This window comes from Triticum urartu, chromosome 2 (assembly GCF_003073215.2).
Source record: "Triticum urartu cultivar G1812 chromosome 2, Tu2.1, whole genome shotgun sequence".
Lineage (NCBI taxonomy): Eukaryota > Viridiplantae > Streptophyta > Magnoliopsida > Poales > Poaceae > Triticum > Triticum urartu.
The window spans coordinates 440130846-440202934 of NC_053023.1; the positions used below are offsets into that span (position 1 = coordinate 440130846).

The window sequence follows — 72089 nt, forward strand, 5'->3', positions numbered from 1 at the left end:
CACAAATAAGTTGCACTTTCATTATCAACTCTGCATCTTTTGGCTTCAACATTATGAATATGTGTATTACTACTATCGAGATTCAATAAGAATAGACCACTTTTCAAGGGTGCATGACCATAAAAGATATTACTCATATAAATAGAACAACCATTATTCTCTGATTTAAATGAATAACCGTCTCGCATTAAACAAGATCCAGATATAATGTTCATGCTCAATGCTGGCACCAAATAACAATTATTTAGGTCTAATATTAATCCCGAAGGTAGATGTAGAGGTAGCGTGCCGACCGCGATCACATCGACTTTGGAACCGTTTCCCACGCGCATCGTCACCTCGTCCTTTGCTAGTGCCCGCTTATTCCGTAGTCCCTGTTTCGAGTTGCAAATATTAGCAACAGAGCTAGTATCAAATACCCAGGTGCTACTGCGAGCTCTAGTAAGGTACACATCAATAACATGTATATCACATATACCTTTGTTCACCTTGCCATCCTTCTTATCCGCCAAATACTTGGGGCAGTTCCGCTTCCAGTGACCAGTCTGCTTGCAGTAGAAGCACTCAGTTTCAGGCTTAGGTCCAGACTTGGGTTTCTTCTCCTGAGCAGCAACTTGCTTGCTGTTCTTCTTGAAGTTCCCCTTCTTCTTCCCTTTGCCCTTTTTCTTGAAACAAGTGGTCTTGTTAACCATCAACACTTGATGCTCCTTCTTGATTTCTACCTCCGCAGCTTTCAGCATTGCGAAGAGCTCGGGAATAGTCTTGTTCATCCCTTGCATATTATAGTTCATCACGAAGCTCTTGTAGCTTGGTGGCAGTGATTGGAGAATTCTGTCAATGACGCAATCATCTGGAAGATTAACTCCCAATTGAATCAAGTGATTATTATACCCAGACATTTTGAGTATATGCTCACTGACAGAATTGTTCTCCTCCATCTTGCAGCTATAGAACTTATTGGAGACTTCATATCTCTCAATCCGGGCATTTGCTTGAAATATTAACTTCAACTCCTGGAACATCTCGTATGCTCCATGACGTTCAAAATGTCGTTGAAGTCCCGATTCTAAGCCGTAAAGCATGGCACACTGAACTATCGAGTAGTCATCAGCTTTGCTCTGCCAGACGTTCATAACATCTGGTGTTGCTCCAGCAGCAGGTCTGGCACCTAGCGGTGCTTCCAGGACGTAATTCTTCTGAGCAGCAATGAGGATAATCCTCAAGTTACGGACCCAGTCCGTATAATTGCTACCATCATCTTTCAACTTTGCTTTCTCAAGGAACGCATTAAAATTCAATGGAACAACAGCACGAGCCATCTACCTACAATCAACATAAACAAGCAAGATACTATTAGGGACTAAGTTCATGATAAATTTAAGTTCGATTAATCATATTACTTAAGAACTCCCACTTAGATAGACATCCCTCTAATCTTCTAAGTGATCACGTGATCCAAATCAACTAAACCATAACCGATCATCACGTGAGATGGAGTAGTTTTCAATGGTGAACATCATTATGTTGATCATATCTACTATATGATTCACGCTCAACCTTTCGGTCTCCGTGTTCCGAGGCCATATCTGCATATGCTAGGCTCGTCAAGTTTAACCTGAGTATTCTGCGTGTGCAAAAACTGGCTTGCACCCGTTGTAGATGGACGTAGAGCTTATCACACCCGATCATCACGTGGTGTCTGGGCACGACGAACTTTGGCAACGGTGCATACTCAGGGAGAACACTTCTTGATAATTTAGTGAGAGATCATCTTATAATGCTACCGTCAATCAAAGCAAGATAAGATGCATAAAAGGATAAACATCACATGCAATCAATATAAGTGATATGATATGGCCATCATCATCTTGTGCTTGTGATCTCCATCTCCGAAGCACCGTCGTGACCACCATCGTCACCGGCGTGACACCTTGATCTCCATTGTAGCATCATTGTCGTCTCGCCAATCTTATGCTTCCACGACTATCACTACCGTTTAGTAATAAAGTAAAGCATTACATCGCGATTGCATTGCATACAATAAAGCGACAACCATATGGCTCCTGCCAGTTGCCGATAACTCGGTTACAAAACATGATCACCTCATACAATAAAATTCAGCATCATGCCTTGACCATATCACATCACAACATGCCCTGCAAAAACAAGTTAGACGTCCTCTACTTTGTTGTTGCAAGTTTTACGTGGCTGCTACGGGCTTAAGCAAGAACCAATCTCACCTACGCATCAAAACCACAACGATAGTTTGTCAAATAGACTCCGTTTTAACCTTCGCAAGGACCGGGCGTAGCCACACTTGGTTCAACTAAAGTTGGAGAGACAGTCGCCCGCAAGCCACCTATGTGCAAAGCACATCGGGGGAACCGGTCTCGCGTAAGCGTACGCGTAATGTTGGTCTGGGTCGTCTCGTCCAACAATGCCGCCGAACCAAAGTATGACATACTGGTAGGCAATATGACTTATATCACCCACAACTCACTTGTGTTCTACTCATGCATATAACATCAACATAAATAACCTCGGCTCGGATGCCACTGTTGGGTTTCGTAGTAATTTCAACGTAGTAATTTCAAAATTTTCCTACGCACACGCAAGATCATGTGATGCATAGCAACGAGACGGGAGAGTGATGATCTACGTACTGCGGAAGCGATGACACGACGTAGAGGAAGTAGTCGTACGTCTTCACGATCCAACCGATCAAGCACCGAAACTACGGCACCTCCGAGTTCGAGCACACGTTCAGCTCGATGACGATCCCCGGACTCTGATCCAGCAAAGTGTCGGGGAAGAGTTCCGTCAGCACGACGGCGTGGTGACGATCTTGATGTACTACAGCAGCAGGGCTTCGCCTAAACTCCGCTACAGTATTATCGAGGAATATGGTGGCAGGGGGCACCGCACACGGCTAAGGAATAGATCACGTGGATCAACCTGTGTGTTCTAGGGTGCCTCTACCTCAGTTATATAAAGGACTAGAGGGGGGAGGCTGGCCGGCCAAGGTGTGGCGCGCCAGGAGAGTCTACTCCCTCTGGGAGTAGGATCCCCCCCCCAATCCTAGTTGGAATAGGATTCGCGGAGGGGGAAAAGAGAGAGAGGGGGCCGGCCACCTCTCCTAGTCCTAATAGGACTAGGGGAAGGGGGAGGCGCACAGCCCATGTAGGGCTGCCTCTTCTCTTTTCCACTAAGGCCCATCATGGCCCATTTAGCTCCCGGGGGGTTCCGGTAACCTCCCGGTACTCCGGTAAAATCCCGATTTCACCCGGAACACTTCCGATATCCAAACATAGGCTTCCAATATATCAATCTTTACGTCTCGACCATTTCGAGACTCCTCGTCATGTCCGTGATCACATCCGGGACTCCGAACAACCTTCGGTACATAAAAATGCATAAACTCATAATATAACTGTCATCGTAACCTTAAGCGTGCGGACCCTACGGGTTCGAGAACAATGTAGACATGACCGAGACACGTCTCCGGTCAATAACCAATAGCGGGACCTGGATGCCCATATTGGCTCCTACATATTCTACGAAGATCTTTATCGGTCAGACCGCATAACAACATACGTTGTTCCCTTTGTCATCGGTATGTTACTTGCCCGAGATTCGATCGTCGGTATCCAATACCTAGTTCAATCTCGTTACCGGCAAGTCTCTTTACTCGTTCCGTAATACATCATCCCGCAATTAACTCATTTAGTTGCAATGCTTGCAAGGCTTAAGTGATGTGTATTACCGAGAGGGCCCAGAGATACCTCTCCGACAATTGGAGTGACAAATCCTAATCTCGAAATACGCCAACCCAACATCTACCTTTGGAGACACCTGTAATGCTCCTTTATAATCACCCAGTTATGTTGTGACGTTTGGTAGTACCCAAAGTGTTCCTCCAGAAAACGGGAGTTGCATAATCTCATAGTTATAGGAACATGTATAAGTCATGGAACATGTATAAGTCATGAAGAAAGCAATAGCAACATACTAAACGATCGGGTGCTAAGCTAATGGAATGGGTCATGTCAATCAGATCATTCAACTAATGATGTGACCTCGTTAATCAAATAACAACTCATTGTTCATGGTTAGGAAACATAACCATCTTTGATTAACGAGCTAGTCAAGTAGAGGCATACTAGTGACACTTTGTTTGTCTATGTATTCACACATGTATTATGTTTCCGGTTAATACAATTCTGGCATGAATAATAAACATTTATCATGATTATAAGGAAATAAATAATAACTTTATTATTGCCTCTAGGGCATATTTCCTTCAATCTTTACCTGCCGTTCTCAATCAGTCAAGAAGGCCAAGTCGAGTGACGAGAGGACGCAGGCGATCCAGTTGTGCGGGGGTTTGGCGATCCAGATGAGGGGGAAGAGCTGTTTTCCATCTATTACTTTCCTGGAGTCGGTCCGTGGTTGGCAGGCGACCTGGTTCTACTGTCAGGACCAGGCGACCCCAGGACAGTCGACTGGTCTTGCTCCTTTCTCCCTCGACCGAGCTGAAAAACCCGCTTCTCTGAAAGTGACGCCGGAGGAAAGGGCCCAAGTCAAAGTGTTGGCCGGTCGAGTGGTCGAGTTTGTCCGTGAGGGTGTGACTGGGATGGACCTGCTGGAGGTCTTCCTCCAGAGGCGCATCCAACCGCTCCAGGCCCGTGACCACCCGATGTGGTTGTACTCGGGTCTCGATGACACCACTCGGATCCACCCGGAGGAGGTCACCGACGAGATGCTGGAGGGGTGGTTGTCGAGCATCACGGGGAACAAAGACAACCCCTGAGGAGCCAGGAGGGTAACTCCACTCGACAACTTGTATGAAGTGGACCAGGTATGTCTTTATGCTTCGACTGAAATCTTGTTTTCTGCATTGGTCTTCTTTGAGTTGGTCGATTGACTTTCGTCTTGTCTATTGCTTTCCAAGCGACCACCGATATGTACTCGACGCCCAACGGGGCTCAGGAGCCAACTGAGGAAGGGGAGGCGAGCGGAGGTGAGAGTGGGGACGACCAAGGCGAGTGGGAGTCCGACGGTGAAGGAGAGGGAGACGACAACGTCGACTCCAGCGAAGAGGAGGAGGAGGAGGTCGAACCCCCCCCCCCCCCGCCCAGAGGGGCGGTCCAAGCAGACACACGACCCAGCGCGGGAACGTGGCAAGGCGACTGCTTCTGTTGGGCAGTCGTCGAAACGCCCTCGGACCTCTTCTCCTACGCCGACTGGGAAGGTTCCCAAGCACCCACGCACGACGTTGTCCAAGCCGCCCAAGGCTCTGCCCAAGACGAAGATAGCTGTCCCTACCATTTCCGGGTAATAACAAAACTTGCTTTCCTTTGTCGACCATGGACAGATCCTTGGTCGATTCATTGAACCAACTGACTGACTTTCGAGATTTGCAGCGCTGCTACTTCTGAGGTCTCCGCCAAGGGCGACGACTGTTACCTCCAACCCTGGTACGATTACTGACGTTCTGCTTTGAGTCGACTGATCATTTATTGCAACTCTGGTCGATTGAATGTTTCTCTTGCAGCCCCTCCTCATGTTATCGACCTCCCGGATGACGACGACAACGGTCCGTTGAGAGTGAGGAGGCACAAGAGGGCGTCGGCTGACAAGACCCCCCAATCCGCTCCAGCGTCCGAGGCCGTGGCTCGGGATGGTGGTGACACCACTCGGGCTTCTGTGACCTTCGCCGTTCCTCTGGCGAGTGCGCGGCCCTCGTCGTCGACTGCGGATCCGTCTTCGCTTTTTGCCGCATACCCCGTCCCTGAGGACCAAGCGGCTGCTGCAAAGGAGGTTATACGCCAGGCAGGGATCATTATGGAGCAAGTGAAGATGGCTCGGGAGGCCAGCCAAGCAGCCTATGACGCGAGTTCGGCTCTTCAGAGCAACGTCCAGGTCAGTCGACTCAACACTTGGTCTGTTATGATATGCTGTTTGAAGAGTCTCTTTTCCGAAGATCTTTTGTATCTGTATCTGTACACCCACTGGGTGTGTCTGCCAATCCTTGGACGAGTGGGGGCACGCTAAGTGCACCCACTGGGTGTAGTCCCCGAGACTACGGTGGACTGCTGGCAGTCGACTGTAGTCTTAACATTGTGTTGCTGTAGCTGTATTTCTTCACTCGGTTTGGTCGGGCCAGGTCGAGTGGAACTGTATCCGGTCGACTGCGGGCAGTCGACTTTTTCTCTCTTTCTCTTTTTTTGGTCAAACCAGTGGGGGCACGCTGAGTGCACCCACTGGGTGTAGTCCCCGAGACTACTGTCGAATGTTTTTGATTCGGCTGTGGTCTTAGAAACGTCATCATTGTCTCTTAGTTACTCGGAAGCAACTTATCTTGGACGTCTGTCGACTGATTTTTCTTTTTACAGAAATCTTGCGAACTTGTAGCTTGCTATACTGAGTTGGAGAATCAGCAGATCCAGCTCAACCTTAACTTGAAGCTTGCTCAGGAGAATTTGAAGAAAGCGCAAGAAGAAGCAAAAGGTATGGCTGGTGAGGTTCTCCATTCTTAACGGGTGGCTTTTCTTTCTTGTCCATTCTTGATGTTGGTTCCACTCGACGCGCCGCAGATAAACTGGAGGAAGCTCTGAAGAAGAAGGATCAAGATCTTGCAGAGGCACAGAAGGAGGCCTCGAGCAAAACGAAGCTCGCAGAAGAGAAACTGGCTTCGGTCGGAACTCTTGAACAGGAGAACTCCAGACTGAAAACTGCTCTCGAGACAGCTAATCGAGATGGCAGTCGACTGAAGAAGGAGAAGATGGCTCTGCATGACAAGGCGGGCGAGCTGGCGGGGAAGGTAAAAGATCTGGAGGCTTATCTCAGAGGACTCGCCAAGAAGCTGTTCGTCATGCTCGAAGGTAATTATTCCACCCCGGCTGTCTTGTAGTTGCCGAGCCCGCGTACGGCCACTGTCTTATTCTTGAATCGTGTTTGCAGAATTCTGCCAGAGCTTCGAAGAGGAAACCAGTCGAGTGGAGCCAGGCTTGGATCCCGCCAATTCTCTCGTGAAGGACGAGGCTGCTATGAACGTGCTCCGACTGGAGTCTCGTGTTACCAGCATCGTTGATTATCTTGCTCGGCTGAAGGTTGCGATGTCGCGGATCGACACATCACTCTGGCCCGGAACGACACTTCAGAATGACCTCGAGTCCCTGATGGTCCGACTGAATGAAGTCCCGGGTCGAGTGGCGGAATGGAAGAAATCTTCTGCTAGATGTGGTGCTGATGTCACTCTGTCTCTGGTCCGCGTCCATTGCAAGGAGGCGCGAGAAGAAAAGCTGGTCGCCATCCAAGTTGCCAATACCAGGAAGCACAACTTTCAGGACTTCATGGAGACTTTTATTGCTGCTGCCACTCGTATTGCAGACGGGATCGACTTGGACGAGTTCGTCGCCCCCTCCAGTCCTCCTCCTGAGGAATGAAAAACTTCTATGCTTCACTTTAAATTTGCCTCGGAATGCCGAGTGGATTTGTAACCGTTAAACTCCGCCGAGCCGAGGGCTTGAGTACTTTGATCTGAGGTCTGGGACCTTTTAGGCTTTATCTGATCTTGATTTCTCGTTGAATATCTTCATGGTTTGATTCGTCGAGTGGATCTTGATCTTCACTCGGAATAACCTTGTATTTGCGGCGCAGCCCCGAAGGGGAAGGTAGCAGTCGACTCGCGGATTGGGTTGTGTCTTGTACTTAGGCGAGCACTGGGCTGCAGCTAAGCCTTCGAGTGAGAGGTTTGCTCTCCACTCGGTAGGATTTTTAAACACTTAGGCGAGCGCTGGGCTGCAGCTAAGCCCCCGAGTGGGAGGTTTGCTCTCCACTCGGTAGGATTTTTAAACACTTAGGGAGCGCTGGGCTGCAGCTAAGCCCCCGAGTGGGAGGTTTGCTCTCCACTCGGTAGGATTTTTAAACACTTAGGCGAGCACTGGGCTGCAGCTAAGCCTCCGAGTGGGAGGTTTGCTCTCCACTCGGTAGGATTTTTAAACACTTAGGCGAGCACTGGGCTGCAGCTAAGCCTTCGAGTGGGAGTCTGGCTCGCCACTCGGTAGGATTTCTAATCACTTAGGCGAGCACTGGGCTGCAGCTAAGCCTCCGAGTGGGAGGTTTGCTCTCCACTCGGTAGGATTTTTAAACACTTAGGCGAAGGCTTGGACTGCAGCTAAGCCCCCGAGTGGGAGGATTGCTCTCCACTCGGTAGGATTTTTTCAAACTTAGGCGAGCGCCTGACTGCAGCTAAGTCTCTAAGTGATAGAACTTAGGCGAGTGCTGGACTGCAGCTAAGCCCCCGAGTGGGAGGATCGCTCTCCACTCGGTAGGATTTTTTCAAACTTAGACGAGTGTCTGACTGCAGCTAAGTCTCTTAGCGGGAGAACTTAGGCGAGTGCTGGACTGCAGCTAAGCCCCCGAGTGGGAGGTTTGCTCTCCACTCGGTAGGATTTTAAACACTTAGGCAAGCACTGGGCTGCAGCTAAGCCCCCGAGTGGGAGTCTGGCTCTCCACTCGGTAGGATTTTTCAAACTTAGGTGAAACGGATTCGCAGCTAAGTCACCACTGAGGGAATTCGCACGCAAACAAGAGTGACAGCAATTATTGGAACACTCTTGTCTTTGATAAAAATGAACTGCGGGAAATTTTTTCTTATTACATCTCGTCCAAGGGAGAACTCAAGTGTAAAATGGGCGGAGTAGTTCCGCATTCCAAGCTCGTGGCTCGTCGATCTGGTGATCAACATTGTAGAGGTGATATGCTCCATTGTGGAGGACTTTGGTGACAATGAAGGGGCCATCCCAAGTAGGAGCAAGTTTGTGTGGTTTCTGTTGATCCACTCGGAGGAACAAATCTCCTTCCTGGAAGGCTCGGCTCTTCACATTCCGGGCGTGGAATCGACACAAGTCTTGCTGATAAATGGTCGATCTGATCATGGCCATCTCCCTCTCTTCTTCTAGGAGGTCGACTGCGTCTTGCCGGGCCTGTTCCGCTTCATCTTCGGTGTAAAGCTCGACTCGGGGCGCGTTGTGAAGAAGATCACTTAGCAGAACTGCTTCGGCTCCATAAACCAGAAAGAATGGAGTTCTTCCAGTCGACCGGTTAGGGGTGGTCCTCAATCCCCACAGAACTGACGGAAGCTCATCGACCCAAGCACTTGCCGCGTGCTTGAGATCACGCATCAGTCGAGGCTTTAGTCCTTTGAGAATCAGACCATTTGCTCTTTCAGCTTGTCCATTTGACTGGGGATGGGCGACCGATGCGTAGTCGACTCGAGTGCCTTGAGAGGCGCAAAAAGCTCTGAACTTGTCCGAATCGAAGTTTGACCCATTGTCAGTGATGATGCTATGCGGGACTCCATATCTGAATGTTAGCCCTCTGACGAAACTGATAGCAGTGCAAGCATCAAGATTCTTGATAGGCTTAGCTTCAATCCATTTGGTAAACTTGTCGACTGCCACAAGCACATGAGTGAAACCACTTCTGCCTGTTCTCAGTGGACCAACCATGTCTAGTCCCCAGACAGCAAAGGGCCATACGAGTGGAATGGTCTTCAGAGCTGATGCAGGCTTGTGTGACATGTTGGAGTAGAACTGGCACCCTCCACACTTGTCGACTATCTCTTTTGCCATCTCATTTGCTCTAGGCCAGTAAAATCCCGCTTGGTATGCTTTAGCCACAATGGTCCGAGAGGACACATGGTGACCACAGGTCCCCGAGTGGATATCGTCAAGGATTATCCGACCCTCTTCTGGTGTTATGCACTTCTGACCAATTCCAGTCGTGCTTTCTCTATACAACTGCCCCTTTATGACTGTGAAGGCCTTGGATCGGCGGACGATCTGTCGAGCCTCTTCCTCGTCCTCTGGGAGTTCTTTCCTTAGGATATACGCGATGTACGGTATCGTCCAGTCGGGAGTGATTGCCAAGACTTCCATGATTAGGTCGACCACAGCAGGAACTTCGACTCCAGTCGGATCTGTGGCACTTTTCGGTTGTGGGGCTTCTTCTGTGAAAGGATCCTCCTGGACTGACGGCGAGTGGATGTGCTCCAAAAACACATTGCTGGGAATGGCTTCTCTCTTGGAGCCTATCTTTGCCATATCATCAGCTGCTTGATTTTTCAGTCGGGGGATGTGATGAAGCTCTAACCCCTCGAATTTCTTTTCTAGCTTTCTCACTGCATTGCAATAACCAGTCATAGCCGGACTTCTGACGTCCCACTCCTTCATCACCTGATTAACTACCAAATCTGAGTCGCCATAGACCATGAGGCGACGGACGCTGAGTGAAATGGCCATGCGCAACCCGTACAAAAGTGCTTCATATTCTGCTTCATTATTGGAGGAATCGAAGTGAATCTGGAGAACATATCTGAGCTTATCTCCTCGGGGGGAGACTAGAACTACCCCAGCACCGGAACCATTCGGCATCTTAGATCCATCGAAGAACATGGTCCAGTGCTTCGAGTGAACTTGAGTCGGAAATTGCTGTTCAATCCACTCGGCGATGAAATCTGCGATCGCTTGGGACTTGATAGCCTTCTTTGCTTCAAACTTGATATCTAAGGGAAGGAGTTCAATCGCCCACTTGGCCACTCGACCAGTTGCATCTCTGTTATGCAGAATCTCTGACAGTGGGGCGTCGCTGACTACTGTAATGGAGTGGTCAGAGAAGTAATGTGCAACCTTCTTCGTGGTCATGTAAATCCCATATACGAGCTTCTGGTAGTGAGGGTATCTTTGTTTTGAAGGGGTCAAAACTTCAGACAGATAATAGACTGGGCGCTGAACTCTAAAGGCCTTTCCTTCTTCTTCCCGCTCAACCGTAAGTACTGTACTGACAACTTGTCCTGTGGCTGCAATGTAAAGCAGCAGAGGCTCTTTGCTGATTGGGGCAGCAAGCACCGGCTGGGTGGAGAGCAGAGCTTTGAGCTCTGCAAATGCTGCGTCAACTTCTGGAGTCCACTCGAACTTGTCAGACTTCTTCATCAGTCGGTAAAGGGGCAACGCCTTTTCACCGAGACGAGAAATGAATCGACTTAGAGCGGTCAAGCAGCCTGTAAGCTTTTGGACATCGTGCACGCGTACAGGACGCTTCATCCAGAGTATGGTGCCAACTTTTTCAGGATTGGCATCGATCCCCCGTTCGGAAACGAGAAAACCGAGTAACTTTCCACCTGGAACTCCGAACGTGCACTTTGACGGATTGAGCTTGATATCATACCTCCTGAGGTTGGCAAAGGTTTCAGCAAGGTCAGCCCGCAGGTCAGAACCTTTCCGTGACTTGAACACAATATCATCCATGTATGCCTCCACATTCCGACTGATTTGAGTGAGTAGACACTTCTGAATCATTCTCATGAACGTGGCTCCGGCGTTCTTGAGGCCGAACGGCATGGTGACGTAACAGAAGCATCCGAATGGAGTGATGAAATCTATTTTGATCTCGTCGGGTCCATACAGACGGATCTGATGGTACCCGGAATAGGCATCTAGAAAAGACAATCTCTCGCACCCCGCAGTCGAGTCGATTATTTGGTCGATGCGAGGGAGAGGAAAATGATCTTTCGGGCAGGCCCGATTGATATGTTTGAAATCAATGCACATGCGAAGTGACTTATCCTTCTTGGGGACCATGACGACATTGGCGAGCCACTCGGAGTGGTAAATCTCTCGGATGAACTCCGCTGCTAAGAGCCGAGCTACCTCCTCGCCAATGGCTTGCTTCTTCTGGACGGCGGACCGTCGAAGATGTTCCTTCACAGGCTTGAATTTTGGGTCGACTCGTAGACGGTGCTCAGCCAGCCCTCTGGGAACTCCAGGCATGTCAGAGGGCTTCCATGCGAAGACGTCCCAGTTCTCACAGAGGAGCTGGACGAGCGCTTCTTCCTATTTGGAGTCGAGCGTCGTTGAGATGTGAGTCAGGGCAGCATCGGGGTCGGTCGGGTGAATGTGGACTGGCTTTGTTTCACCGGACGACTGAAAAGCTGATTCTGAAGCAGGCTTCTTGGCTCGTAGCAATTCACTCGGATCGGCAGTCTTTTGGTACTCTTGCAGCTCGACCACTGCCATCTGAGCATCAGTGATCTTCGAGCCTTTCTGAAAACACTCTTCTGCTTTCTTTCGGTTGCCCGTAACAGTGATCACACCTTTGGGGCCAGGCATCTTCAGTTTGAGATACACGTAACATGGTCGGGCCATGAAGCGTGCGTAAGCTGGCCTGCCCAAAATGGCATGATAAGCACTTTGGAAGTCCACAACCTCGAATGTCAACTTTTCCTTGCGGTAATTCTTTGAATCACCGAAAACCACATCAAGAGCAATCTGGCCGAGTGATTGGGCTTTCTTCCCAGGAATGACTCCGTGGAAGCTCATGTTACTGGTACTGAGTCTGGACATCGGAATGCCTATTCCTTTCAAAGTTTCAGCGTACAGTATGTTCAGGCCACTGCCACCATCCATCAGGACTTTGGTCAGTCGAGTGCCTTCGACAATTGGGTCGACCACCAAAGCTTGCCTCCCAGGGGTGGCAATGTGCGTAGGGTGATCAGACTGGTCGAATGTGATGGCAGTCTGAGACCACTTCAGGTAACTGGGTGTTGCCGGAGCAACCATGTTTACCTCGCGGTTAATGACTTTCAGTCGACTTTTGCTTTCGACATCGACAAAAATCATCAGGGTGGAATTGACTTGGGGGTATCCATCGTCACTGTCTTCCTTGTCCTTAACTCTGTCCGACTCTTTTTCCTTGTCCTTGGACTGCTTGCCTTGAAACTGCTGGATTAGGAGCCGGCACTCTCGAGTGGTATGTTTTGGGTAAATAAAATTACCCTCTTCATCTTTCTTGGTGTGGATGTGACATGGCAGATCCAAAACATCATCCCCATCCTGATCCTTGACTTTCTTGGGCTTCCAGGGGCCCTTGGGTTTTCCCTTGAAGTTTCCCTGGGCCACGGCCAGGGCCTCTCTAGGGGCGGCTGGTTCGGCCTTCAGCTTTTGCTTCCGACTGGAGTTTCCTCCGGTTTCTTGGGCGACTGCCTTGTGCTTGCCACTCCAGAGTCGGTCCTCGTCTTCACCATTAGCATACTTGGTGGCAATCTCCATCATCCGATTCAGAGACATCTCTCCAGTTCGACTGAACTTCAGATTCAACTCTCTGTATTTAACGCCTTCCTTGAAGGCACAAACTGCTTGGTGGTCTGGCACATTCTCAACCGAGTGATGCAGCGTGATCCACCTCTAGATGTATTCCATCAGAGTTTCATTCGGCTTCTGCAAGCAAGACCGCAACTCTGTAAGGCCTGCAGGTCGCTTGCACGTTCCTTCAAAGGTTGTAATAAACACTCAGGAGAGGTCCTCCCAAGTGTAAATGCTGCTGGGTGCCAACTGATTTAGCCACGCTCTGGCTGAGCCCTCTAACATGAGAGGCAAATGCTTCATGGCCACCTCATCATTGCCACCGCCAATCTGTACAGCCACTCGGTAATCTTCGAGCCAAGTGTCAGGATTAGATTCACCGGTGAACTTGCTGATTCCAGTCGCCAGCCTGAAATTGGGAGGAATCACTGCGGCTCTGATGGCTCGACTGAAACACTCTGGCCCTGAAACACGTACTCCGCTGCTGGCAGGCGCATCTCTGTTGTGGCCTTCTCGATGAGCTCTGTTCCTGTCAACCAAACCTTGAACAAGGATGGATCTCGCATCAAAGCCTGGGTCCTTGGGGTCGACTGGAATCCTCTGCCCAACACTATGAGGGCGTCTGTCATCTCGATGTCGAGGCGCATATGACCCACTCCTCGGGGGAGGGGTTGGCACTAGACGTCGATCATCACGGTCGGATCGGTGATCATACTGCTCATTCCTTCTGTACTGATCATGCCGGTCGCCACGTCCCTCACGCCTCGGGGGCGATCTCGGGCTGTGAGCCGACTGGACTGTATCTGTTGCAACGGATCGACTGTGGATCCTATTCCGCGACTGGGAAACAGCGGAATTCTGGTTTCCCGCCGCCCGGAGCAACGCTCTGATCTGTAACAAGCCCCTGCCAGCCTCCGACTGGGAGGGCTGAATCGATTCTGCTATACGGGCCGCGGTGGCCAAATTCTGATCTGGGGTTCGGTATACCTGCGCCGGCGGGAAGAGCTGGCGTCGACTAGACTCGGGAGCCCGCTGACGCGCTTGCTCGTCGAGTGCTCGCTGGAGATTCTCCAGTCGAGTGCGCTCGGCCAAATTAGCCAAGCGCGCGTCCTCCAAGGCCCGAGCCTCGGGGGACTCTCCGACGATAGGGGTGCGGAGGGCGTCCGTGTTCCGGCGGCGAAGCTCCTCTCGCTGTGATGACGTGAGAGGTTCGGGGAGATACTCATCGTGGGGATGCGACGGGTCGCCCCCACCTGCGCCTCCATCAGCGCGAGGGAAACCAGGAGGACTGTGCGTTCCATCGACCACCAGGATCTCAGCCGCGGGGTCGCTGCTGTCGCACTCGGATGCGGTCTCCGTGGAGCCAGTCGACAGGTCGAACAGGCCGCAGAGGGATTCGTCGGGCTTGATTGCCGTGACTTGCGGGGCGGCCGACTGGCGAGCCACGGCGTGCCTCACCCACCTCTGCAGTCTCGACCGACCGGAGCGCTTGCGCCGGTGGGAGACAGAGCGGGGAGACGATACGGGGGCCGACCGATACTGGGTCGATGGCTGCCGCAAGAGGACGCCACGAACGCATGCGCGGAAGTGCGTCGCGCCGCGGACGGGGAGCGCGTCGATGTCGAGTGGTGCCTCCTGAAGCCAGGCGGAGTCGTCGGCGATGAACGTGAGCGCGCCGAGGCGGATCTCGCGGCCCTCCACCAAAACTCCGCACGAAACCATGATCAAAGGGATCGGAAAAATCGCAACTTCTCCAATCAGGCGCTAAGATTCCTGCCCCACGGTGGGCGCCAACTGTCGTGGTTCTAACTCTGACAGTGATGTAGGGGGGTATGTATGGAGAGGCTAGATCTCAGCTATTGGGAAGTTGTAAACACACCAAGATGTACGAGTTCAGGCCCTTCGCGGAGGAAGTAACAGCCCTACGTCTCGGTGCCCGGAGGCGGTCGACTGGATTACTGGCGTGTGAATAACAGGGGTGCGAACCCTTCATACTGAGGAGGGGGTGGCTTATATAGAGTTCGCCGGCCCTCTCCCGCCCTCAGTAATGCAGGGTTTAAGGTACATTTAAGGTTGGGCGTTACTGGTAACGCCCCTAATAGAGTGCTACAATGACCATAAAGACTACTTAATAGCCGACCGTTTGCCTACGGAGTGACTTCAGATCCCCTAGCGGTCGAGTGGCTAGCTTCATGGTCGAGTGGTAGCTTCTTGGTCGAGTGTCTTGAACCCGTCGAGTGAGATACCTTCAAGTCGATTGAAAGGTGAGTTCTTCTAGGGATGTCCTTGGGTAGGGCTCTTTGGACGGGTCCGTGCCCCTACCCTAGGTACATAGTTTCATCAGACCCCGCTGCCACGGGAGGGTAGGACAAAAGATGTCATGCAAGTTCTTTTAATAGAGCACGTATGACTATTTACGGAATACATGCCTACATTATATCCATGAACTAGAGCTAGTGCTGTATCGCCCTAGGTTATAACTGTCTCATGATGAATATCATCCAACAAGTCACCGATCCAATGCCTACGAACTTATCATTATTGTTTCTGCTAAGTTACTGCTGCTATCATAACTGTTACACTTACTAAAAAATTACTGCTATCACTGTTACTGTTACTATTTCTGCTGCTACTACCAGCAAAACTATCAAACTACTTTGCTACTGATCACTTTGCTGCAGATAATTAATCTCTAGGTGTGGTTGAATTGATAACTCAGTTGCTAATACCTTCAAATATTCTTTGCCCCCCTTGTGTTGAATCTATAAATTTGGGTTGAATACTTTACCCTCAAAAACTATTGCGATCCCCTATACTTGTGGGTTATTAAGACCTTTTTCTGGCGCCGTTGCCGGGGAGCATAGCTATATTTGTTGAGTCACTTGGGATTATTATCATATTATCACTATGAAGAATCTAAAGGATCCTAAGACTAATATATTTCCCTCAAGGACGAGGGGAGGTAAGGAACTGCCATCCAGTTCTGCTTTAGATTCACCTTCTGTTATGAATAAACTTGCAACACCACCACATGCTATTAATTCTGATATGTCGCAAGTTATTGATGATGCTAGTACCTTGCTTGATAATGATGATGTGCCACTTGGTGATTTTCTTGGTAAAGAAATTGCTAGAGTTATACAACTTGATGTTGTTGAATCTGATGATGAGCTTGAAACTGAAACTCCTGAAACACCTACTAGAACTAGCCTTCCTAGATATGAATTGCCTAAGGTACCGGAAGGTTATGTTACGAGTGAAGAAACAACTAGAGATATTCTTGCCTGCAATGATAGAGATGATCTAGAGAAATTATTACACAAGTATAAAGAAAAATCTTTGAATGCTAGAATGAAGTGTGATCCTAAGTTTGCTACTTCACCTATCTTTATTGATGATAAGGATTATGAATTCTCTGTCGAACCAGAGTTAATTACTTTGGTTGAATCTGATCCTTTCCATGGTTATGAAACTGAAACTGTTGTGGCACATCTTACTAAGTTGAATGACATAGCCGCCCTTTTTACTCATGATGAGAAAACTCGCTATTACTTTATTCTCAAATTATTTCCTTTCTCATTAAAGGGTGATGCTAAAGCTTGGTACAATACTCTTGCTCCTGGTTGTGTGCGTAGTCCCCAAGATATGCTTTATTACTTCTCTGAAAAATATTTAACTTTGTGCAAACTAAAGAAGAGAGTCTCCCACAAGCTTGGGGGAGGCTTTGCCAGTTACTTAATGCCTGATCATCCTCTTAAGAAAAACGAAATACTTGATATCTTCTATAATGTACTAACCGATGCTTCTAGGGACTTCCTAGATAGTTGTTCTGGTTGTGTTTTTAGGGGACGAACTGTTGATCAAGCTGAAGAATTATTGAATAACATATTGAAAAATTATGATGATTGAAATATTCCTGAACCACCACCTATGGTTCAAACTCAATTGGAACAAGTTGCTAAATCTCAAAGGGAATTGCTTGATGAAATGAATAATAATATGCATGACTTTGTTGTTAGAGTTGCAACCAGAGGAGGTAAATTGACTCAGGAACCAATTTATCCTGAGGGGCACCCAAAAAGAATAGAACAAGATTCACAAAGAGCTAACACTGGTGCACCTAGTCCTTCTAGGAAGAAAAAGAAAAATGATAGGACTTTGCACACTTCTAGTGAGCCTGAAATAGAAAAACCTCCTGATAATGAAAATGAAGTTTCTATCTCAGATGCCGAAACTCAATTTGGTAATGAACACTCACCTAATGATAATGAAAAAGATAATGATGATGTTCATGAAGACTCTCAACCAACCAATGAAAGAGAACCAGATAATGATGTTGAGATAGAACCACATGTTGATCTTGATAACCCACAACCTAAAAATAAAAGATATGACAAAAGAGACTTTGTTGCTAGAAAATACGGTAAAGAAAGAGAACCGTGGGTTCAAAAACCTATGACTTTTCCACCTAAGTCAACTAAAAAGAATGATGATGAAGAATTTGAACGCTTTGCTGAAATGTTGAGGCCAGTCTTTTTGCGTTCTCGCTTGACTGATATCTTGAAAATGCCTCCTTATGCAAAATATATGAAAGACATCATCACAAGAGAAAAATACCGGAAGATGAAATCTCCACTATGCTTGCTAATTATACTTTTAAAGATGGATTACCTAAAAAACTTGGAGATCCGGGAATGCCAACTATACCTTGCTCTATCAAGAAGAATTATGTGAAAACTGCTTTATGTGATTTAGGAGCTGGTGTTAGTGTTATGCCTTTCTCTTTATATAAAAGACTTGACTTGAATAAACTCACACCTACTGAAATATCTTTGCAAATGGCTGATAAATCAACTGCCATACCTATCGGTATCTGTGAGGATGTGCCCATTGTTGCTGCTAATGTTACTATTTTGACTGACTTTGTTATACTTGAGATGCCCGAGGACGACATCATGTCGATTATCCTTGATAGACCCTTCTTGAATACTGCAGGGGTTGTTATTGATTGCAATAAAAGCAAGGTCACTTTTCATATTAATGGTAATGAGCATACGGTGCACTTTCCGAAGAAACAATTCCAAGTGAATGGTATTAATGTTATTGAAAAATCTCCGACAATCACTATTGGAAGTTTTCGAATACCTCTACCTACTGTCAAAAAGAAAAATGAAATGCTTATTGTTCGGTAAATGCATATCCCCGTTGAGGTAACTTAGTGATTTACGAAAGTTCTTCGGTTTCATGCTAATCGAAAGTGGTTGTTAATAAGACTTGATCAACCTTATTAATGGATCATTTTTTGAACGGTATGAAGTTGATGGATTTAGTAAGCAGTACTCTCTGACCCTACTTTTTATTCTCTGTTTTTATTAGTTAAATAAATAAAATGCCATGCTTTGTCTATTTTCTGATTTTCCCGTGTAATAAAAAAATGACCCAAAAATAAAAGTTCTCAGAATGCCCTGAAAATTTAATATGATTGTTTTCTGAATATTTGAGAATTTTTGGTGCAATAAACATCAGAGGGAGGTGCACCAGGTGGGCACAACCCAGTTGGGCGTGCCACACCCCCGGCGCGCCCTGGTGGGTTGTGGTCCCCACATGGGCCCCCTCACTTATCTCTTTAGCCCACATCATCACTTACCTCAAAAATCCCCATTGCTCTCTCTCCCGTGTTCTTGAGCTCAAACCCACGGATTTTAATCTCTTTGCTCGAAGCTTCGTTTCCGAAACTGTTTCAGGGGATTGTTGCTTGGTATGTGACTCCACCATTTGTCCAATTAGTTTTTGTTTTAGTGGTTTATACTTTGAAAAATTAGCTACTCTTGGTGCTGCTATAGATGTGCTTGCATGTTGAATTCTTAGTGTTCTAAGTAGTTTGAATGCTTGCTATGGCCTCTATGTATCCCTATGAGTAGTTGTGAAACGCCCCGAGACCGATGCGCCAGGTGTCTTCCAGTTATTCGCTGTTGTTGCCATGTCATTTGCTTGCGTGTTGCATATTGCCTTGTCATCATGTGCATTGCATCATCATGTTTTCAAAACTTGCATCCGTCCGGGTCTCCAAGTTATTTCCGTTGTCCGTTCTGAGCCCAGACACACTTGCACGCGCCCGCGACACCTCTGAAATAGTATTTTATAAGTGGCCGGAAATTGTTCTCGGAATGGGGTGAAAGTTGGCGTGCGGTCTTATTATAGTGTAGGTAGATTGTCTGTCAAATTTCATCGTGTTCGGAGTCCATTTGATGCCCCAACAGATAACTATAGCAACAGTATAGCCGGTCTATCGTCGGACGTTTTCGATCTCCGAAAACAGCCGTCGGGCTGCATTCCTCCACTTTCCTCGCAGACCACCTCCTCTCTACATAGCCCACTATCCCCACCGGCAGCCCACCTATCCCTTCTCGCGTCCGGAGCCGTCCGATGGTGATCGCACGGTCTGAAAACCCCTCCTAACCACTCAAACCCTAGCCCTAGCTATAAAAGGAAGCCTCCCCTTCCATTTTTGGCAGCAGACAACTCCTTCCTTGAAATCCGCACGCCGCCAGCCTCCTCCCACCTTCTCCTCGTTTTCTGCGCCGGCCTAACCCGCCTCCGCCACTTGGCGCCGCCGCAACCGCCGCCCTCCACCAATGGGAGGCTGCCACGCGCGCCCCGACCTTCCCCCCGCCGCCCGGGCCCGCCAAAGCCCATCTACGGCCCGCCCCAGGCCGATTTGGGCCCGAGGCGCCCGCGTCGCGCCGCCACCATTCACCGTCCTCCTACCCCGAGCGGGATCGAGGAGAGGAGCTCCCGATCGAGCTCCTGGCGCCGCCCGTCCCCATCCTCACCGGCGGCCTTGCCGGAGCCGTCACCGGAGACCTCCCAGGCCGGACTCCACCGCCTTGCTCCTACTTCCCCTGCCTGTCTCCTTCTCCTCCCTCCTCTCACGTCTCCCTCTCTCCCGTTCTACAGGATCCGCCGCTGCCATTGATGACCGCGAGTTGAGCTCCTCGTCGCCGGTCCTGCTCCAGCCAGATCCGGGCATGGCGCCCCGGATCCGACCCCCCTGCGCACGTTCCCGTCCGCCAAGTCCATCACCTCGCCGCCCCTTCGCCCGCTTGTCGGAGCTCTGCGCCAGGCGTCGCCCGCAGCTCGCTGCATCGAAAGGAGAACGAGCGCACGAGCAACGCTCGCGTTGACCGCGCCCTGGCCTAGCGGCCTCGCTCGGCCTGCCTCCACCAACTGGGCCTCAGCCCATGGTGAGCCACCACTGCGCCCCCTTCCACTATTGGGCTAGTCAGATTCGGCCCAGTCCTTGTTTTTTCCTGCCGAACGAATTTAGATTATCCGCAGGATTGCAGTTTTACATAAAAGTCCCTAGTTTTCATGCATATAATTACTCATGAACCGTGCATCATATTAAAATGTTTTATATATGTAACTTGCTTAGAATTTTTTCTAGTTTCATAATATGCCACTTTCAACCATGTTTAAAATGTTTTTGTGTTTATTTTGCATAATGCCATGCTAAAATGATTTATTTCATAACTAAATAACTGTAGCTCCATTTTAAATAAATTATATATGTAAATGGGGTAGAAAAATGCATAGATTTTGTTTTAATATTTAACAACAATAAAATCTGCTTTAGGACATAACAGTACCAACTGTAAAATATGCGCATGAGGATTTTTCGGACTTGTTGTTTGTTGTTCCGGCCTCATTTAAACTTGCCTAGATAGGTAGTTTTCATATGCTTCACCCCTTGCCATATTTAATAACATTTAATATTGTTGGGTACATAACCGAGAGAGAACTAAATAATTGATGTGGTGTTTCGTCAATATGCGACTCGTTGCATATTGAGCTCCACTTAATTTGTAGTTTTGGTTTTTGCACTTTGCCATGCCATGCCTCTTTAAACCGGACATGCATCATACTTGATTGTGCATCATGCCATGTTCATGCTCGTTGGTTTACCATGTTGCTTGCTTCTTTCCGGGTTGCTTCTCTCGTTAGTTTCGGTTTCGTTCAGGAGTTGTGAGGATCCATTCGACTACATCCGTTTGTCTTCTTCATGGACTCGTTCTTCTTCCTTACGGGATCTCAGGCAAGATAACCATACCCTCGAAATCACTTCTATCTTTGCTTGCTAGTTGTTCGTTATATCACTATGTCGCGCTACCTACCACTTGTTATATCATGCCTCCCATATTGCCATGTCAAGCCTCTAACCCACCTTCCCAGCAAACTGTTGTTTGGCTATGTTACCGCTTTTGCTCATCCCCTCTTATAGCGTTGGTAGTTGTAGGTGAAGTTGAATTTTGTTCCATGTTGGAACATGGATATGTTGGGATATCACATTGTCTCTTATTTAATTAATGCGTCTATATACTTGGTAAAGGGTGGAAGGCTCGACCTTATGCCTGGTGTTTTGTTCCACTCTTGCCGCCCTAGTTTCCGTCATACCGGTGTTATGTTTCTTGATTTTGTGTTCCTTACGCGGTTGGGTGTTATGGGAACCCCTTGACAGTTCGCTTTGAATAAAACTCCTCCAGGAAGGCCCAACCTTGGTTTTGCCATTTGCATACCTTCCACCATATACCTTTCCCTTGGGTTTTGCAGACTCAAGGGTCATCTTTATTTTAAACCCCCTCGGGCCAGTGCTCCTCTGAGTGTTGGTCTGAAACGGGCAACCTGCGAGGCCACCTCGGGGCAACTTGAGGGCTGATTTTACTCATAGCTTGACCTATTCGGTGTGCCCTGAGAACGAGATACGTGCGACTCCTATCAGGATTTGTCGGCACATCGGCGGCTTTGCTGGTCTTGTTTTACCGTTGTCGAAATGTCTTGTAACCGGGATTCCGAGACTGATCGGGTCTTTCCGGGAGAAGGAATATCCTTCGTTGACCGTGAGAGCCTGTGATGGGCTAAGTTGGGACACCCCTGCAGGGTATAAACTTTCAAGAGCCGTGCCCGCGGTTATGTGGCAGATGGGAATTTGTTAATGTCCGGTTGCAGAGAACTTGACACTTGACTTAATTAAAATGCATCAACCGCATGTGTAGCCGTGATGGTCTCTTTCCGGCGGAGTCCGGGAAGTGAACACGGTCTTGTGTTATACTTGAACGTAAGTAGTTTCAGGATCACTTCTTGATCACTTCTAGCTTCTCGACCGTTGCGTTGCTTCTCTTCTCGCTCTTATTTGCGTATGTTAGCCACCATATTTGCTTAGCGCTTGCTGCAGCTCCACCTCATTACCTTATCCTACCCATAAGCTTAAATAGTTTGATCTCGCGGGTGTGAGATTGCTGAGTCCTCGTGACTCACAGATACTTCCAAACAGCTGCAGGTGCCGATGATACCAGTGCAAGTGACGCAACCGAGCTCAAGTGGGAGCTCGATGAAGACCTTGGTCGTTACTACGTTTCGTTTCCTGATGATCAGTAGTGGAGCCCAGTTGGGACAATCGGGGATCTAGCATTTGGGGTTTATCTTCCCTTTTATTCGGATTTGACCGTAGTCGGTCTTTGAGTGTATTTGGATGATGTATGAATTATTTATGTATTGTGTGAAGTGGCGATTGTAAGCCAACTCTTTATTCCTTTCTTATTCGGTATATGGGATTGTGTGAAGATTACCCCTCTTGCGACAAAACTACCATGCGGCTATGCCTCTAAGTCGTGCCCCGACACGTGAGAGATATAGCCGCATTGTGGGTGTTACAAGTTGCTATCAATCTTACAAAGTTTTGTTGACAAATTTTTGTCACTCCATTTTTTTTATTTTCAGAAAATTGTATGAGGACATGATGAACCTATTTGGAAGGAGTTCTTCGAGGAGACGATCCTCGGAGGCATCTTCTAGTGATAGTTTTGCTCGTCGGTCTTATGTTGAACCAAGTGAAAGTTCCACGCGAGATGCCGCCTCCAAGACATGTTTATAGCCTAGCGATGAATATATGGTGCGTGTGGGCATTAAGGAGGAATTTAAGCAATATGTTCACAATGTCGGCCTCGGTCCCTACCTATCAAATAAGTGTGTACAACACCAACTTCTCACTGAATCATTTATCAAAGGATTTAAATATTTTCCACGTGAGTCTAGGGTGTCATTTATGCTTTATGATAATCCTTATACTATCCCACTAGAGAATTTTGCTTACCATTGCAAACTTTCATTTTGGGGTTCGCTTGATGAGCCACCAATGATTGAGTATGAGTCTTTCGTGACTAGCCTGTGCTACGATGAAAATAGGGGAGTGAGACAAAGAAGAATAAAGAGCATTCACTTTCCCGCAATTCAGTTTTTTGCATTATTTAACGGGAAATGCATAGTAGGAAAGCAAGACTGTAGCATACTTTGTGCGCCAGACTTGAGCCTCCTTCACACCGCTCTCACCAGTGAAAGGAATTATAACCTTGGAGCGATTGTTGCATGTAGACTTCAGCACAATGCTAACAGTGGTTGGTTCTATGGTGGAATTTATGCCACGCGTTTTAGCACGAGGTCTGGGTGTTTCGCCTTTGCCCCTTGATCCTATCCTACCTACGCGGTATTTAGATTTTGACACTTTGAAAGAACACAAAATCCTTAAGGAAAGGGTTGATAATTTCACTTACAATCTAATGTTTAACCAAAAATCTATTGTGGACACATATTTGCCAGTACCTGCTCTTTTTGATTATAACAGCAAGGGGAGATATTTTGTTCTTGAGAGCGAGGCTCGAGCTCATAACGCAACAGTGGTGGCGGCACGGCGTGCTGAGGAATCCGCACCGAGAGCCTCCGTGAGCTACCACGCCGACTACTACCCTCCAGGCTACTGATCGACTACCAAGTTAGGTCAAAAGCCTAAGCTTAGGGGAGTACGTGTCTCTCGCCGACAATACATTCATGTCCACTTGTTCTATTTGTTGGTGTTCACACCTTTCATTGTATCATCCATACTTAGATTTATTTTATTGCTTTCTTCTTGTGTGTTTGAAAAACGTTAGAAAAACAAAAAAATAGTTGTAGTTAGTTTACCTTCTATGCATGCTTAAGTACTAAAAAGAAAATCCAAAAAGATTTCCTTGTTCTTCTTTTGCTTGATGGGAGATTTCCCGTGTAAATAGTTTTTCTCGTTTTTGCTTTTCCCTTATTTGCTTGCTTTAGAAAACCAAAAACTCCAAAAATATTTCAGTGTGTTTCCCTGAATTTCTTTTCTTTTTATTCGAGTTGTACCGAGGAGAAGACCACGATGAAAATGTTGAGTGGCTCTCACATGAATAATTGTTGAACTAATAAAGAGCCCATTTTACCTTGTCTTCTCCTGTTGAATAAAATGTTTGCAGATTCCAACTTAGTCCATGGCACTCTTGCACTATTATTATTTTCATATCATTCGGTCGTGCAAGTGAAAGGTAATAATGATGACATTCGATGAACTGGCCGTGGCAAAGAAAAATTGGTATGAACTCGACTTGTTCTGTTTGTGTAAATATGTTTAACCTAGTATCCATGCTTCAACCCATTATGATTAGACATGTTTGCAATGACAATTATAGATTATAGTTTCTCATGCCATGCATAAGTAGCTGGGAGTTAATAATGATTTATCTTGGATATCAACATAGCATTAAGATGATTGTGATGTAGTATGATGATATGGTATCCTCCTCTGAATGTTCAAGTGGCTTGACTTGGTACATGTTCATGCGTGTAGTTGAATCAAAACCAACGTAGCCTCTATAATGTTTATTTTCATGGTGTTAATATCCTACTCATGCTAGTGTCCAATGTTACTTACGCATAATGCATGGTTATAATCGTCGTTGCTCTCTAGTCGGCCGCTTCTCAATCTAAATTGCTAGCCTTTGCCTGTACTAAGTGGGAATTCTGCTTGTATATCAAAAACCTTGAACTCAAAGTTATTCGAGATGAGTCCACCATACCTACCTATATATGGTATTACCCTGCCGTCCTAAGTAAATTTGCATGTGCCACATCTAAAAACTTCTAAAAATTATCCGTTTTGTGTGCCTAGATCGTTCATGGAACGACAGGAGGTGGTCGATATCTTCCATGCTAAGCGGATTATTCTCAGGTCTAGTGTTTATTCACTCGCCATCGCACGAGAAAATGGGCGGTAATAGGGATTCCCAGTCCCGAACTAAAAAATGCAAATAGTTAAACAAAACTCCACATGACTTATGTTGGTATGGACAGCACCCGTTGTTTCGGACAAGCCATGGAGTGTGATTGATGGTGGAGGGGGAGTAAACCTCTACTTTGCTTGGGAACCGCCACTAGCGTGCTTAGCATGGAAGATGTTGATAAGTGATGGTCGTGAAGTAAATGAGAAGGGTGCATGTCTTAAAATTTCATTTATCTCTGTTTTAAAAATTGAGCTCTGGCACCTCTGCAAATCACTGCTTCCCTCTGCGAAGGGTCTTTCTATTTACTTTTACGTTGTGTCATCACCCTCTAAAACAAGCGCCAGAAACTGAGTAGAGCACATCGATCATGATTTATGCATTGTGTGTAGCTAATGTTGGGTGCATCATGACTGGATCTTTTCTATCATGAATTACAATGTTTAGTCGTTGCTTGAACTTTGGAGGTGCTCTGCATTTATGTTTTGCGGTCTCAGAAAGGGCTAGTGAGATACCATTATTGTCATATTATATCATGGTTGTTTTGACAACGTGTTGCCATTTGAGATATCTTATTATTGCTCGCTAGCTGATTATGTCATTGATATGGGTCATTATAATCTTTAAGAGTTATTGTCGATATGGTTAGTTATAATGTTGGGTGAAAACCTGGGTGTTGTTTAAGCTTATTTATGCAAATAAGAGCAAAAGAGTTCGTAAAAGTTCTTTCTTATTTTCAGTTTATCAACTGAATTGCTTGAGGACAAGCAAAGGTTTAAGCTTGGGGGAGTTGATACGTCTCCAATGTATCTACTTTTTCTCACGCTTTTCCTCTTGTTTTGGACTCTAATTTGCATGATTTGAATGAAACTAACCCCGGACTGACGCTGTTTTCAGCATAAATACCATGGTGTTGTTTTTGTGCAGAAATAAAAGTTCTCGGAATGGAGCAGAACTTTACGAGGAATTTTTATATAATATATAAGAATTTCTGGAGTCAATACCTACCGAAGAAGGGCCCCTGGGTGGGCACAACACACCAGGGCGCGCCCCCTCTCCTGGTGCGCCCAGGTGGGTTGTCCCCACCTGGTGGCCCCACTGACCCTGAAATCAACGCTATAAATTCCTATTTTTGGAGAAAAAATGAGGGGAAAAGAATCATCATGATCCACGAGACTAAGCCGTCGCCAAACCCTGTTCTTACTCGGGAGGGCAGATCTGGAGTCCGTTTGGGGCTCCGGAGAGGGGGATCTTCGTTCTTCATCATCACCAACCCTTCTCCATCACCAATTTCATGATGCTCCCCACCGGGAGTGAGTAATTCCTTCGTAGGCTCGCTGGACGGTGAGGAGTTGGATGAGATTCATCATGTAATCGAGTTAGTTTTGTTAGGGCCTGATTCCTAGTATCCATTATGTTCCTAGATTGATGTTGCTATGACTTTACTATGCTTAATGATTGTCACTTTGGGCCCGAGTGCCATGATTTCAGATCTGAACCGTTTATGTTATGACCATTATATCCATGTTCTAAATCCGATCTTGCAAGTTATAGTCACCTACTACGTGTTATGATCCGGCAACCCCGAGTGACAACAATCGGGACCACTCCCAGCGATGACCGTAGTTTGAGGAGTTCATGTATTCACTATGTGTTAATGCTTTGTTCCGGTTCTCTATTAAAAGGAGGCCTTAATATCCCTTAGTTTCCAATATGGACCCCGCTGCCACGGGAGGGTAGGACAAAAGATGTCATGCAAGTTCTTTTAATAAAGCACATATGACTATTTATGGAATACATGCCTACATTATATCGATGAACTGGAGCTAGTGCCGTATCGCCCTAGGTTATAACTGTCTCATGATGAATATCATCCAACAAATCACTAATCCAATGCTTACGAACTTTTCATTATTGTTTCTGCTAAGTTACTGTTGCTATCATCACTGTTACACTTGCTACAAAATTACTGCTATCACTGTTATTATTACTATTGCTGCTACTACTATTATCAAAACTATCAAACTACTTTGCTACTGATCACTTTGCTGCAGATAATTAATCTCCAGGTGTGGTTGAATTGACAACTCAGCTGCTAATACCTTCAAATATTCTTTGGCTCCCCCTGTGTCGAATCTATAAATTTGGGTTTAATACTTTATCCTCAAAAATTGTTGCGATCCCCTATACTTGTGGGTTATCAGCTAGCTATAGACTGAAGCATACTTTGCCTGATATCATATCACCAACATGGAGTGCTTTTGTAACTGGGAGGCTTATCACGGACAATGTCTTGGTGGCCTATGAGTGTTTCCATGCAATAAAGAAGAAGACACATGGTTCTAATGGCTATTATGATGTGAAACTAGATATGCACAAAGCGTATGATCATGGTGAGAGTTTTTTTTGGAAAAGATGATGCTAAAGATGGGCTTTCATGCTCAATGGATAGAGTTGCTTATGGAATGTGTGTCCTTAGTTAGCTACAAAGTTCGGTTTAATGATTCAGAGACCGAGGAATTTCCACCCATGAGAGATCTGCAGGGAACCCCTATTCCTGTATCTTTTCTTGTTGTGTTTGGAAGGCCTCTCTACCCTCCTTGCCCATGAGGAACAAGTGGGAGGTCTTGAAGGTACATGTGTCTGTAGGAATGCCCCATCAATTTCACACCTCCTATTTGCTGACGACTCATTAACTTTTATGAAGGCAAACACACATAATGCAGACACTTTGGGTTCTGGACACTTACTGCAGTAGCTGTGGACAACTTGTGAGTACCGCTAAATCAAGCATTTATTTTAGTCCTAATACTAGCGTCATTGTGAGAGAATAAATGTGCAGAAAACTTGAAAAAATTCTAACAATGGTTGGGGTTGACAGGAGTGACTGTTTCCAACACCTCATTGATAGAATCTATCAAGGCCTGAAGGGATGGAAGGAAAAAACTCTCTCTATGTATGGTAAGGAGATTTTATTAAAACCAGTAGCCCATGCAATTCCTTTTTATACCATGCCAGTGTTTAAGCTACCTAAAGGATTTTGCAAGGCGGTTACTGATGAAATGTCTAGCTTTTGGTGGAGAGATAATGAGGATAAGAAGAAAATGCATTGGTTTGCGTGGTGAAATATGTACATTTCGAAGTAGAAAGGGGGGCATGGGGTTTAGAGACCTTCATAGTTTCAATCTTGCTATGTTAGCAAAGCAATATTGGCAACTACTCCAAAACCCGGACTCTTTATGTGCATGTGTGTTGAGTGCTAAATACTATCCAGATAGAAATACTTTGCAAGCTGGACCAAAGAAGCGATCATCATACACTTGGCAAAGTATTATTGTGGGTATTCAAACTTTTAAAAGAGGATGTATATGGCGAGTGGGGACATGTTCACAAGTAAAAATCTGACAAGATCCTTGAATCCCTTTAAGCGCAACCAGGAAAATTATTACATCAAGGGGTGCAACTATGCCGGAAAAAGTTGAAAAATTGATCGATCCACACTCAGGGCAATGGGATGGACTACTATATGTGATGTTTTCTCTCCAGTTGATGCTCATCGTATTTTGCAAATTTCGCTTAATGTTCAACTCATTAAAGACTTTATCGCCTGGAATTATACTCGCTCAGGATCTTTTTTAGTTCGTCGGTGTATCATAGAGAAGTTGATCATCAATATGGAGGTCGTCTTATGAGGTCTGGTGGGCAGGGAAAACCCCACATTAATACGATTTTAAAGGAGTTTTGGAGGTTGAGAGTCCCAGGAAAGATTGAACACTTTGTCTACAAGGTTCTTTGGGGTACCCTTCCCTGTTATGGAACTCTAGCAGGACGCCATATCCCATGCTCAGCCCAATGTACGATTTGCCTGGTCAGATGTGAGGATGTTCAACATTGTTTGTTTATCTGTCGACGAGCAAAGGACGTTTGGTCTGAGTTGGGCTTGTCTAAGATTACACAACAAGCGGTGATGGAAGATCGTTCAGGCTCAATCACTATGGAAATTTTGGCAAGATTGAATTCATTCTCGGGTGAGCTGCCTAGAATGGAGCTAGTTGTAATTGCGGCTTTGGTACTTATGGTGGCAGCACCGACAATCTGTGAAAGGGGAAATGATAGTCACCCGAGAGATCCGCGATATCAATTAAGGTACTAGCAACAAATTATGTTATATCTCTAGCCCCTGAACAACCAGTCAGAAAGAGTGATTACACGTGGAAGAAGCCAAGCCATGGGATTGTAAAAAATCATTGTTGATGCCTCATTTCAGCCTGAAACTTTGTTGGGTGCTACTGAAGCTGTTGTTCGGGATGGTCAGAGTAACTTTATAGCAGCGGCAACATGGTTTCTACACCAAGTGAGTACCGTTGATTCAGCAGAAATTATTGCTATTAGGAATGACTTATACCCGACAACAATTATTGGGTGTATTAGTATGGTTTTGGAGTCAGATTGTTCCTTTGTTGTTGATGCTCTGATTGAACCTGATGCATATGTTGAACTGGATGTGGTGACTATCATAGAGACTAAGCAACTAAGTATGGACTTTGTAAAAATCTCTTACCAACACTGTTGCCGAGAGGTGAATGAAATTGCACATGGCTTAGCAAAAAACTCTTTTAGCACTAGATCTTCTAGTTTTTGGACATCTTCAATCCCTAACTTCATTTCTCGCCTCATTGTGCACGATATGACCATAAATTGAAAAATATAAAGTCTGCTTATTGTAAAAAAGTTAAAATTGCTACCATTATTATGGACAGAAGAGAGTATACTTAAAAATATTATAACCGTGCATCCTAGTAGTTCTCTCACGTCATAACTGATTTTGGCCGTCCGATCAATTGTCCCGGTCATTCTTGTTCGTCCGATCCCTCGAGCACTCCGTGGACCCCGATTGGCCAAATTCGTGAAGGGCTGCTACTCCCGTAGCATTTTTGAAGGCTCATGATTCATCCAGGTTTATGTACCTATTTCGCCGTATCGAGCATGGCCTTCTCGACGAATCGAGTATATAGAGATAGAGATAATAACACATCTAGAAGTTTTTTTATTTAGAAATGATTAGAGGCAAAATAAGTGGCGCAATGCGCAAATGATCAAAATTCCCCCCTCGGAGGTCGAAGCGTTTGGCGTCCTCGCTCCCAACCGAGAAAACCTCGCCGTTTCTCCAACCACTTCTAAACCCCTGCTCTCCTAGCTAGGGTTTGAGTCTTCTGCTCGCGCAGCCACCCCATGGCTACCACGCCGGCGCTCGACGACGCGCTGCTCGACTTTACTTCGCGGGAGAACTGGGACAAGTTCTTTGCCCTCCGCGGGGATGGCGACAGCTTCGAGTGGTACGCGGAGTGGCCGCAAATCAAGGCCCCGCTCCTGTCGCTCCTCCTTGGGGAAGAGGGGACGGAGATCCTTGTCCCGGGGTGCGGGAGCTCGTCGCTCTCGGAGCAGCTGTACGACCTGGGGTTCCGCCGCATCACCAACGTCGACTTCTCCCGTGTCATCGTGGCCGACATGCTCCGCCGGCACGCCCGTGTGCGCCCTCAGATGCGTTGGCGCGTCATGGACATGACCAACATGCAGGTACGCCTCCTGCGTCCATGAATTGCGGTTGCACCGTGCCAATTTAGAATTGGTCTGTTCATTGGTGCTGGATTGGTGGGGGCACACCGAGTGAGCTTTTTTTGTAGTTGGAGTACAGTAATGAGGTTTGTTCTAGTTGAAACATCTCCGCTCACTTTAATTACTGGTATTCAAAATTGCGAGGTTTGAACTCTGACCAATGATTGTGTTGGAAGCTAGTATCAAAGTTTGCAATGCTCGATTGGACCTGATGTTGTAATGGAATGCAATTTTAGCCACTGAATGAAGAACAGATACACCTTCGTTTTCTGTTATGAACATCAGTACCATAACTATAATTAGATTTCCTGCCTGTAGAACCGACTGGTTTAGGTTACCATGGACGAGTATCCGCGTGTTGTCAGTGCATAGTCTTGTAACTGAACTGATATATTGTCTCTCTCAGATTGCTTCCAGAAGATACTTTTAGTTTTAGCTAAAAACAAAATGGAAATATTTACCCTGTTGTTATTCAGAATGACCTTAGTATTACATCCGCTGGGCAACATTTATGATTCCACCTAACATGTGAACTGAAGTCACTAGTGCTGTTTCCAAGTATACTTTTATTAAAGTTCAATTGCTTTATGCTTCTCATTTCCCGTGCCGTTTGTCAGGATTTTTGTTGTCGGCTTCTATGCTTTATTTGTTTAGCAACCTGTAACAAACATTCTTGTGGAAGCTGCCTTACATCCCAAATTGGCAGTTTCCAGATGGTTCGTTTGATTTCATACTTGATAAGGGAGGATTGGATGCTCTTATGGAGCCGGAGGTTGGCACAAAACTAGGGATGAAATATCTAGACGAGGTATTTCGATTTTGAGTTCGTTTAAATTTACTCCCATCTACTTGCTGCAATCTACTAGGCTTGATGGAAATATTATTTTCTTCATGCCATGCCTGACTAAGCAGGCACCTTTTGCAGGCCAAGAGGGTTTTGAAGTTAGGCGGGAAATTTGCATGCTTTACTCTAGCAGAATCCCATGTTTTAGGTGAACTTCAATCACTTACTGACAACAGGATGTTTCGCAGTTGCCACCTTGTACCTTCTCCATATTTTTTTGGCTTTTAACTTGACATATGCATATGCGTGATTTTGAATTTGACATGGTTCCAATTTGGCAGTTACACTTCTTTTACTGTGTTATTCTGTGAGTGACCATTGGGTTTTAAGCTCTGTATTAGTACAAATAAAAAGGTCATGAGATTTTCAAAATGCCTTTACCAGCAAATCTATGATATATTGCAATGTATGATGTATCTGCAGCCAATATAGATACTTCTGAAGATATTGTCACTCAAATTTCAAGAAGTTCCATGAATTGTAAAATACCAATTACAAAATAACAGATGGACTATTTTCTATGTAATCAACCAGTTAATATTGAAACTTTGTTTAGACTCTTTTTTCCACTTTCTCTCTTGTAGACCTACTTTTGTCCGAGTTCAGGTTTGGATGGGATATGACTATTCAAGCTATAGCTAGTGAACCCTCTAGCAAGTCTGCCTTCCAGACCTTCATGGTGGTCATGGTAAAAGGGAAGATGGGTGTTGTGCACACAATAAAATCACTAGTGGACCAGTCTGCTGAATACTGTAACATGCAACAGGTACTCTTATGTTCGTCTGATATACTCCCTCTGTTCCATAATGTAGTGCGTATAGATATTTTGAGAAGTCAAACTGTGACCAAGTTTATAGAGAAAACTATTTCTATCTACAATACCAAATATATAAAATATGAAATACTTCTTATAATGAATCTAATGATATATGCTTGGCATTCTAGATGAATGTTTTTCTCCAAAAACTTGGTCAAAGTTTGTGAGGTTTGACTTTTCAAAAATCTATATGCACTACATTATGGAATGGAGGGAGTAAATATTATGAAATATAAATAATTAAGTTCTTGTCAGGACTTACATTTTACTCGATGTTCTGTGTTCGTGCTACAGGCAAATGCTGTAATTCATGCTCTGCAAAATGAGAACAAAATCCGGGAGTCACACAATTCTGGTGTTGATATACTTTTCTCGTTGCGAGATCTTCAGCTGGGTGCTATTGGAGATCTAAAGGTTATTGTTCCAGGACGAAGGAGGCAGTTAATTCTCGGTGAACAAGGAAGCTCACTATATTGCTACAAAGCTGTTTTAATGGATGCCAAGAATCAAACTGAAACATTTGCATACCACTGTGGAGTTTTTATTGTTCCTAAGGTCTGTTATATATTGTCAATTTGCACCTGTGCCCTTATAGTATTTTTTATTACTATTACTGTTTAGCTGAATTCCTTAGCCAATCATTGCCTCTATCTTGCAGTAAACCTTCAAAACTGAGACACAATAGAAATGTAAAATTTCTTGATCAAGATTTACATGGGTCTGTTTGCAGCTTTGGGACTGTTTTGTTTTCTTACTGATTTAATCCTTTAATCTATGCATTTTATGCCAATCTTACTGTCTATGTGATCTTAATTCATGTGTTAGTTTTGTGTCCATATTCTTATTATTGCCTGAAAACGTGCTATGGTGGTACATACGAAGTTGCCTCAAATTGGAGTCCACGCGATACACAAAGTTGCCTCAAACTAGAGTATACATGGACTATTATCATGTTGATGCCATACCATTCTATTTCCCTCTATTGTTACTGTAAATTCCGATTGCTGGAGATAAGAAATTGCCGTACAAATATGTCAACAAACTCAAATTTCACTGTGGATGTGATGTGGATGCTGTAATCACGTATTCGTCTTTACATCCCAAGAGAAAGCTTCAAAGAGAGAAGAAATAGGGACATGTAGCTAATGCTTCTTTGTGCAATTCGACAGAAGCTTAGGATTCTGGAAGAGTTACATAAAAGGGCAACCTGGTGCATGTAGCTCCCGCTTGCGCAGGGTCCAGGGAAGGGTCCGACCACTTTGGGTCTATAGTACGCAGCCTTTCCCTACATTTCTGTAAGAGGTTGTTTCCAGGACTTGAACCCATGACCTCATGGTCACAAGGCAGCAGCTTTACCACTGCGCCAAGGCTCCCCCTGGAAGAGTTACATAGTGCACAACAATAATAGTGCAAATAATGACTACTGAAGCAAGTTACTCCCTCCATTCCATAATGTGGTGCATATAGATTTTTTCAGAAGTTAAAACTTTGACCATGTTTAGAGAGAAAATTATTTACAATCAGAATACCAAATGGATATCATTGTATACATTGTGAGTTAAATTTTAAATTGTTTATGTTTGGTATTGTAGATATAGATAGTTTTCACTTGGTCAAAGTCTGCTAAGTTTGACTTCATAAAATCTATATGCACTACATCATGGAATGGAGGGAGTATTGTTTATGTAGAAGAACGAAATTCCATCTTGAGGACAGTTTTTTCAGCCTGGGAAGTGGATAAGTCAGCAGGCTAAGCATGCATATTCAGTGTTTGAATGAGATTAATGCTGTCGTTCTTATCATACTGCAATCATGAATCTGCTGGATTAAATGCAGCTATTTGTTGGAGCTACAGATGCTAATGTATATGTCGTTTGACTTGAGGGACTGCCTTATGCTAGATGTGTTGGTCTGTCAACCAATTAACCCATGATTTTTGGGGTGGGCCCCATCCCCCATATTTCTTTTATCCCTGTGCTTATGAGGGTTGAGGTGTTTTGACAGGCTAACCCATTACATTTCTCAAACAAAGTATGTGGCTAGGTTTGATGAATGGTCCACTCCAGTCCTGTTCCTCAAACCAAACTAACTGATACTGATTTATAAAATTCTAGCCCTCTTAATTTTTTTAGGAGCTGTTAGTTTTCTAACGTTTAGTGGCATGGAGAACTTTGTGGATTTTTTGTCATCTTCATTGTTCATTTTTGATGTAAGTTTTACGATTTTTTTCTCCTCACATGAGGAATCTTATTGTTTTAATAGACCTTAAGTAATGAGCAATCAGGACTCGGAACAGATCACTGAGACAAACTTCACTTAGTGGATTGGCCTCACAATTATATGGGACTAACCCCTGCATTATTAGGATCTTATTCATGACATTTTTTTCATGTAAATGGGAATTAAGAATTTTCCATCTTTAATATTCTTAATTTGGTTGAAGTCCAGTAGTAGTCCACAGATGACGGATATGCACACCCAGCAACGCTTTGCTGAATATGTTTGAATTTCCTGATCATCATTTCCTGCTTCATCTCTGTAATAAAACCTATAAATATGCTGGCATCGATCCCATTTCAATTAATTAAATTTCTGTTACCCTTGTATGGTTTTTAATATAGTTGATCCCTCATTCTCGTTAAGTCTCTGATTTATGGCTGTTGCTGTTTTCCCACCGCAACAAAATGGAAGTATTTTATCTGTGTCAGAGTGGCCTGTTGGTCAACTAATCTTAACAACTAGGCTTTGCTTAACCACAGTAGCTTTCATTTGATGTTCACCGCATGTTTCAATATTGTACCCAAGAAAATAGAGAAGTACTCAAATAGTTCATCACTTCTTCTGTCCATTTGTGATTGCTAACGAAAATACCTTCTTTCAGGCACGAGCTCAGGAATGGTTATTTGCTTCAGAGGAAGGGCAGTGGCTTGTTGTTGAAAGTGCAAAGGCTGCTCGTCTAATCATGGTATGCAGACTGCGTGTTTATCTCTTTGCTATCTAGGATATGTTGCTTCATTTTCATGGCTTATATTTGTGCTGTGCTAGGTATTCCTCGATAGCAGACATGCAAGTGCTGACATTGATGTTATCAAGGTGATGTTTCTCATTATTGTGCGATTGCTAAAGGCCCCTATTTTTATATGTCAGGTTGTAACATAATATTTTTGCTATTCGCAGAAGGATTTATCTCCTCTTGTTATGGATCTAGAACCTGAATATCCTGAAGAGACAGACCCTATGCCGTATGTCTCAATGCTTTCTTTTTTAAATTCTGTCAGTACTTTCTACTACAAGTAGGCCTTTATCGTGTGCAGAAAATAATTAATACATCAAATAACTAAGCCAGACTTTCGCATTATGTATTCGGGCGAAAGAGTATCCTGTCATTGGCCCATAGAAAAATTGATTTTATTTTAATTATATTATGCTAATGCCAAATAACTTTGATGTATTTATTCTGCTCATTACCCTATTTATGAAAAGATATATCATCATTATTATTACCCCAGCCTTTTTGCTTATGACAACTCACATCAATTGGATCCCTTAATTACTGGCACACCCTCTTCTTTTTTGCTCATCCGTGTGCATTCTAGCAACCGTAGGTTAAATTAATTTTATACCACCTCCCTCCTGGTTTATTGGTCCCCATTGTATTTTGTGCCAAATGTTGACCATAAATTTAACTAACAAAATGTTCATGCATGTCACAAAAAATTATATCATTGGAAACTATGTTCAAATACGAATCCAACGATATAATTTTTATTGACATGCATTAACATTTTTTTAGTTAAATATTTTGTCAAAATTTGGCACAAATTACAAAGGGGGCCAATAAACCAGGACGGAGGTAGTATTTGTCAATTCTGAAAAATAACACGGAGTAAATGATGTGGTTGTCCCTGTTCTGGTTTTTAATTTTTTATCAAATTGGTAACTCTCTAACTAGTTATATCATAGTTGCAAGGGTACATTACGACGCAGTCTCTCAATTACCTTAGTCTCTGTTCTGAACATTGAGCTGAAATTCAGTAAAATCTGCATTATCACTATGCACTATTATGTTTGGAAATAGCTAGATGATTGTTGTTACATTTGATAGTAATACGCGCAAACAAACTTGTAAGTGTGTGGTTTGTCTACAATTAATGCACTGACACATGACAACCGAATAACCCATTGTGCATTGATCACTACTCAACTTTTCTTATTTGGCCCTCTTCTAACTATTTATTGTAAGACCTTTTTCAATTGGCTTTGTTCTAACTATTCTTGTTACTTCGATTTTTTATCTTGGGGTGCTGGTGCATCAAACCTATTCAGATTCATGATGGCCAGTGATGGTGTGAAACAAAGAGATGTTCTGCAGGAGGTATTGTTAATGTTCTAAAAAAATTCTACTCAAACTGTCTAATTTTATCCGGAAATCTAGGGTGTGTTTGGTTTGTGCCCCAGCTAGCCCAGCCAAAAAATTGGCATGACCAAAGTGAGGGCATGACCAAAATTTTGGTAAGTTATCATTGCTTGGATTGTAGCCAATGTACTTGCCAAAATTTTGGTAAAATCACTAAGACTTCATTTGGTTTGCCAAATGTTTTGTACGAGTAACTTGGATTGATTAGTGCTTGATCTGATTTTAATTTGGATGTAACTTGAGCCAACAAAGAAAGAGACATATTAAAAATAAGTTTTTTGTAATATATAAATTAATTAAATATAATATGCCAAAAAATAAACATGCAAGAGAAGAGTATTAGTACTGGTTTTGAGAACATTTGTCCAATAGTAAAAGTTTTTTATTCTGATCAAAGGAAGTCCAGTACTAAAACGTATGTTAGGCTGGAGCTTACACGGGACTGATCCATCCAAACTACTCCCTCCGTTCCAAATTACTCGTCGTAGAAATGGATGTATCTAGAACTAAAATACATCTAGATACATCCATACCTGCGACAAGTAATTCGGAACGGAGGGAGTACCTGTCAATGAAAAAATCCATCCAAACAGCTGTTCGGTTGCCTTAAGAAAAACTGTTCGGTCATCACGCAGCTACCCACGCGATTAATCCGCCGTATTATTTGGCGAAACCTCCGTAAAAGCAGTGGACGCGACCACCGTATAAAAGCAAAAATGAAACGAGACCCACGTAAAGAGCAGGCAAGAGCAGGCTGCAAATTATTTGGCGAGCGTTTTCCACCCCCTTGCTGCGCCCATGAATTGGCGAGAATAACATGCGGGCGGACTGGGTGAGCCAATTTTTTGGTGCAGTCCAAACGGCGGCCAAATCCCATGGGCGGGCCGATTTTTTGGTAAGGCTGGTGTTGGTGGTAAACCAAATGTACCCCTAGCCCAGTGGCAATGATTCTTGCCCTTTCTTCTTAGGGTCAACATCACCAAATTAGCCTAAGTTTGGTGGAAAGGTCTATCTTGGACAGTTGAACCCCCAACTACACAATACACTAACTATTTCTTTTAACCCTCAGTTTCATAACCTGACCGTCTTGAATCCTAACACGGTTTTGAGGGTTATGTCATTGCTGTGATGTATGACGTGGATGGTTTGGGCAAAGTGGCGCAAAGATGGCTGACAGTGTAGATTATTTTAATGATTCCACTTTAATTTCATCCTAGAAACTAATTTTGAGTTCAGAGAATGGCTGAACAACTGAAAAACTGTAGGAAAATTTGACGATCAATTTTTATAGGCCTAATCAGGTAATTTTTCTTAAGAAATCCACGTTTGGGAGTGGGTGAGTGTCCTGTCATATCTAGCTTGATTTTTTTTTTGTAAGCTGAACTTTTAGATTAAATCCTTGGAAATCATATAATAATCCATATTGTCGTATGTGCCACTTTCATGAAACCGGCATATGCCTCGACATCACATTGGCATTTGAAGTTATTTGGTCTTGAAACTTGAAGGTCTCAGATAGGGGGGTTCAACTCAGACATGTACCAGTTACCAAATTTCATGGTCCGAATTGGATTTGTTTCTCGATAAATTGTTTTTTTACTAATGATTGTACTGTTCTAAGATTCTCTCATCAAGTTCATTACTGCTAGACTGTAACAGTCAAAAGCCACTTCAACTCATCCAACAGATGTTCAACTGCAGCCTTTTCCTTTATAGATTCATGGGCACATAGTGAATGTCTTAATATGATTACAGTTGTCAAATAAATGGGTGTAAGCATACAATTCCATGTGGGGTTTAGACCTTTGAAGTTGAAGTATGTCACTTGAGCAAACCGTTTCAAGCTGTGAGCTGATAAGATATAATGTTTCGCGTTTAACCAGAAGTCCAGGACCAGTTTAGCTGCTTGTCATTCTAAAGCTTTTTAGTCCTAGTGTTGTCGTCTAACGTCTACTCCCTCCGTTCCAAAATAGGTGACTCAACTTGTACTAAGTTAGTACAAAGTTGAGTCATCTATTTTGGAACGGAGGGAGTAGTTCTGAACATCTTGTTCAGTTGTTGCTTGATAAGAACCTTTGCTTTCACCTTTATTCGCCGGCTTGTCATATTGTCTTCTGGACTACTTTGGTTGCACTTTACCATTGATGATTAGTATACCTCCTGCGCTGGACTCTCACTGATCATAGTAGCTCACATTGTTATGAACTAAAGTTCATAGGGGTAAATACTGGCTGGAGAGAGGCCGGATGACAAGACTCGAAGGGACTAGGATGCATGAAGAGAAATTTCATTGGTACTTGTACCAAGGTTGAGTAGGGAATAAATAGGAAAATAGAGGCTGATTGGTTTGCAGCCAATTTTTGGCATGCCAATTGTTGGCAAGCCTATTTTTGGCAAAGCTGGAAGTTGCCAACATTTGGCAAGTTTGGCTACCAATTGGTTGGTTGTCAATGTTTTGCCAATATTTGGCAAAAAACAAGTGTATATCAATTGGTTTGTTACCAAATATGCATAACTCGTCCCGACAAGGAATTTGTTACCTACGTAATCCAGTACATAATTTACACGCCATTGTCATACCATGGGCATAATTTACTAATTTAGAAGCACCATCATACCACTGCAATATTGCAACGTAGCATGCACAAGGTCATCAAGCATCAGGAAATTTCTTACAAACTAGCTTAATTTAGATTTGTGCTAGACCAATGCATTACAAAAGGCAAGACCCTCTAAACACCATTACGGCACAGGAATTCCACTTAGCATAAGTGCATGAAAAGCTACGTAGAGTACAAAAGCACTTGCCAAAAGAAAGCCACCAAACATGTCATTCAGATTGATGGATCAGCAGCTGTGCGATCATTGCCGTCGTACTTGTGCGCGAAATAATCAAGGACCCAAGCATTAAAAGTCTGGACGCTTGCACAGTTCAGGAAACCACGGAAAATTTCTTGTTCTGGCTTAGCAAGATAGGCTGCTAACTCAATCTTCTCATTTGCTAGGATAGTTAGCGACTCAATGTGTTTCCAAAGATTGGCATTGGGGTCTGTAACTGCTATTGGCTGAATAGGGGCAGCAGATTTCACAGTTTCAGCAAGACTCACAATGCTCGCTGCCACATCATCATCTAACACGCTGGCTCGACGCGCCTTGACCTTTGGTTTCTTCTTATGTGGTGCTTTAACATGCTTGCGCTTCAGATTTGAGCTAGTGCCTTCAGCTGGACTGTTGGGCGCAATCATGTCGGAATCACTAAGACCTTGTTCGGAAGTGGATGTGTGGTTGCTCGTTTCACTACTACCATCAGATTCCACATTCTCACTTGCATCATTCACATCAATAGCTAGTGAGCCATCCGCATGAGACGAGTCGCTAAACAGTTCTTCCAGGAGATGATAAAACTTGATGGAGTGAGTAAGGTAATTAAATTTTATTTTCTGCAACATAAACCAAAGCATGTCAATGCAATAAATTGTTTGAGTAGTCTGGTCAATCTAAAAGTGCACAACAATGATTATAAAACAAGTGTATAATTGGTGAGACCAAATAATCTATGTAAGTGAATATTTTGACAGTGGTAAATGCAAAAAAGGAATATCTATTAACACTAGCATGCCATTTTCAAAATAAAAACTAGATAATCAGTTTAGCAAAAACAAGAATGATCGCATAGAGAACTATAAATCATGCAAATAGAAAGGTGAGTTGGAGCGAACTTACACCAAGCTTGCTTGGTGATTTCTCTGACTTGTCAATGTTAAATTTGTTAAGTACTTTATCGAAACCATATCCGCTCCTCCCCTTTGCTAGCTTTATCCACTTCCATTTCTCCTTGAATGACCTAAAGTGTCGATCAACTTGTTTTGCTGTAGCTGTAATTCCAAACTTGTCATTCAAATCATTAGCACATTGTAGATGGTGTTGTGCCTTCCACTTGAAGGTTGGTGGCTTGTCCCTTTGCTTCTCGATATACCACTCAAGCATATACTTGGTACAATCATCACTCCATGACATGTAATTATCACGAGAGCGAGCAACCTCAGTCTTGGCACCTTCTTTTTGCTCACCCATTCTATAAATGAAGGTCAGAAGTCAATATGCTATTATGTCAACGAATATTCAAGGGTTTCAGCACAAACAAACAATCCATACATTACCCAACAGTACATTCCAAAATAAAAGTACAATTGCACAATACACGAAAAGAAAATTACAGAGTTAGATTGGCACAAAATGTCTAAACATGGAACTGCTAAATAAGGAAAATGTACTACAGGAAAGTACTTTCAAATGGTACTAGCACTACTCCCGCTCTCTGAAGCATCCTTGTTCGCCAATCTCTCTCTATCATTCCACATCTGTTGGGCAATCAAATCACGCTTGGCTGCCCACTCGTGTACATCACTCTCTCGGTCGGAGACACGGTTGCTACTCCTTGGCAGGTGGTGGTACCAAGTTGGTTCGTCATCTACAAACTCATCGGGTCCATTGTCTAAAATCCAGTTGTGAATGACGCAACAAGCAATAACCACCTTGGGTTGTGATTTCAAGGGTATGAAAGGTCTATTACTAAGAATCTTGAAACGATTCTTAATAGCTGCAAAGGCTCGCTCGACCGTTGTCCTTAGTGAGGAATGACGGTGGTTGAACAGCTCTTTTGGACAGGTTGGACGATTCGGACCATGGAACTCCTGTAGATGATAGCGAACACCTCGATAGGGTGGCAATATGCCCGGCCTGGTGGCATACCCAGCATCAGCCAAATAAAATTTTCCTACATACATAGTTGAATACCACCTTAAGTTAATTTTCTATGTTTAAACTAAACAACATTTTTAAAAAATGTGCAATTACCTTCTGGAATTTTGAGACCGTTTGGACGAGATAGGGCATCATGCAATACAGCAGAATCATGAGCAGATCCCTCCCACCCTGCTAGAACATACGTGAATCTAAGATCGAAATCCACGGCAGCTAGGACATTTTGTGTGGGATATGGCTTTCGGCCCCCAAACCCGTCCACATATTTTGAAGGCACACGTGCCCTAATACGGGTGCCATCTACTGCCCCTATACATCCCTAGAAAAAAATTAAACTTGTGTGAATTAGAACGAACTTAGTTTGGAAATTAACTAGTATAACACACTGGTAGAGTTACCTCAAAGTAGGGATAAAATCTGTTTGGGTTGGTAGTGATCTTAGCATGTGTATCTGTAGACCGAGTGCAGATTATTTCACGGGCTAACTTCACAAGTGCACGTAGGACGATGTTAAAATACCTACTCACTGTCTCCTCAGATCGCCACAACGCAAATCCTACAGAGGAATGAGTGTGATATTGCCCAACAATTTTCAAAAACATAGCTAGCTGCTCCTCTACGGACACATGAATTGTGTCAGCCAAAAGCTTTTTGTCCCTAAGGTGAGCACACAACTTGTAGAAAACAGCCGGATACATCCTGAGCTGGCGCAAACACGTCCTTTCCGAGGTGTCGATCAGTCTAATTAGTTCAGTACTCCTCCAAATATCTCTCTTGACAAGTGGACCATACTTGACACGTTTAGCTCTATTCTTCCTCCCTTTTTTCTTGCTCCACCAAAGGACCAACATTACAAAAAGGACAAGTAGTGTGCGTTGCTTCCACATACAGTAATATAGATATTGTTGTTGAGAATTATCCATCTGAGTAAAGATAAGATGCATAAGCATAAAAGAAAATGGAAAAGCAATGCAAAGCATGTACAAGCAGATAGTAAATAATTTGTCAATACATAAAAAAATTCAAATATGTGTATATATATAAGTTATTCAGAGGTGTGTGACTTCTATTGTCAAAAGCAAGATGATACTGCTCTGTCTTTCAGGCCCTCAAATATATTAGAAGAGAGTATTAGGTGTCAGCCCTCCCACCGTGGCAGTAGAAAAGTATGAGGGCACATGTTGTAGTGATATCCTAGCATCAATTAGTCCAGCATAATCTTTAAGCAAGGTATTTAGCTTCAGATTTATGCAGATGTAAGGTACTAAAATAACTCTGAACCGTTCCTGAATCCTGCACCAAGTACAAGACAGAGAAGATAAGAGCGCACTGCTTGTCCCGTCAGATGAGAGTGGACTGCAGATGCAAACTAAGAGAGACCAGTACCCCTCGCATCTAGAAACAATAATCACGTACATCTGCTTGTGGTGTCAGATGAGAGGACACTGCAGGCGATTGGGTAAAGTGTACACAGGGAAAGAAGGAAAGACCCATCAGATTTGGGCACGAACTAACCTTGATTGCTCTGGTGGATCTGGTCTGGTTCGTTGACGATTTCCCACCGGAGCAGGAAATCGCCGAGGTCCTTGAGCGCTTCTGGTCGCTGGCGGCGGTACGGACGGTGGAACGGAGGGGCTAGGGATTTGGGGCTGGGACGAAGGAGGATAAGGGGATATCCTGTTGGGGCGAACAGTGAGGGGAAAGTGAGCGGTGGGGGGAAGACACGCGGCCAATATTTGGCTAGCCGCCTGTTGGCGCGCCCACGGTTCGAGTCGAACCAATCGACCGCCAATTTTTGGCGCGTGCCAATAGTTGGCTTGCCAAAATTTGGCTGCAAACCAATTAGGCTCATAGCTCTATCTTTAGCAATTACTAATTGATACTCCAAATAACTGGATTGTATCCTAGGAAAACTCATCAGATGTTTTGGAAACTAGAAGGCTGACGACGAAGTCTCGCATATATTGGTCATGGAGACCACTGCCTTGATGCTGTATAAACAGTGCCATGCAGTCGTGCACAGGATCAGTATTGTAGCTCCAGGATTCAGAAGGCCTTACCTCATCAATCGAGGTTTCCTAAACATTTGATTAGTTTACCAGGCTATGGATGGTTATTTGGAATATCACTTGGTTTTCTTAAGATATGGTTGGTTCACTGCTACTACATCCTCTGTGAGGACGAGCATGTAAGTGTCACATGCAAACCAAAAATGATGAATTAGTCAGCTCGAATTCATTCTCTCCTATTGTCCCTCCCTTCAAGCTGTTATTGCATGGTAACTACTATCAGAAACCTGTTAAAAAAAGAACTACTCCCAGAAACCAGGGTTTATGTTACCCTCTCCAAAAAATTGAACAGACATGCTTCCTTCCACAGATGGTATCTTATATACAAGATATGTATATAGTGCTTGGTGTGTTGTTCAATTTTTTTGGTGATGTTATCTAACTGATCTTCCTAGGACACTGGATCGAGTAAACTATCTGAGAATGAGTTTGTTATCATTTGGCTGGATTAAATTAACTGTCAGATATTTGTAAACTTGTGTAATTGCTTGGGAGGACCCATCTAATGAATTTTCTTGGAGTATATATCCTAAGAACCAGATGCTGGCTCCCTGGAAACGTGCATTAGGTTCCCTGTCTTGACTGTTCCTGCACTGAATCAGAAAGCTGTGTGGATATCATCTGTTTGTGGATGGCATGATTCAGTTTGGGGTTTTCAGTGAGTGTCTCTGCCTCCTATGAAGAATCAACCTCGTCCTAGCTGGCTTTGGAGAGTTTGACATGTATTTGATTCTGTTAGATAGGACTGTAATAGTAAGGGAGGCAGCTGGAACTGGACTAATACATCTATATGCTTTTATTTGAATTTTCAAAGCCGCATGATTCTCTAATTTGCTGTAATGTCGAATGACACACACACAATACCTCGGCTGAGCTCCTTGTGTGCATTTGAAGGTAACATCAGAAATAACAGGTCCTATGGTTGTGGAAGATGTTCTTTATGAAAATGTTGATGGAGACCAAAGCTGCATGTCTGAAAAAATGTTCCGGCGACTTATTTTTAAAAGAAGTTCTGGCTTAGTGCAATCTGAAGCATTGTTAATGAGAGAATCACCAAGTGATGAGATGGACAGTAAGACCAAGAACTCATCTACATCATCAAAAAAGAAGAGCCAGAAAAAGGGACTCACTGGTATATTCCTATTTAATGTTAACCTAGATGTCCAATTTTACTGCTATGGTGTGGAATAGTCCATGCCCTTGATGGCTTTGGTTTGAGCTTACTTTTTTCGGCATTAGGCCTCTTCTTGGCGTCATGACTATGTATTCTGATAGTTTTGTTGCGGAATTTTGATTTTCTAACATTTACAATAGGTTTCCAATCAAAACACATCTATTTGTTGATAACCTGTTTGCATTTTAAATACAGTTAATTTCTAGATTAATGAAGAGAGCATTTCATGCATGGCATTATCCTGTATAAGTTATGCTCTGAATTCTTTCCAGTTGCTGTAACTATTTTTGTTCTACATGTTTACTTTGGTAATATTTGTCTAGTTATTCATCTGATACTAGCTGATGCATGTTGATCTTCCCTCACTCTGGGTACTTGCGGAGTGTTACAATTTTTCTTGACAAAGTAATTCTAAACCTTTAAAAAATGGCAGAACTCCGAATTATTTATGATTTTACTCCATTCCATTTTCTCTTATAATGCTTGTTGATCCTACTCGTTGTTCTCAACTGAGATGCAAGCATTGATGTACCTATCCTCCTTTTTTCTGTCAATGAGAGAAAAAACTGACCGGTTTCCCAGCACTCTCTTTTGCTGTTGGAATCAGGGTTCAAAATCCTGGTAGTAAAAGGCCCTCTGTTTTTCCTAGAGGTTGCCTGTAAAACAAATCCTGAATTGCAAACATTTTTGTCAGATTTTTAATTCAAATAAGTGAAAATTGTTTTGGGGTTTCACCTCTAGTCTACCCCAACTTGTTTGGTACTAAAGGCTCGGTTGTTGTTGTTGCAAACTGCCCAGGAAAAACTAATTTCTGCTGTAACTGTCTGGAATTGATACCGTCCGTGATATTGGACTGTTTGTGAATCTAGAATTTCAAACCCTGGTTGGATAACTGTTGTTACCTCTTTTTTATGTTTCTAAACCTACTAACATTATTGGTCTGCACCTATGCAATAAGACAATCAAAATTAGGTATGACTTTACTTCTTATCTTACTTTAAGCCCAGAATTGGTTGGTCTTTTATTATATGTAGGATCCAAGGACAGTCTGAGGGTCGACCATAGCTATCTTGGTAGCTCTTATCACAGTAGTATCATATGTGGGCTTTCTTTAGTTGCATCTGCTCTGAGTGCTGCGGCATCATCTGGAGAAAGGGTAAGTAATATGATATCATTATATGCTGAATGCCTGAACCTCTGCAATACCCTTAGTTATTAATTTTCCGTTAAAGCACTAAGTTTAGTTTGTGATACTAGGTATCCTGCAATTTATTTTGTAGGTCAGTACCACTATTGTAGGCCTTGGGGCCGGGAGTTTACCAATGTTTCTTCGTGGATGCCTCCCTCATCTTGATATTGAGGTAAAGAGAAACATTTCCTATTCTTGGTCAACTGATTGAACTGGGAGATCATGCTTCCCAATATTTACAGGTTGTTGAGTTGGACCCCGTGATGGAGGAGGTCGCGACGAAATATTTTGGCTTTTCAATGGATGAGCAATTGAAGGTGTGTTTTGAACTATGCGAAATAATACATGTTACATTTCAGTAATTTTCTTTTCTTTGAAAAATACAGTGTTCTCAGTGCTGTTCTTATTATTCATATGACCATAAAAGCGTAGCAAGTCTATTGCAACTGTTTAATGTGTTAAATGATTCTGATCGTAATATATTATATTCGTTCTCTATGATGATTTTCGGAAGCAACATTTCCCTATGAATAAAGCATGATGAATGCTCTTTTTTCTTGTACTCAAAGTAATGTAATACTGCATTCCTCCTCTAGGAATTCATGTTTAGGAGCTTAGTAGTACCGGTACTAACTACTAAGCATGATAATGAGCTATTTGTAGCATTGAGCTTCATTACATTTTTTACCTTCCCTTGCATTAGGTGCATTTGGGGGATGGAATCAAATTCATTGAAGAAAATGCCCATTCTGAACGAAATGGCAAAGACAGCGATGCAGTTAGAATTCTTATTGTTGATGTTGATTCATCTGATCTAAGGTTCAGTCACTCAACTTTTCCTTCTTGTCATCCACTGATCAATTGCTGTTCTTTTTGCCAAACAGTTCACCTCAATAGACTCTAACTTGAAGTCCTGGTTACAGTTCTGGGTTGTCTTGCCCCCCAGCAAACTTTGTCGAAGATGCTTTCCTTATGTCAGCAAAAAAGTTCCTTTCAGCTGGGGGTCTCCTCATCATCAATCTAGTCGCGCGATCATCTGCAGTCAGGGAAATGGTCGTTTCACGACTGAAAGCGGTAAGAAGGGCATAGGGCACACATGTGTTCCTACAGCTATTAGATTTAACGATTTTCTATTTATCTAGGTCTTTGAAAACCTATACTCACTGCAACTCGAAGAAGATGTGAACGAAGTCCTGTTTGCATCCCCAAGCAAAAGATACCTGGAAATCGATCACCTTGATGAGGCTGCAACTAAACTGAAGGCTATGCTGAAATTCCCGGTGGATGTGGAATCAGACATGAAGAATTTGCAGAGGCTGCGGTAGTATAGGCTTCTGTGCTTGTGAGGCACAATCCATTACTCCCGGCACTCAGATATGAAGAATCTGCAGAGGATGCAATAGCCGGTAGGTGTAGGCTTCTGTATTGCAGAGAATGCAGTATATGTGGAATCTAGCTTTTCCATGCATGATGAATATTTTTTCTTTATTATATACCCCAAAGGTGTCCTCCCTTAATTTGGGATGAAAAAAGTGCTCAGATCTTCCGTGATGTTTCAGCCATAGTGACCAACTCTAGAATCGAATGTTCTGTAGAGGGCCATGACTAGAATGAAAAGAATCGTGGGGAGCGGATCCCGTTGCCAGAACACTCCTGTGAACAAGAGAAGAAGGATCTCCCATTGGTTTAGGACTATTGAGGATGATGAAACTCAGATCCCCCACAAAAAGGTGAAACCAAGCCGGTGCCAACTTGGAGAAGGTAGGCTCAGTTTATAAAGTCGAAAGCCTTTTTTTTATGAGCTGGCAGGAGGGACCATTTCATCAAGAAGAAGACAAACATAGTAGTCATGCTTTGCCCCAGTCAAAATAATAATAAAAATAGTAGTCATGCTTTGGACGGAAAATGCCCAAACCCATGGAAAAACTCCACGCCGACTCCTAATTTAACACAGCACTTTGAGGGTCTAAATTGAAGGCCATGCCCTGCTAGATGATGTCTTGAAAGGCGAGGTGGGCAAACTCGACATGCGTCATTCTTGTGCTATTGAAAATGTGACGGCCTGTTCTTTGCAAATGTTTCACATGGTGTAGATGAAGTGGCTTCTATGCTTGTAACTTTTGCCGTTTCATCGTAAAAAAAAAACTATTGCTCTTTCCCATATATCGGAATGCAAAGTTCAACTTGGCATCAATGCTAGATGAATTGTGCGATGACACCGCCGATGAATGTCATCCCTCAGTTGAGCGAGACGACGGACCTTGGAGGTGAAAGGATAGTCCTTGCAAAGGTGGGCGGCAGATTCAGGACGGCCCAAGGCATAGATGGCGGGACGAGTCGTGTGAGGAGAACCACTACACATGCCTAGAGGATACCGCTCAAAAATAATACTCCTAGAGGATCTGGTTGTGAGAATTATGTGTATGCAGAGCATGAGAAGAGTGCAATTCGGATCTCTACGAGTGCTTTTCATACCTTTTTCGTTTAGAAGTTGATAGGTTCCAAAAAACTGAGCCTTGTATACTGAGTTGGTAGAATATCCCACCTTTTGGTCAAAGCAGTTTGACTCTCGTGGAGTAAAGCAGTTGGCCACGAGCTTGCATACAAAATGTTGGTCATCCTATGGATGAGCATGACGGGTTGATAATCGCCGGCAACAACGGCCTCAACCATTTTGAGACAAAGGGTGACGCTGATGGAGTTAATGACTCGGTTATGAAGACGAGAAAATGAATCCCCGATATTGCCACGTCAAACTAAAACTCACTCCAACGCTAGTAATCATCGTCATGTGGTCTACAGATCAAGATGTATTTTTTTATTCTGTTGTTCTTTGTACTACCTTAACGGTTGATGAATAGATTAAAAGTTATACTTGTAAAGAAAAAAAAACTAAAAGCTGGTTGATAGTAACATTTTTTTGCGGGACGGAACATCATTTTCTTAGACAAAATTGTTTGAATTATTTTGTCCAGTCAAAACACTGTTTTTCCCTGCAAAATAAAAACACCTGCATCTTTAACATCTTGTTGGCTCTTTGCAAACTAAAGAGGTTGGATTAACGTTGATTTTCTCGTAGTATAAACTATCTTGATCAATCAGGGAACTACTTTGAACTAAAACCATGGCAGCAACCAGTAATTATTAAACAGAGGTTAATGTCAAAAAACGTCAATTTTTTTACCCGCAAAAAAGAAATGTCAAAAAACATTTTATATTTTGATACGAAGAGAGTAACGTAAAGTCTAAAGTATCCATGTATGATGAATTGGTTCCTAGGACGTACCCAGGATCGAAAGAAGCGTGGCATACCTCATGAGTTGGCCACGGGGCATTTAATTAATCCAGCAAAGTGTTCCATCCTTTTATCAGACTCATGCTTGCTTGCGGTGGTGGATGAGGTGAAGAGAATTCTGGAGATTGAACAGGAGGTTTTTGAGCCTAAGTACCTTGGCCTGTCGGTGCCCGAAGGTAGAATGAATAAAGGAAAATTTGAAACGGTACAAGATAGATTAAGGAAGAGGTTGATTGACTGGAGCGAACAATATATGTCATCTGGTAATAAGGAGATCCTGATAAAATCTGTTGCCCAGGCAATTCCAGCTTATGTCATGAGTGTATTTAAGCTCCCAGCTTCGGTGTGTGATGAATTGACCCGACTGATGCGTCATTACTGGTGGGGTGTTGAGAAAGGAAAGAACAAGATGGCGTGGCTCAGTTGGGATAAAATGAGGTTACCTAAGGCAATGGGTGGCTTGGGGTTCAGAGATATGAGAGCGTTTAATCAGGCGCTTCTCGCTAAGCAGACCTGGCGTGTTATTGACACTCCGAACAGCCTTTGTGCCAGATTGTTGAAGGCCAAATACTATCCCTCAAGTAACCTGCTGGATACGGTATTTCCCAACCATGGATCGGCGGTCTGGAAAGGTATCCTCCATGGCCTCGAGTTGTTAAAAGCAGGAATTATATGGCGAGTTGGAAATGGTTCAAATATAAGAACCTGGAGGGATCCATGGATCCCGAGGGCATCGTCTTTCCGGCCTATAACACCAAAGTGCACGTCCCGCCTAAACCGAGTCTCTGATTTCCTAGATGGGAATGGTGCATGGTAGATGGATAGGCTGTCACAACACTTTTGGCAGATGGACATTGATCACATTCTGAAAATAAGAACATCCCCAAGGCAGCGTTGTGATTTTATCTCCTGGTTCCCAGAGAAGAATGGGCTGTTTTCAGTAAAAAGTGCCTATAAATTGGCTACAAGTGCTCATGATGCAGCCTTTGCAGGAGGATCATCTTCAGAAGCACCAAATGGCAGGAGATCAATTTAAAACTATGTATGGAAAGCATCGGTGCCACAGAAGATGAAGATAGCGGTTTGGAAGGTGGTGGCCGGGGCCTTGCCGACTGCGGCATGCAAAAAATATAGACATGTCTCTAAGCGATCTACTTGCTCGCTATGTGGTGTTGAGGAGGAGAATGAATTCCATGCTTTAATCACATGTGACCATGCACGTACTCTGTGGATAAACATGCACGCTAGATGGCCTCTTCCGTCGGATAGACTGCTGATCAATACCGGCAAGAAGTGCCTTATGAATCTGCTCACTCAATGCTCTGATCAGGTTCGAGATATGGTAATCATGCTGCTCTGGCGTATATGGCAGTTGCGGAACGATTGCTCACATGGCAAGGATGTACCATCGATGGGGGCAACCATGAAGTATCTGGACAATTACTACAAGTCCATTCGGCTCACTAGTCGCTTTACCACGGAAGAAATACTAAAAGGAAAAATGTCGGTCTCGGAACAGAAGACGGACACTCAGTACAAACAGCCAGCGCCACCATGGCCGACTCCTGGGCCAGGGATTGTCGCGCTATCCGTTGATGGATCCTTCCGGGAGGCAGATGGTTCGACAGCGACCGGAATCGTATTGAGAGATGGGTCAGGTACGGTACTGTTGGTGGCTTATCGATACATGTTTAACTGTAGTGACGCTTTGGAGGTGGAGATCCATGCTATCATGTAGGGTATGGCTTTGGCTATCCAACACATAGTACTTTCGGTGGTTGTGCAGTCGGACTCGGCGATTGGCCTCTCAGTGTTGGCTAATGATGGCCTCACCAAATCAGCATATGGGCATCTGATTCTAGAGATTAAAGAGTTGATGAAGAAAAGGGAGTTTTTACCTCATAAATTACACCATAGTCAGAATAGTGTAGCAGATCGGTTGGCAAACTATAGCCGCACCGAGAGAACCACGGCTGTGTGGGTTCACTCGGTTCCACCTTGTATTGAGGATCTTTAGCCTCTCGAGTGTAACACTGTGACAATGCAATAAAACTTTCTTTTACCCTGAAAAAAAAAGACAGCTGACTTGGATGGATGCTATGGTATGGACATGTAGGGTCGTTCAAAGCTTGGAAATATGGTCAACATACACCAGTTTGGTCCGGGTCTAGACTGAACGAAGAAAAGAAAAGACTACTGTGTGCAAACCCTTGTGCTCGACCAACTAGTTAGTCATATAGTAACTCATCTAAACAAAGCTGCCGATGACCATTTTGTCCTCTGGGAGAAACGCACGCGCACACACTATAGAATCTTCCGACCTGCTGGCTGTTGCGACTATATACGTAGTATGAATGAACGAATACTGTTTAAGCCAAGATCAGAAGGTCGACCGCGGATGGCAAATGAAAGCCGGGGAGCATGTGGATGCGCCGCTGCTGGTGACTTGACTTTGACTATATACGTCCGTCCGTACGAAATTATGTAGGGCGTGTGATCATGCACGCATGCCAACTGTGATCAAGGCGTGTGATCATGAAAGAAAACGCCACCGATGGAGTCGTTTCCCGTCACAAACCATGCACCGAGTGATGCGTTTCGAGTTGAGCACTGGGAAATCTATCGGTACAGTGGCAACTTCAAGCGACAATTGCATGATAGTCAGTTATTGTTTGCATCATTATGTGGGTCTTTTCATGTGTTAACTCAAGTTTATTCTAAAGATCTCGATGAGAAATAAGAAGAAGAAAAACCAATCCAAATGATACTATCAGCATACTGGGGAGGCAGAGCCTCTCAATGACAAATATCAAGCAAAGTAGTTTTATGCTTCCTTCATTCATAAATATAAGATGTTTTGAATATTTTAATATGATCTATATACGGACTGAAACGAGTGAACAAACACCCTAAAGTTAGAACATCTTATATTTGTGAGGGGGGGGGGGGTATTGATCTTTTCGTTGTGTTAGATATTTTTCAAGTTTTATTTCTTGGCACACGACCTTCACAACAATTTCAATTGGCAACCCATTTAGCATGAATATGGTAAGGTAACATCTGCTTAGTAGCGCCTGGAGTGAATAGGTTTAACATGGGTTGTCATTTGAGATTTATTGGGCAAGTTGGTGGCAGCTAGCAACAATCACATCGAGTGGTGCTCGGATTGGCTCACAGCGGAAATCACATCATTGCGGTATGGGGTGGGACTAGCCTAGTCAATTTGATGCAACCTAGTTATGAACTCTGATAATATCGACGTTATTACTACAATGAAGATGAAGGAGGGTGCCATAATTTTTTGATGGTTGCTATCATATTTGGTGTGATTTCCCCCATGCCATATTCGAGCATTGCCCTAGAGAAGTGAATTATGTTGCCCATAAATTTGCTATTCTAGCTAAGTCCACTAATCCTAGTGTTTGGATGGAGGATCCTCCACCCTGTATTTCTCCTCTTATTTAAAGGATGTTACTCCGATGACAAGTAAATAAAATAAGGGGAGGTTGTAAAAAAGGTGTCCACAACAAGATGTGAAGTTCAAAGTGTTATATTCTTGATAAGTATCGTCGTTTTAAATTTGCTTCTAAATCTCATGAGGGTTTCCTACTTGGTTATGACTCAAACTCTCACAGTTACCGTGTCTATAACAATTTCACCCGAAAGGTTGAAGAGATGTGAAGTTTGATGAATCTAACGGCTCGCAAGTAGAGCAATTGCCAATTGATGTAGGAGACAAAGACCCCTCGGAAGCAATCCAAGACCTGTCTATTGGCAAGATTCGTCCAACGAAGGTGAAGGAGAGTACCTCGTCCATCCAAGTGGAAGCTTCCACCTCACAATAAGGTGAACCAAGAGTTGACATGGAAGCATCCACAAATGGGACACACCAAGATGAAGAAAACGAGGAAGTACACCAAGATGAACCTCATCAACCTCCTTCTCCACCTTGACAAGAGAATGACAATGTCAACAATGAATAAGGCCAAGAAGAAGAACAAGATGATGACGAAGATGTTCCACCCCGACCCAAACAAAAGCTCTCATGAGTTAGAGCAAGAGTTTCACGAGACCATCCCGTCGAGCAAATCTTCAATGATATCCAGACCGGGAGAATCACTCGCTCTAAAACTCGTTTGGCAAATTTTTGTGAACATTATTCATTCATCTCTAGCATTGAACCTATGAAGGTTGAAGAGGCATTGGAAGATCCGGATTGGATAAATGCAATGCATGAAGAGTTACACAACTTTGAGAGGAACCAAGTGTGGACATTGGTCGAGAAGACCAACAACAACCACAACATTATCGGTACCAAATGGGTGTTTCACAACAAACAAGATGAAGATGGACAAGTCGTTCGCAATAAAGCACGTCTCGTCGCCCAAGGCTACACTCAAGTCGAAGGTATGGACTATGGTGAGACATATACCCCCGTTGCTAGACTTGAGTCCATCCGCATCTTACTTGCCTATGCTAATCACCATGATATTACCTTGTACCAAATTGACATTAAAAGTGCTTTTCTAAATGGTGAAATTGAGGAGGAAGTTTATGTTAAACAACCTCCCGGCTTTGCCTAAGAAACCCGATCATGTTTACAAACTTCAGAAAGCTCTTTATGGTCTTAAACAAGCTCCTAGAGCATGGTATAAATGCTTGACCAAGTTCCTTATTGAAAAATGCTTTGAGATTGGAAGGATAGATTCTACTCTTTTTACTAAAAGGGTTAATGGTGAATTATTTGTGTGCCAAATTTATGTTGATGATATCATATTTGGTTCAACTAACCCTCATTTTAGTGAAAAGTTTGGAAAGCTAATGTCGGAAAAGTTTGAGATGTCTATGATGAGTGAACTCAAGTTCTTTCTTGGTTTGCAAATCAAGCAAACTAAGAAGGGTACCTTTGTTTCTCAAACAAAGTATACCAAGGACTTATTCAAGAAGTTCAACATGCAAGAATACAACGGTATGAATACACCCATGCCTACTAGTGGAGATCTTGACTTGACCAAGGATGGCGAGCCGGTTGACCAAAAGGTTTATTGCTCTATGATTGGTTCATTGTTATATCTATGTGCCTCCCGTCCCGATATTATGCTAAGTGTGTGCATGTGTGCACGATATCAAGCGGCCCCCAAAGAATGTCATCTTAAGGCTGTGAAAATGATAGTGAGATACTTAATTCATACTCTAAATTTTGGCATTTGGTATCCTAAGAGGTATTATTTTGATCTTGTTGGCTATTCCGACTCAGACTATGCCGGAGACAAGGTTGATAGAAAGTCCACTTCGCGTACTTGTCAATTTCTTGATAGATCTCTTGTGTCTTGGTCCTCCAAAAAACAAAACTCGGTATCCTTATCTACCGCCGAAGCGGAATACATTGCCGCTGGTTCATGTTATGCTCAATTACTTTGGATGACCCAAACTCTTAAAGATTATGGGATCTATGTGAAACATGTTCCATTGCTTTGTGACAATGAAAGTGCTATTAAAATTACTCATAATCCCGTGCAACATTCTCGAACTAAGCATATTGAAGTTCGTCATCATTTCATTTGAGATCATGTTGCTAAAGGAGACATTGATCTTAAGCATGTTCGTACCGATAATCAATTGGCGGATATATTCACCAAACCGCTTGATGAGAAAGTATTTTGCCGTTTGAGAGGTGAATTGAACATTATTGATGCCTCAAACTTAGAGTAGAAACTTCATGTGGATACATGCAAGGCATTAGCCTTTGACTAATCCTTGATATTTCTCTTATGATGATGATCATATGTCTTGGATATATTTGCACCTTTGCGTGCTATCTAACCCTTGTAGGTACTTGGATGAATCTAAATCTATGAGATTGCAAAACACTCACATCTTGAGCAATCTCTACATCACCAAGTCTCTATAATATGGTGGTTGAAGACAAGGAAGCATGAAATCCTTCAACATATCCTTTGACATTATATATATATATATATCAAATTTCATTTGATATCAAATTTTATGATTGTCAATTTGGATACACAAGTACTCTTCTTTGCAAGACTAACCCATGTAGGTAGATGAAATCAAAACTACAGGTGGTGCTCCCAACTCTTGATGAGCTACATCAACCTTGAACATCCCACACAAGTTCAACTACATGATCAAGATCAACACCACCACCCAAGGTATGTTATTCCATTTTAGAGAAGTTTTACCCCAAGTCATGGGTAAAAATAGCTCAACAAGATGTGAATACATCAAAATGCTTAAATGAAAAATGGTAATCCCATTTTAAGCTTAAAACGATGAGTATGACCTACGATCAAGTGTTCTCACTCGACTCCTCAGTCAACATACTCTAAAATAGGTGACTTTGTCACTGACCAATTCTAGATGAAGTTCTCTAGTGTTTCCTTGTGTCCTTGCATTTGTCTCTTGCATGTTTGTTCCCTTCATTTATCAAAAAGAAAAAAACTTTATCTAGATCTATTTTCTCTGTTCGTTTCTGCATTCCCTACATCCAATTCATTGCAAATCTTTCAGTTAATTTCTTGTAAATCTTTGTGAGATCTTATTTGCCTAGTGAGCTGAGATGACAACTTTTTTCTCTCTATATTGAACCCGGTCTCGCCGGTTCATCTTTTTTGTCTAACCGAACTACTTCGGTGCCACTGAAGAAAACAACTCGGCATTATCGATTTCAATGCTGAGAAAACACTTTGTCATTTGCATCCTGCATACTCGTTCCAACTCCACTCAATGATTCTTGTCCTCTACCTGCATCACATTCTATATGCTGCCTTGTTTTATGACTCAGGGACCAAACCCTTTTCAACTCACATTCCAGAAGACCCTTCTTGAAAATTGATGTCAAAGGGAAGAGAGGTCACATCAAAGATGAATCACATCAAAGGGGGAGAGTGCTCAATCACATCAAAGGGAGAGAGACCCCAGGTGCCTGGTATTCAAGAGGAGAGAAGCCACATGTCTTTAAGAGGGAAAAGGCATGTTAGTATGTGTTATGACTGTGTTGTTCTGATTTTCTTTTCCCTATCTTCTCCCATTACCCATATAAGATTTTAGGGGGAGAAAGACATATAAGGGAAGGAGATCTTCGAATTCATTGCATATCTTTACTCTTTGGGGACATGTCTATACTTAAATAGAGTACCTAGTACTCACATTCTACATGTCATCCCAATCTTGGTACTCTTGTGGTTTACTACTTGCTCTGTTCAGTAGATGTTTCTGTGTTATCTAACCTTATTTACTCGCGTTCATCTCTTCCAAAGCTACCTCAAGACCACAAGGTAAGTATACGCACCACACTCATGTGCATGATAATCTCTTGTTGATGTACATATTGTTTGCAAGAAGGAATCATGAACATGAAGGTACACTTCTGAAATCCACACCATTTGCTCCGATGCATATAGCCAAGATACATGTAACTCATTCTTGTTCTATCATGCTTATGCATTCACATGCTCTTATATTCCATATTCACATGATTGCATACATGTAGGGGGAGCCTATGCATGTTACATGTTCTTCCAAAGCTTTACTTGTTATTCTTCATATCTTTATCTAAAGCTTTGATGTATGTTGTCATCAATTATCAAAAAGGAGGAGATTGAAAGCACAAGTGCTCCCTGGATGATTTTGATAATTAATGTCAACATATCTCTTGTTGTACTAATACTTCTATCTAGTATATTTCAGATGAGTTCAATAGTGAAGTTGCATGGACAAGAGGATGTGAAACCCCTTCAAGAAGCTAAGGACAAAGACTGGCAAAAGCTCAAGACTCTGCATTTTCATTTTAGTGATCCAAGATCACGTTGAGTCCATAGGAAAAGCCAATACTATTAAAAGAGGATGAGGTGTTGCTTAATGGCTTGCTTGCTCAAAGTGCTTAGTGATATGCTCTAAAGCCCTCAACCACTTTCTCATTTCCACATATGTCCTAAACCTAAAGTCAAACTCGGCCCCACTGATTTGATCTATCCGGCGCCACCGAGTTCACTTGACATAGCCACTGCCAGAAACCCTAATCAGTTCGGCCTCACCGATGGGATCTCGGTCTCACCGAGATGGACTTGCAAACTCTCTGTCGCCTGTTACAATTATTTCGGTCTCACCGAGATATGCAATCGGTCCCATCAAGTTTGCTTGACCCACTCTCTGTTTTTCTTATTACCAAAATCGGTCCTACCAAGTTTGTGTAATCGGTCAAACCGAGTTGAGATTTTACCCTAACCCTATCACATCGGTCCCACCGAGTTGATCAATATTGGTCCCATCGGAAATCCTAACGTTCATATTTTGAACTAAATTGGTCTGACCGAGTTTCATAATTCGGTCCCACCGAGTTTGGTAAATTGTGTGTAACGACTAGATTTTGTGTGGAGGCTATATATACCCCTCCATCCATCCTCCATTTATGGAGAAAGCCATCAGAACGTGCCTACACTTCTACCATTCATTTTCTGATAGAGAACCACCTACTCATGTGTTGAGACCATATTCCAATCCAACCATAAGAATCTTGATCTCTAGCCTTCCCCAAGTTGCTTTGCACTCAAATTATCTTTCCACCAAATCCAAATCCGCGCGAGAGAGTTGAGTGTTGGGGAGACTATCATTTGAAGCACAAGAGCAAGGAGTTCATCATCAACACACCATCTATTACCTTTTGGAGAGTGGTGTCTCCTAGATTGGTTAGGTGTCACTTGGGAGCCTCCGTAATATTGTGGAGTTGAACCAAGGAGTTTGTACGGGTAAGAAGATAGCCTACTTCATGAAGATCTACCCAAGTGAGGCAAGTCCTTCGTGGGTGATGGCCATGGTGGGATAGACAAGGTTGATTCTTCGTGGACCCTTCATGGGTGGAGCCCTCCGTGGACTCGCACAGCCATTACCCTTCGTGGGTTGAAGTCTCCATCAACGTGGATGTACGATAGCACCACCTATCGGAACCACGCCAAAAATCTCCGTGTCTCCAATTGCGTTTGCACATTCCAATCCCATCCCTTTACTTTCTTGTAAGTTGCATGCTTTACTTTCCGCTGCTCATATACTCTTACCATGCTTGCTTGAAATGTATTGTGAATGTTTAAACTTGTGCTAAAACTCCACCTTAATTTAAAGAATTTAAAAACTGCTACTTTTCTTTTTTGAGGGTCTAATCAACCCCCCTCTAGACACCTCTTCTCGATCCTACAGGTACATGCTTGCATAGGAGTATGTCTATTTTGCCTTCTATGATTGTGTTTAAGGAGTATCTTACTCAAGAGTTGTGCCTAGTCCGTTGATTCTCAATGTTTTTGCAAAGCAGTCAATTAAGTACATCTACCGGTTGAGAGTACAGTAAACCTGCAATTAAGATACGATATGGCCCATGTCGTGTAGTTTGCACATCCATATGCATTGTGATATTTAATATTTACAGGTGGCTTTGTTTCACCGATACCTAGACTATTGACATGTTGGTGTTGCCAACAAGATGTGTTTGTGAAGGAGGATGGATGTCGCCTCGTCCATGTCGAGTCATATGCAGCCCCTTATTTCATAGGGCGTGGATGTGTGTATGTTTCTTTTGCCTCATCAGCGCCCAACAATGGTGTGTTGGACCTCATAGGTTTGGGACATGTCAAAAGGGTGGTAACTCGGTCTCCTCAGCACCACACATATAAAAAAACACCGGAGCCTCTCAATGAGAAATAACATCAAGCTAAATCCGGCTGATTCTTTTAGGGAAATACAATCTAACCTTTTCATTGTATTAGTGATATTTGTTCATATTTTATATCTTGGCATACTACCTTCACAACAATTTCAGTCGGGAACTCATTTAGCATGAATATGATACATGACATCTGCTTAGTAGTGCCTTTATTTGTTTAACATGGTTGCTCTGCACAAACTTAAATACTTATTATGAAAAATGGACACGGCTCCTCTGCGTATCGTGCCGCCCACTGACATGTGGCCCCGGGCCCACACGTCAGTGGCGCAACGGCAGCGGGCCGTACGTCAGAGGATCCGGCTCCATGAAAAATGCATGAATAAGAAACCAGTTGTCCCTATTAGTTTATATGAAGAATCATACTGGAAGAGGATTTGTGGCTCTCGAGTGCCACACCCGCATATAATATTAAATAAAAAAATCAGAAAATTAAAAAAAATCCTAAAATTTTGGGATATCAAATCTAGGTGCCCATTCTAGAGCAATTTGATAAAAGAGCATGTTTTTCGTCGTACCTTGATAAAATAGCACATCTTTCTTTTTGTTTGATTAGATGGCACACTTTTCCTGCATGGATAAAATGATACAAACTGACTTTTTTTCTCACTTTTTAGGTATGGGCCTACACGTCATAATACTTTGGACAATTTTACCCTTTGGTCTTTTCTGCCAGGTCAACTGGTTCGATCGAAACAGAGGAGACGAGACAATCCAGAAGACGAGAGAACATAGAAACAGAAACAGAGGAACGAAACCCCGAGCGCCGTGACCTTGCCGGGCCTCCTACCCCGTGCCATCACCTCTCACTGCGCATCGCCCGTTTCTACGCCGTGCCGCTCCGGCCACTCCCACGCCGTGCCGAAGAAGAAGGGCGCCGCCGTACTCCGTGCTTCGACTGCTTCCTCGCCATGCCGGAGAAGAAGGGCGCCGCCAGTTCAAGCCCCCCTGCAGCGCGTGACAGTCCAGTTCGCTCCGTGGCCGTAGCGTGTGTTTACTGGCTGGAGCCAGTAGCTACTCGTTGCTGTAGTTAGCTGTAGCTGGTCGTTGTTGTACTTGGTCGTGGCTGCTTCGCTGCTATAGTTGCTAGCTTTAGTAGGGAAGTAGTGCTGCTTGAAGAATATAGCGCACTAACAACTATGTTATGTGTTGATGGCTTAGCTTTACCTGCTGTTACGCAGATGAGGCATAAAAAGAGATCAATAGAGAAGATGAGAGGAAACCTGTGACTCACGCCAGATGAGGCAGCAGCGGCAGAACGGGTGGAGCGACGGGAGACGAGAAGAAGCGGGACGAAGCGCCGGGAGATCAGGGCAGTACGTCGGTCCAGAGGCACGGCAAGGCAGCAGCGATGGAACTGGCAGCGCATGTGGGCGGAAGCCGGCGAGGCGGCAGCCTGTCTTCCTAGCTCCGTCTGGTTTCCCTGTTTTGATCGATCGTTCAGTTAACCTGGCAAAAAAGACTAAAGGGCAAAATCGTCCAAGATATTATGACATGTAGCCCCATATCGGAGAATTGAGAAAAAAGTCAGTTTGTGCCATTTTATCTAGCCATGGAGGAAAAGTATGCCATCTAATCAAACAAAAAGAAAGGTCTGCTATTTTATCAAGGTACGAGGACAAATGTGCTATTTTATCAAATTGCTCCCCATTCTACTCCCATGTTTTTTTTAAAACAGAGGCAAAGTTTTGCCTCATCTTATTAATAAAGAAGAAGAGAGTTTGTCCGGTTAATAAACGGAAAACCGGGCGAAAATCGTCACAAACCGCTAAGCGGCACACATAATACCACACACCTCACATAGAGGGTCTCGTCAACATCACACACCGGTGTCATCGTCATCACTTCTCCCCAACAGGCCCCATCGCCCTCCCTAATCTCCGAGAAAGCGACTCCGACTTCTCCGAAGACAAAAGTCAACCCAACCCACACCGTAGAGCTGTGTGAAACACAAGAACCCCGCGCCAAACTCAGCCACCCGCGCCAAGGACAACACAACTCCGACTCTGAAAGATGGCTCCGAAGGAGAACTATGCAAGGCTGGCGCCGCAGAAGACCATCGAACAGACCACCTACTGCCTGTCATCGTCGCCACAGGGCCCTGCCGCCGCAGCTCCGACTTCACCGCAACAAAACAACCCGAGGTAGTCCCACGAACACGCCGGAGAAGAGCCGACTACCGCAACCATTGCCGTGTCTCCAACATCACACACGCCCATCATCGTTGTCACAAAAGCCTCGACGCCAACACCACCAACTTCCATCGGTCCCGCCTGATGATGCCTAGCTCCAAGGACGAAGCCCCCAAAAGGGAATACGATGCTAGAGCACCATCATCGTCCGATCCCATGGATCTAGAGTTTCCCCCGAAGCTGCGAAGATTGGAGCTGAGAGTGCCTCGACGATGCCAACAAGAAGGGAACAACGCTTGAAAGCGTCGCCATCGCCGGCTCCGGACACGCCGGAGACAAGCTTTCGCCCGAGTCAGCTTCTCAAGCCCCGCACATCATGCATCAGCAAGCCCTCCATCGAGCCACCGTGGTCAAATCCGGCAGAATGTGACCACCTTCACCCTTCGCGACCTCCTAGCAGCAGATCCGCGACGCCTCTGAGCCGCGCCGACCAGGCCCTTCACGCGCCCGCGACGAGCGCCACACCAGCCGCCCCCTCGCAGCCGAACCGTCGCCCGCGGCACGCCTCACCTCTCCCGGCAGCCGCCGGAAGCCCCTGTCCGCCCATGCCGCACGAGTGCATCCTTCCCACCCGAGCTGCAGACAAATCTGGGCAGCTAGGTCCCTTGCGCATCCACGCCGCTCCCTTGCTGAATCACCGCAGCGCCGCCCGAGCCGAAGCACCACCTCACGCTACCGTGCGAGCCCGCGCACTTCAGATCCGCGCTTGTCCGCCCTTTCATTAAGATCCATCGAAACCGTTTTTTCTATATATAGGATTTTTTTGACCTTTTTACTGAGAATACCGTAGATGTCATTTCTTCACGAAACTTCAATTACCGTGCTTGCAAATTAAATTTGTCATCCTTGACAAACATAAATTGCCACAAAAATGTTTGATTTGTCATGTCTAATAATCTGACGTTCGTTAGATATTCCGGTCCATTTATTGATTCTATGTGATCCCAAAATGTTACCGGACGCCACTAGTTCCTATCAAAGTTTGATTTCTATTCGACCGGCCCTCCAATATCAGGCTGTTGACCGTCTCCCCAGCGGTGGCCGGCAGCGCCCAAACGCAACCTCGGCCTTGGGGCGCCGGCTGTCCTCCAAGCATGAGTGCATCTCCAACGTCAATGACACCCTGTCCCAGTGTCCCTCACCCCTCCGTTGTGATTACCAACCTCAGCTTCCTAACCTCTCCTTCAAGGAATCGCGCAATACTTGATCCAGATGGGGTTGAGCAAGATCCCTGCAAAGGAGCACGTGAAAGAAGCACATGATTCTTGAGCCAAATATATGAGAGCGCTGAAAAACTTACTGCATTTTTAGGTTCGTGGCCATTTTACATCATGGAAAACAAGAATAGAGTCTGTCTTTCAGGTGAGATCGTAGGATCAATCCAAAAGATTCACAACTAGACAATCCAAATAATTCTAAAATTATTTAACAACATATGTCTACAACTTAAAAAGGAAATCAGCTCAAAACTCGTTCTACAATTAGAGATACAAAAATGATAAATTCAACTGTGAATAGTGTCAACTTTGGATGAATAGTAACCTCTGATTTTGTCTTTTTTGTTTCTATAAGTGTAGGTCGAATTAGTAGCTGAATTTTTTTGAGGTTGTACATCAAACATTGATGTGCGCCTGTAATTTGTTTACAGAATTTTTGGACATGTTTTATATTTTACAAAAATCTCATTGATCTCACCTGAGCCATTGTACGTCCATTTTCTACAGAATTGCCCCAATTTTATGTATGTGGCTTGTAGAATTGAGAAAAGGATATGTAACCACATCTCTCCGTCTCATATGCATTTATTTGCTTGTTGTGATGGGTGTGATGTACAATCTAAAATATAATCTCACATACTGTCATGCTCCACAATTTAATGGTTGGTTGTGAAGGGACAGCTGCGAGAGATAGCCATACAGTAGTACTATGTGCCTAGCTTCTTTCAAAATAATCAGTATCTAGTTTGCCTTTTTTTTTTCTTAAACTATCGTTCGAGGTCTGGACAACTTGAGACCGTGTTTAAGCCATACCTACCATGGCGGCTGCTGGTTCAGGATGGGTACGGCATGGAACAAAAGATATTTGTAAGTGCATGGCCGCAATATCATATCTATCATTCTTAAGTAGTAGATGCAGTATCCACCGATGTTCATCTTCTTCTACATTGTCTACAATCAATTCACAAAGTACTCCCTCCGTTTTTTATAGAAGGCCACTATCTCATTTTTTAGACTACCCACTGTGGAAGTAATATAGGTAGTACTAACATCACACATATCTAGATAAAATAGATGATGTGGCAAGCAATAAATGAAGAAAGAGAGAAAAGTGATAACATAGCTAGTTACTAGTAGTATGAGTAACATCACACATATCAAGGCAAGATGAGTCTATAGCCTAATAAATGAAGTGTTGCATGTTACCACACATATGTTACTTCCCACTATAGAGGTAGTAACATAGACTGGTAACATGTGCATGTTACTAGTCTATGTTACTATCCATTGTGGCTAGTCTTAGGTATTACCAAAAAAATAAAGTCAACTAATAAATAGCACAATTGATTGTGTGGAAAATTCATGTGTTCTGGGCTAATTAAACATATTGCATGTGATGCATCTTTCTCTATGGCTGCATGTATTAATAAGCATCATCGTACGAGGCAAAAATCTAATCAATTCTTCTTGGAAGGAAATATTCCCTCCATCACGGTTTAGAAGACGCACTTGGAAATTCTCTGGGACCTAGGTGGTTACTTTTGGTTGTGAGATGGGCTAAAAAATAGCATTCACACTACACATATATATAGAAATAGTATATCAGAGTACTAATTAGCTACTAGAAATAAATGCAATACGCCCTAAACCTTGTCTATTGTGGAAACACATGCAAATTTAGCTGTGCCTTCTAAACTGTGACGGAGGGAGTAGTGGCCTTGTATAGATACAATTTTTTTATAATGGTCTACAAAAATAGAGGGCTACCATGGCGCCAAATTAATGACGCCCCCAAAGATACACAATGTTGAACCAACTACATGCGATAATATCCCACGCTACCACCCACACTACCAATCTCTGACAATAAGGGGAACAACCTACCGCCTTTGCGAGAAACACCACCCTCGGCAGGTTGGAGCTCACCCTAGAGCTCGAGTCATTGCAATGACAACACTCCACCTAGCCGAAAAGGGTGTTGCTCGACGATGGGTCAACCTTCGGAAAACATCATCACCGCCACCAATGCACAACTACCATGAGAGCAAAAGGGGTGAGGGCTCCAAGTTAGTGCCTTCAAGAAAGGCATTGCATCGAAGCACCTCCATCGCCCGATCCAAAATGGATCAAGGGATTTCACCTAGAGCATCTGCCTTTGGTAAGGGAATGACACCCAAGAGCGTCGTGACACTCAACTCAACCACAACTAGGACATACTTCCACCCCGGCAAGAACTCCCCATTTCCATAACCGTCATCGAGACCACCGTACCATACTCACCGTCGACGCCCATCACCTGCCACATAACCCACTTGGCCATGGTTGTCAACCAACATCTGAGTCACGACCCCGTGCGTTAGTCTGCCACGACCCCGTCGTCCAGACTTGTCGACCCGACTTCTGAACCCTGCCCCCACACCACCACAAAAATCTGACAAGGTGTCACCTTCCGAACCCTACAATGATATCAACATGCGGCATCGGTATGATCTGGCCATGGATAGACCACGTTGTCAACCCACACCATGCATCGAAAGGATCTAAGCAGGGGCGGGCTCCTTGGGCGGTGGTCCCTTGACCCACGATGTAACGCCCGGATAATTTGGCTACAGTAAAACTCTCCTAATGATGCCGTGACATCTGCGATTACTGTTACTAATCTCGGGATAATTCGAAACCGCGTCAAATTCTAACTTAAATTTAAAGTCGGCAATAAAAGTTTTCAAATATTAAAAATAAAATGTTTGGGCTATGTCTATTATTGCATCGGTAATTATGGTGAAGTAAAGCATTTTAATAAAAAGCCCAGATGCTTTTAAATGAATTAAAACAGAAAAGAATAAATAAAAAGAAAAGACAAAAGGTAAAACAAAAAAAAGACGGAAGGAAACCCCCATCTGGGCCTCGGCCCGACAGGCCGATGGGCCGCCAGGCCAGCCCACTGGCCCGGCCGGACCCTCCCACTCCACCTTATCCCCCTGAAACCCTAACCCCCACCCCCACGTCGCCCCCATTCTCTCCCACTCCTCCCTCCCGCCCTTCCCCGATCTGGATCGGGGCAACCCCCGATCCCATCGCCCCAGCGCCGCCTCCACGTCGCCGTCATCCCCCCTCGCAGAGCCGGCCCCCTCCTGTCGCCCCACCGGCGCCCCGCCGCCCGTCCACGACCACGCTGACGCGGGACCTCGCCCGGAGCTACCTCGCCCCGCCGCACGAGGACCGCGTCACCGGAGCCCCTCACCGTCTTCCCCAAATCGCCGTCGCCTCGTCGACCTCGCCGGATCTCCTCCCCACACCGGACCTCCTCGTCCTCCTCCCCGAGTCGCTCCCCGCGCCCCGTTGCCCAGACCTTACTCTCCGAAGTGAGCAAACCCCCTCCCTCTCCACTATCCCTCGACCGCGACCGCGCGAGCCCCGCCGTGGCCGCGTACCGTTGCTGCCGCTGCGCCTCCCTAGCGCCCGCCGCGCCTGCGGTGGCCCTTGCGGCCCCGCCTCTCCGCCAGCCACCACTGCACCTGGCCTCGCCCCTGCTTCCCCTTGCCGGTGCCGCGCCGCCGCTCCGGTGGCCATCGCCGGCCACGGCCTTGCCCGCGCCCCGTTCGGGCGAGCGCCCGCACCCGCTCGCCCGCGCCCTCTAGGCCCCGATGGGCCACAGACATGTGGGGCCCGGCCCCAGAACGTTAAAAAAAAGAAGAAAAGAAAAAGGAAATAAAAAAATGACTTAAAAAAATTAATTAATAATTAATTAATTAATTAGTGAAGTAATTAACTTAACTAACCCTATTTAGTTAACTAATTAACTCTAATTAAACCTGCTAATTAAAAGTTAACAGATAATTAGTCTTCAGCCAATGACATGTGGGACCTGCCTGTCAGTTTGACTAAGTCAACTAACTGGTTGACTGATGACATCACGCTGACCTCATGCTGACATCATAATGGCAATTTTAAATTAAATTAATTCTAAAAATGAATTAAAAACTTTGGAAATTAATATAAAATAAACCGTAGATCGGATGTAAAAACTTTGTACATCAAAGTTGCTCAGAACGACGAGACGAACCCGGATACGCAGCCCGTTCGTCCGCCACACCCCCTAACCTATCGAACATGTAACTTTCCCCCCCGGCTCCTCTACCCGAAAACGCGAAACACCGGGGATACTTTCCCGGATGTTATCCCCCTCCACCGGTATCACCTACTACCGCGTTAGGGCACCTCTAACGCCGTTACTTGTCATGTCATGCATCACTATGCATATGCTTGCTTAAATATTTATTGTTTCCCCCCCTCTTCTTCCGCTAGACACCGAGACCGACGCCGCTGCTACCCAGTACGACTACGGAGTTGACGACCCCTCTCTCTTGCCAGAGCAACCAGGCAAGCCCCTCCTTTGATCACCAGATATCGCCTACTCTTCTCTATACTGCTTGCATTAGAGTAGTGTAGCATGTTACTGCTTCCCGTTAATCCTATCCTGATGCATAGCCTGTCCTTGCTACTACTGTTGTTACCTTTACCTGCAATCCTAATGCTTAGTATAGGATGCTAGTTTATCATCAGTGGCCCTACATTCCTGTCCGTCTGCCATGCTATACTATCGGGCCGTGATCACTCGGGAGGTGACCACGGGTATATTCTATATACTTTATACATGATACATGTGGTGATTAAAGATGGGTCGGCTCGTAGGAGCACCCACGAGTGGATCTTTGAGGCGGAGCGACAGGGCAGGTTCAGACCACCTAGGAGAGAGGTGGGCCTGGCCCTGGTCGGCATTCGCGGATACTTAACACGCTTAACGAGATCTGGATATTTGATCTGAGTCTGGCCATTTGCTCTATACGCACTAACCATCTACGTGGGAGTAGTTATGGGTATTCCGACGTCGTGGTATCAGCCGAAGCCTTCGTGACGTCAGCGACTGAGCGGCGCACGCCGGATTGGAACATAAGCCTGCTCTTGTATTAAGGGGGCTAGTTCTGCTTCCGGCCGCGTTCGCAACGTGCAGGTGTGCTAAGGGCGATGGGCCCAGACCCCTGTGCGCTTAGGTTTAGACCGGCGTGCTGACCTCTCTGTTGTGCCTAGGTGGGGCTGCGACGTGTTGATCTTCCGAGGCCGGGCATGACCCAGGAAAGTGTGTCCGGCCAAATGGGATCGAGCGTGTTGGGGAATGTGGTGCACCCCTGCAGGGAAGTTAATCTATTCGAATAGCCGTGATCTTCGGTAACAGGACGACTTGGAGTTGTACCTTGACCTTATGACAACTAGAACCGGATACTTAATAAAACACACCCTTCCAAGTGCCAGATACAACCGGTGATTGCTCTCTCACAGGGCGACGAGGGGAGGATCATCGGTTAGGGTTATGCTATGCGATGCTACTTGGAGGTCTTCAGTCTACTCTCTTGTACATGCTGCAAGACGGAGGCTGCCAGAAGCGTAGTCTTCGAAAGGACTAGCTATCCCCCTCTTATTCCGGCATTCTGCAGTTCAGTCCACATATGATAGCCTTATTCCAATTGATACCAATGCATACATATGTAGTGTAGCTCCTTGCTTGCGAGTACTTTGGATGAGTACTCACGGTTGCTTTCTCCTTCTTTTCCCTCTATCCCTTCTACCTGGTTGTCGCAACCAGATGTTGGAGCCCAGGAGCCAGACGCCACCGTCGACGACGACTCCTACTACACCGGAGGTGCCTACTATTACGTGCTGCCCGCTGACGACGACCAGGAGTAGTTAGGAGGATCCCAGGCAGGAGGCCTGCGCCTCGTTCGATCTGTATCCCCATTTGTGTTAGCCATCTTATGGCAACTTGTTTAACTTATGTCTGTACTCAGATATTGTTGCTTTCGCTGACTCGTCTATGATCGAGCTCTTGTATTTGAGCCTTCGAGGCCCCTGGCTTGTAATATGATGCTTGTATGACTTATTTTTATTTCTAGAGTGTGTTGTGATATCTTCCCGTGAGTCCTTGATCTTGATCGTACACATTTGCGTGCATGATTAGTGTATGGTCAAATCGGGGGCGTCACACACGAGTAGGAACGAGACGACCACAACACTCCTAACAACAGCCACTGCTCTAGGTTGACGAACTTCCAACATCACTGGGTAAGGCTGGTCGTAATGGGAGTATCATTGCTAGTATCATGCATGCCACTAGTGAAGGAAATATGCCCTAGAGGCAATAATAAAGTTGTTATTTTATATTTCCTTTTTCATGATAAAGGTTTATTATTCATGCTAGAATTGTATTGATCGGAAACCTTAATACATGTGTGAATACATAAACAAACACTGTGTCCCTAGTGAGCCTCTACTAGACTAGCTCGTTGATCAAAGATGGTTATTGTTTCCTAACCATGGACATGAGTTGTCATTTGATAACGGGAACACATCATTAGGAAAATGATGTGATGGACAAGACCCATCCGTTAGCTTAGCATAACGATCGTTTAGTTTTATTGCTATTGCTTTCTTCATGTCAAATACATATCCTTTTGACTATGAGATTATGCAACTCCCAGATACCGGAGGAATGCCTTGTGTGCTATCAAAAGTCAAAATGTAACTAGGTGATTATAAAGATGCTCTACAGGTATCTCCGAAGGTGTTTGTTGAGTTGGCATAGATCGAGATTAGGATTTGTCACTCCGAGTATCGGAGAGGTATCTCTGGGCCCTCTCGGTAATACACATCATAAGCTTGCAAGCAAACGACTAAGTATTTAGTCACGTGGTGATGTATTATGGAACGAGTAAAGATACTTGCTGGCAACGAGATTGAACTAGGTATGCGATCGAATCTCGGGCAAGTAACATACCGATAGACAAAGGGAATTACGTATGTTGTCATAACAGTTCGACCAATAAAGATCTTCGTAGAATATGTAGGAGCCAATATGGGCGTCTAGGTTCCGCTATTGGTTATTGACCGGAGATGTGTGTTGGTCATGTCTATATAGTTCTCAAACCCGTAGGGTCCGCACGCTTAACGTTTGATGACGATATAGTATTATATGAGTTATGTGATTTGGTGACCGAATGTTTTTTCGGAATCCTGGATGAGATCACAGGCATGACGAGGAGTATCAAAATGGTCGAGAGGTAAAGATTGATATATAGGACGATAGTATTCTGACACCGGAAGTGTTTCGGGGGGTACCGAGTACTTATCGGGTCACCAGAAGGGGTACCGGGCACCCCCGGCAAAAGATATGGGCCTTACGGGCCAAGAGGGGAAACACACCAACCACAAGGGGTTGGTGCGCCCCCCATATGGGCCGGCCAAGGAGGAGAAGGAAAGATGGGAAGGGAAAGGAAAGAGAGGAATAGGATTCCCCCTTCCTTTCGTCTCCCCCCTCTTTCCTTCCCCCTCCGACATATATGGCAGGGGGGCGGCTAGGGAGGAGCCCAAGTAGGATTCGGTCCTACTTGGGGCGCCTCCTAGCCTCTCCCCTCCCCCTCCCACCTATATATATGTGTGTGTGGTGCGGGGGGGGGCACGTAGCACACCCGAGACAATTGTTTAGCCGTGTGCGGCGCCCCCCTCCACCGTTTACACCCCGGTCATATTTTTCGTAGTGCTTAGGCGAAGCCCTGAGGATCACTTCACCATCACCGTCACCATGCCATCGTGCTGACGAAACTCATCTACTACCTCGATGTCTTGCTGGATCAAGAAGGCGAGGGACGTCACCGAGATGAACGTGTGCAGAACACGGAGGTGCCGTGCGCTCGGTACTTGATCGGTTGAAGCGCGAAGAAGTTCAACTGCATCAAACGCGTTGAGAAACGCTTCCGCTTACGGTCTACGAGGGTACGTATACACACTCCCCCCTCGTTGCTATGCATCTCCATGGATAGATCATTACATGTGCATAGATTTTTTCCATGCAACGATTCCCAACAACTAGGCAATTTAGATGAGGTGGCATAGAATTAAATGAAGAAAGATGGAGTTGAGTATCATATCGTGATATCGTCTCGTAATAAATATTATATGCATGGCAATAAATAAAGTCATATATGATACTACTATATGATATTATGCATTAGTGAGGTAGTATCATACACTAGTATCATATGCATGATACTAACTTATGATACTATCCATTACAAGCAGTCTAGGGGAGAAACATATTTGGTGGCGACACATCTCGAGCATGGGTTAGGCTTTTGGGTGCCCCCTCCTAGAACCCATCCCACGATGCCTCAAGAGTACCCAGGGAGAAGACGAGGCCCCCACTACCACCGTCTGCCCCGCAGGGGGCTTTGCCCTGCGATGTCCGCCAACGCAACCAATGGGGGAGAGGTCTCTGGCGGTGTGGATGGGGAACGCAACCCGAGTCACCCTATGAGAGTGATGTAGGGCCGAGAATATGCTACGCTAAAGACATGGTACATTACAGTGGCAGAGTAGATTTTAACAACCTCGTTGTTCCAAGAACAACAAACCCGAAGAAAGAAAACATACCTAAACCTGATCCTGACCCTCTCGGGTCACTCCTCTTGGGCAACTCCGGAGGTGCCCCAGTGCCACAAAAGAAACAACCTCGCCACTAACAGTACCCTCGCTGCCACCGAAGGAGGCCGTCCAAGGGCGGGCGATGGCGACTGAGTGCTCTCCTCTTCCTCCTCCCCCTGCCATTGACCTCACATGGTTGATCCACTCCGTCTTCCCCACTTTCACCGCTCAGATCAAATGGCTAAGTGTGCCTCATCTGGGTGGCCTGGCCTTAGCTGAGTGACACACGGCTTCGGGTCTTGGACAAGACAGAATTGGCGTGTCCCCATCCTCAGGGTCACGTGCTCGTGAGGATTGGGGCTGAAGGTTGTTCCCCCCTCTAGTGTCAGTTGCGACCGCCCAAATCCGACAGATCCCATGGTTCCACACGCTGCTCGCATGGATGGTGCAACAAGTGTTGGTGCATGGTTGTGTTGTCTGATCTAGATTTGTCGTCAATTGCCACTTGTGGGGATGGTGCGGGCCACTAGAGTGTCCTAAATTAGGATTTTGGCAGTGTTAATGACCTTCCTCCTCTATTAGGATCATGAAAAGTGGAGGCGACAAGCACAAGATGACTTTGATTTGGTGGTCCTTCTTTAGTACCTTTGTTTCAAGCTTCAGGGTGAAAACCCTAGGTCCGAACCTAGTAGATTGTACCTGACGATGGTGATGTTTTTCGACGTACCTTGTTGAATGCATTGTTTGGAGTTTTCTCATACTTGATCAGGTCGAAAACTCATGATCCGAATTCAGTGGTTGGACCCGGTGACGGTGGCACGCGTCATCCCTTTTCTGGAGGCGTTGCTGTTAGAGAACCTTTATCGTATCATATTCCTTGTGTTGTCATGCATGAGATGATTGATATGATGGTGGTTGTTGTATTTCGTCGATCACTTCGGGGCATTTTTTCTTCTTCTTTTTTTCTCCGCCAGGCATATCTTCATTCTCGTATGACTTCGTTATTTGCATTATGTGTATGTG

General features: G+C 44.5%; 1 protein-coding gene and 1 long non-coding RNA gene across 3 annotated transcripts; one reads left to right on the forward strand and one right to left on the reverse strand.

The window, feature by feature from the left end:
• The first annotated feature begins 30378 nt into the window (after window positions 1-30378).
• On the forward strand, window positions 30379-47805 carry LOC125537743 (eEF1A lysine and N-terminal methyltransferase-like). The gene is made up of 16 exons (XM_048701062.1): window positions 30379-30844; window positions 31590-31691; window positions 31809-31875; window positions 32312-32493; window positions 32839-33099; window positions 35426-35509; window positions 35590-35637; window positions 35722-35786; window positions 36871-36919; window positions 44689-44926; window positions 46003-46124; window positions 46249-46329; window positions 46400-46474; window positions 46861-46976; window positions 47081-47231; window positions 47300-47805. Exons 1-16 carry the CDS (start codon window positions 30500-30502, stop codon window positions 47480-47482), a joined length of 2169 nt encoding a protein of 722 aa, XP_048557019.1. The 5' UTR covers window positions 30379-30499; the 3' UTR covers window positions 47483-47805.
• Window positions 47806-59708: 11903 nt separating this feature from the next.
• LOC125541642 lies at window positions 59709-60722 on the reverse strand. Of its 2 annotated transcripts, none has more exons than XR_007297609.1 (2): window positions 60409-60722; window positions 59709-60294 (listed from the first exon to the last, which is right to left on the reverse strand). It is a non-coding gene; the product is annotated as an uncharacterized LOC125541642 (long non-coding RNA). The 2 variants fall into 2 exon arrangements; XR_007297610.1 differs by having other exon boundaries at window positions 59709-60315.
• Between the last annotated feature and the right edge of the window lie 11367 nt (window positions 60723-72089).

Coding starts and splice junctions, on each gene's coding strand:
- LOC125537743 (XM_048701062.1), top strand. CDS start 30,500: ATGGCTACCACGCCGGCGCTCGACGACGCGCTGCTCGACTTTACTTCG. Junction 33,100..35,425: donor GAGTTTTTATTGTTCCTAAG/GTCTGTTATATA, acceptor ACCTTCTTTCAG/GCACGAGCTCAGGAATGGTT. Junction 44,927..46,002: donor CCAGAAAAAGGGACTCACTG/GTATATTCCTAT, acceptor TATTATATGTAG/GATCCAAGGACAGTCTGAGG.